Genomic DNA, 71813 nt, shown 5'->3' with positions numbered 1-71813 from the left:
AAAAATACAAGAAAGGGATCTACTAGAAGCGATTGTCTTTTGGATCTTATTCACTCCGATATTAGTAGACCATTACCTTCTACTATATGTGGGAACAAATATTTCATAACCTTCATTGATGATTTTTCGTGTTACGGTTATGTTTACTTAATTAATGATAAATCCCTCGCTCTTGAAAAATTCAAGATATTTAAAATGAAAGTTGAAAAATAATGTGGAAAAAGTATTAAAGTTGTAAAATCTGACCGTGGTGGTGAATACTATGGTTAGTATGACGAGTCCGATCAGAACATGGGTGATTTTGCGAGATTTTTACAAGAATGTGGGATAGTTCCTCAATACACAATGCGAGGAATATCTAAGCAAAATGGTTTTTCTAAAAGATGTAATCGGACTCTAAAGGATATGGTCAGGAGTATAATGAGTAGAACAAAATTTGCCAGAATTCTTATGGGGTGAAGCATTGAAATCTGCCATATACATTCTGAACAGGGTTCCTAGTAAAGCTGTTGAGAAAACTCCTTTTGAATTGTGGACAGGTCGTAAACCCAGTTTAGTCTATTTTAAATTTTGGGGCTGCCCAGCTGAGGTTAGGATTTATAATCCTTATGAAAAGAAATTAGACCCCAAATCCACACCTGGTTTTTTCATTGGGTATCCAGATAGATCAAAAGGCTATAAGTTCTATTGTCTTAATCGTGGCACCAAAATTGTTGAGTCCATTACGGCGAAATTTTTGAAAGATGATGTTGGTAATAGTAAGAGCTCTATGTTAAATAAAATTTTTGCTGAACCGGATCAAGTTGTGGTTCCGATTTCCGTTGTACAAGAAAAAGTTATTTCTCAGCCAATTACAACAGTTAATGAAGAACCTGAGCATCAAGAAGAACTTCACGTTCCTCCTCCAACATCAGTAGAGTTATTTTCTGAACCACAAGTTAGGAGATCACAAAGGGAAAGAAGGTCTGCCTTGCCTAATGACTATATTGTCTATTTACTGGAGAGTGATTTTAATATTGGGCATAATATTGATCCTGTTTCTTTTAATGAAGCATTAACTAGACCTGACTCCGATAAATGGCTGAATGCCATGGAATATGAAATGCTTTCTATGAAGAGAAATAGAGTTTGGAAACTTGTTGAACTTCCACCACATGTTAAGACCATAGGTTGCAAATGGGTTTACAAATCCAAGTTAGACTCAAAAGGGGATGTTGAACGACAAAAGGCTAGACTGGTTGCCAGAGGGTTCACTCAGCGAGAAGGCATCGACTATAATGAGACTTTTTCACTAGTTTCATCCAAAGAATCCTTTAGAATTATCATGGCACTTGTAGCACACTATAATTTGGAGCTTCATCAAATGGATGTTAAGACAGCGTTTTTAAATGGAGATCTCTATGAAGAAGTTTACATGAGGTAACCTGAAGATTTTGTCGTGGAGGGAAAGAAAAAGTTGGTGTGTAAGTTGAACAAATCCATACACGGGCTCAAGCAAGCATCCCGATAATGGTATTTGAAATTTGATGAAGTTGTGCTTCTCTTGGTTTTGTTGAAAATACAGTGGACCAATGCATTTATCTCAAGATCAGTGTAAGAAAATTCATTTTTCTTGTTTTGTATGTGGATGATATTTTACTTGTCAGTAGTGACTTAGGGTTACTTCATGAGACAAGAAAATATCATCTGCTAATTTTGAAATGAAAAATCTTGGGAAAGCTTCTTTTATACTTGGTATTGAGATACAACGTGAAAGAGGCCATGTTTTGTTGGAACTTGCACAGAAGATATACATCAACGCATCCTAGAGAGGTTCAATATGCAAAACTGTGCACCCGGTGATGTACCTATAGTAAAAGGGGATAAGTTTAGCAAAGCCCAGTGTATAAGAAATGAACTTGAAAGAGAATCTTTGAAGAACATACCCTATGCAAGTGCTGTAGGGAGCCTGATGTATGCTCAAGTTTGCATTAGACCTAACATAGCCTATGCAGTGAGCGTCCTTAGTAGATTTAAATCGAATCCAGGACAAAAGCATTGGAAAGCAGCTAAGAAAGTTATGAGATATTTGAAAACGATTGAAGGTTATATACTTACCTTTCAGCGTACAAATCATCTTGAGGTGGTAGGCTACTCAGATTCTGATTTTGCAGGATGTCAAGATGATCTGAAGTCAACTTCAGGTTATGTTTTTATGATGACTGGTGGTGCTATTTCTTGGAAAAGCGTTAAGCAAACTCTAGTGGCTTCTTCTACTATGCAGAATGAATTTGTGGCATGTTATGGAGCTACGGTCCAAGCCATTTGGTTTAGAAATTTTATTTTGGGACTGAAAGTTGTTGATTCCATCTCGAGACCAATTACCATCTATTGCGATAATAGTGCAGCGGTATTCTTTTTAAAGAATAACAAGAGTTCTGGTGGCTCTAAGCATATAGACATCAAGTATTTGGTAGTCAGAGATAAAGTTAAAGAAGGGCAGACAAAAAATAGAGCATATAAATACAGAGGCAATGATTGCGGACCCATTGACTAAAGGACTCGCACCGAAAGTTTTTAGGACATATATTGCTAATATGGGCATTGTGGAAACCTTTGATATTTTTGGTTAGTGGGAGTGATTTATGTAAAAGAACTACGTTTTGGCTTGATCTTCTTTACGGGGTACGTAGGCAACCCATATGCTTCGGGTACAGCCTCTTTCAATTATAAAAATATTTATCTCCCTATTTATAATTCTGTATTTTGTGTACAAAAATAATAATTATGTTTGAGCATGCATTGCATATATGTCTTTTATTATGATATCATTTTGATCTCGAGATATAATGCATAAAGACATGATGTGAGTCTTTTTTGAGACATGTGGCTTCTTTTGAAGCATTTTGAGGACCGATATGAATTAGCACATCTTTGATCACATTTTGGTGCTAAATTCATGCTACATACTACCACATTGGTTGGAGGATGGGGATCCATATCGATAAGGATGTCAGCATTTGTAGCTGTGGAGTGGTCTTACATCGATTAAATGGTGTAACGACTTCCATGCTCAATGTTGATGTTCTTGTTGGACCGGATCATGTATCCAAGGTGATTATCATTTGAGCTATATGTGTGGCCACTTTTGTAGTCTAACCCGAGAGTCGTTTTCAAAACAAAGTTTTTAAATTAATATGACAATCTGTGTTCGTCCAAGTGGGAGAATGTTAGAATAATTTCAAAATATGGGCTTACACTGATTGCGTATTTTTGTTTTATAAAACGGGTTAGACGTATGGCTCAGAATGGTACTATGGTTAAGCCCAATATGATGTGTGATCATTTTATTTTATGGGCTTTGGTGCACCTTGATGTATAGGATTGAGTCTTATTTATTGTGGTACTTTTGGTATGTAGGCCAGGAAACCCAATTAGGGGTTTGGAGCCTTTAATGGGAAGGCTCCTCTATGTTTCCTATATATAGGCTAGGTCCCCCTCTCCTCTCCATGTGGTTGATAGTTTGCCCCATTGACGGCTATCTTTTGTGAGGAGCAAGGAAGAGAAGATCCAGCCGCTATTATTCCAGGTGATTGAAGATCGTATTCAATATGTCTTCTGCAGGTATATCTCTCAAACTTGAATACGGTAATTATGTGATTCTAAATCTTAGCATGTTATTATTTTTTTACAATTAACAGGAGTAAGATAGAACTTGTCCGGTCTCCCTTTTTTTTTTTTTTTTTTGCTAATGAAAAGGGGTAGGGAGGAGGAAGGGACAAGCCCATCCCCGCGTAGCAGCCCCCACTGGGCCCCCGTCCCGCCAGGAGAATGTTCGATGCGGGCAGAAATGGCCGTGTGTTGGGCACCCCGACCGGTTTTACTCATACCCTCCCCACCCGTGGGCCCGACTCAGCTACTTCTCTGAGCTCTGGCTCGAGTCCCACGTGTGAGTACGTCACACCCGGCACCACCCCGGCTACTAGCGGTTCAAGAGCGGTCCTAAACCACAAGTCCAAGCAGTGGCCAAAGTAGTGAGCTCCGGTCCACAATTTAATCGTCGCCGCAGCGATTCGAACTTGGGACCTTGTGGTTAGAATTGCTGCCCAGTACCACTAGGCTACCACCTTGGTGGCTCCGATCTCCTATTTTGCTGGAGGGCTGTAAAATTGTAGATGACAAATGATAACGAGGAAGATTTTCCATCAAAGCAGCATAAATCAAGGATTGGCTCTAGTCAAGAATTACATGGCCAATGCATTGGAACTCGAGGTGAGCATGAAGTAAAGCAAAGCAAATGTCATAGTTAACATGAGCGGAGCTCCTTCCCTAGTATCTTTTCAAGATGAAATTGGTCAAGGATACTACATAACAATCTCAGCTTTCGGCTCTAGAGGTACTGTAAACTAGGAAACTTGGTTTATGGACAGTGAAAGAGCAAACTCGTCACCCTGGAATTGTAAAGGCATGCATCATTCAAAATCTGATCCTAAAATCTTATTTATTTTCTAGACCTCAATTTATACAAACTAAGCAGATCTTATGATCTGTTGCAGTTTGCGAGAACATGACATGCATCATTCAAACTCTCAAGACCATTGAGTTTCTCTTGCTCACTAGTCTACTAGTTCAATCCTAGCAAATAGCTACTTTGGTTCTTAATTTATCAAAGAAGAAGAAGAAAGGAAAAAGAAGGCGAGCTTGGTTTCAGTTGCTTAGTGATCAAAGATCCCCCTAGATAGGGCTAATATGTGCACAGGGGGTCAACAGAAGCCTTCCGGCACCTAGAACAAATCTCCCATGCCCCACCACCATGCCTTCTGACTTGAAATACCTTTTGCATGTAAAAAATTCTGGCCTCCTAATGGAATATGCCATCCCGTATTCCGGAATCTGAGCTTATCTTGCATTCAAATATGTTATTGAACGGTGTCATCTAGCCTCAGGCGCCAACCCGAAGAACAACCCATTGTTACTATCGACTAACTGGGCCTTCTCGCTAACATTATCGAACACAACGTCCGCAAAGCAACCGTCTTCCCTCCTATCCAAAACTTCAATCTCACCATTCTTCACATAACCGTTGGCCAACTAACAACAAAGCAATCCTCATCATGAAATCCTTTTATATTCAAAGGGCGCAATCAACGTTCCACACTAAGGCGGCAGTAGGATATTCCGCTAAGCATATCCAATATTCTCTCGCTCGCTCCAGCGTTTGTTCCTTAGAGGGATCACCTTTCTTCCCCCTTCTTTATGGCCGCCTAGATCCCAATCCTTCTCTTCTTTGATTTATATAAATAGAACTACAGCACTCAACATTGATCAAGTCGATCCCTCCTAGAATAGAGACTGGGAGAAGCCAAAATGTCCTGTGAGAACTATGATCCTTGCTTCCCCGACCAGCCGGTTGTGGACCGTTACCTCCCTTTATGGGCTAGCCAACCTAATTTCCAGTACAAGCCTGCCTTCGTGTGGGCGGAGGACTCTCCCAGGGGCATGCAATGGGCCTCCATCACCTACTCCGAGCTCAACTCCTCTGTGGAAGCCATCGCCTCCCGGCTCCTCTACCCTCTCCAGAGAGGTGACACCCTCCTTATCCTCTGTTCTCCTGGTCTCCAACTTGTCAAGCTCCTCTTCGCCTCTCAACGTGCCAGTCTCGTTGCTATCCCTATTATTCCTCCAGATTCTTCTTCCTTCTCCCCAGCCAAACAAGGTCCCTCCCACCACCACCTCCTAAGGGCCCTCTCCCAGGCCAACCCGAAGGCTGCCATAGCCCATCCATCCTACATCTCCGCCATAATCAGATCTATTTCACCGTCGACTTCCGACCGGCTTGCTTGCCTACTTCGCAAGCTCCGGTGGATCTCCGTCGACGGTTTGGAGGATGAGAACCCTAATGCTTGCTGCCCAAATTCGGACACTTCAGAGTATTTGGGCTGTGGGCCGAACGACACTTACCTCGTTCAGTACACCTCTGGTGCAACTGGAATACCGAAGCCGGTGCTCGTGACCGCCGGTGCCGCAGCTCACAATGTGAGGGTGGCGAGGAAGGCCTACGACCTCCATCCGAGCAGCGTCATTGTGTCGTGGCTGCCGCAGTACCATGACTGTGGCCTAATGTTCCTCCTGCTAACTGTTGTCTCAGGTGCCACCTGTGTTCTCACCTCACCGGGGGCCTTCTTGCACCGGCCTCGCCTCTGGCTTGAGCTCATCACCGAGTTCAAAGCCACTTGCACCCCAGTTCCTTCCTTCACCTTGCCTTTAGTGGCAAAAAGAGGAGGTATCGACCAAGGGGCACTGCCTCTCAAGCTGGGGAGCATGAGAAACCTAATCCTGATCAATGAGCCTATCTACAAATTTTCAGTCGATGAGTTTGTTGATGAATTCGCACGTGTGGGGCTCAACCCATCGTCGATCTCTCCGTCCTATGGGCTGGCGGAGAACTGCACCTTTGTCTCCACCGCATGGCAATGCCAAGGGGAAGAACGGAGTGGCTACCCAAATATGCCGTCCTACAACAAGCTTTTGCCTTCAGCGAGGCTGTCATCGCCTTCCTCCTCGTCATCATATGAAGAAGAGGAGATGGATATAATCGTCGTCAATGAAGAAACCTGCGAGCCAGTGGAGGACGGGGTGGAGGGAGAGATATGGGTCTCTTCACCGAGCAACGCGTCAGGGTACCTCGGGCACCCGTCCTTAACTCATGAAGTGTTTCATGGGAGGCTCCGAGGCAGGGCTGGCAAATGTTATGTCAGGACCGGCGATCTGGGGATCGTCAAGGGAGATGAGAGGTATCTTTACGTAGTTGGTCGGACTTGTGACGTGATAAGAGTCCATGATGGCCGAAACTCGCTACATGCACACTACATTGAGACTGCTGCCTATAACAGCAGTCCTAAGTATGTGAGAGGAGGCTGTATTGCAGCATTTGGAGTGGCATTGTCAATGCCGAGCAAGAGAACGGTCGTGGCGGTAGTCGCAGAGTTGCAGAGGAAAGAAGGGGGAGGGAGAGTAATTGGTACTTATAGAAGGATAGGCGAGGCGATAAGAGAGGGTGTGCTGAAGGAAGAGGGGGTCCGGGTTGGGTGGGTGGTGATGGTGGAGGGTGGGAGTGTTCCGAAGACAACTTCGGGGAAGCTAAGGAGGTGGTTGGCGAAGAACATGCTGTTGGAGGGGAGATTTCCAGTACTTTGTGAGGTCTGGTTCGAGGAATACTCATCGGCCATTACGGAGAGAGGGGAGGAGGATGGAGCGGGGGGTGGTGAGGTGGGAGAGGGAATGAGAGATGAGGCCCCGGTTCGGGCTCTAGGAACTGCGGGTCGCCGGTTCTCCTTGATTTCGTCTTTGTGAAAAAGTGGAGACTTTACTTTCTTATGATTTGGCTGAATGCACTCATGTTAGAGCTATATAAATTCTCATTTTTACTATATATATATATAAAAAAAAAGGGTAGAAACTTGAGAGGGGGATCTGAGGTCAGCTATAGTACTGAGGTTTATTGCTCCCTTCTGTGACATTATAGAATGCAACAATGCTTTTAACTTTCTTTTTAAACATATTGGAACAATATGTGCACTTTGGAACCATCATAGCCGAAATGGCAGACCGGCCAATCAAAGCTTATTATAAAGCCTTCAACTAATCAATCAAAGGCCATCATGTGGTTAACCTTAGAAGTGCCTGAAAAGTACTTAAAATTTTAAAATTTCCTCCCAACCGGTGACAATCATGAACGGTTTCCATAATTGTATAACTAATAAGGGAGATGTATGGGCAAAATGACGAGACTCAGAGATATGCAGCCAAAAAGAATTGGCCGTCTTTAGTAATTCTTTTACCTGCAGCTAAGTTGCAGATTGTTGCCGCTCAACAATCACTTAGGCTTTCATAAATCTGCGGTTTATAAGTTTAAATAGTGTCGACATCCCCAAATAACAAACTACATTCCAATCTCTTTTCATCATTTGATCATAAAAGAAATAATGTCCATTATTTGTTGGCTGAGTCTTTCGTTGGACTTATTTGAGAACAAAGTAACGAACGTTATAGTGATTAATATTGTCATTGAATTAAAATATCAAAAAATAACAGCATGCTTGTTTAAATCATTGTTCCCCAATGGAATCCATATTCTTTCTAAAAAAGGCCATAGCTTCGTTATGTAATGATCATTACCGTGAAATATTGGTGATCAATAACATGCATCTTCAAAATTTCCATTATTTGAAGACATAATAGAAAGCCTAGGAAACTGCTATAAAGACCATTACAACAGTATGATGACTCGTTAAGTCCGCAAGGAGATTTTGCAGAAAAAAAGAATTTTATCCTCACATTTGTAGAAAAAAAAGGCCACATTTATTTCTTTTGTAGAAACAAAATCTGCTTTTGATTTTATGGAACCATCGTGCTTCTGTCTCACATGAATTTATATATTTATTTTAGCCTATGCAGAGATATTGGTTGTCGACGCACACATAATAGAAACTGATGCAAACCTAAAAATGTTTAATTGTATAGATAACTACTACAAAATGGACAAAAATTCAGAACTACAGGTCGTTCTGGAAAAAAGGGATCCTTTTATGCAAATTGAATAATTAGCTGATCATCACTTAATCTGCAAAATATCTAAGACTCAACCTTGCTATAAAGCAGGAAAAAAAAAAAAAAAAAAGAATATACAAGTCCATAGAGCAGAGGGAGAAAAGCTTGGCAAAGGTCTCAATCCCAGGGGCAATTCCATTGGATTCCCTGACGAGGAATAGACCAGAGGAACATGGAAAAGGCTTCAGAAACCAACGGAAAAGGACCACTCAGGCAGCCGTGGTACCTTCTGGTTGTATAACTTGCATGGTTTTCCTGTTCTCAAAAAAACAAGAACATGCATGGTTTTCCGCAAGGTCTGCCCACAAATCCTTTGCTGCATCCTGGGGTCGCCCACTTGTCTCACATGCCACCACAGCAGCTGTAGGAGGGTGGCCCGGACACTGACCGCTTCTTTGGATCCCTCTCAGAGAGCTCAAAGAAGAGAATGGGGGGCCTCACCAGCTCCCATCCCAATTACTTCCTCGATCGACCCACAAACCGGGCCACTTTCCATGTTTGCTAAGGAGGGGACAAACTTTGTGCTGTTTGAATGGAAGCTGATTGGGCCTAGTTAGTGTATTTAGTGTTATCAGTGAAACAAAAGACGTTAGATGGTAAGATGATATCTCTAACCACATTTCTCGATCTCTATGGAATTCATTTAGTCACAGAACGATGGGTCATGTGATGTGGCTTTGACCTAATGTGATAGATAGTAGCTAAGCAATACAAATTTGTCACCTCAAGCAATGGCAAACTGATCGATTCCAGTAGTTTGGATTTGGGCAGCATGGTTTGGTTTGGTTTGAGTCAAATTTAGGAGGGTGAAAATTAGAACAATTGGTGAATCATGCATGAGAACTAGGCTTGCATGGTTGGACTTAGTCCTCGCATTTCAAGTTCAGACATGGTATGGATGCGGATATGAGGTGCGTCCATTTCGCTCGAGAGCATTTCGGCATGACAAACAGAAGCTGGATGACATGGATTAAAGATGGTGTGCCCATTTCAGCTCTCATTGTCTCGTATCTTCTTGTTATGATGTCAGAACATTTCAGGAGTACGCGCCTTCTACTTGTTTGAGGCTCGATTTGTCTACTTCGCACGAAAGAATGTTTGATCTTGCATTCACCATTGGATCACACTTTTTGCAGATCTCAAAAAACTCTAAACTTCTTCATTCATCCACCTGCCTAAATTTTAAAGTAGCTATTGCACGATCCAACAGTGGGTTGATGCAAAGAAAGGCAAATCTTTCTTTGTTGCAAAGATAGGACACCAGTCCCATTCAAGTGGTTGTGTATCCAATTAGTGATGAATCTGTGATTTGGTCTCCTGGTGAGCCACCTCTATCTGCGTGGGACCAATTAAAGCATGTCTACAAATCAATAGGATTCATTAAATTACCGATGGAATGTCATGAGGATCCTTCTTAGCTTAGAATGCATTCAGTTCGTGGAAAGAAAGAATGCAAACAAGTTGCATCTCACAGGGTATTCGACATCCCCAAAAAAGACCTCGTGAACCCATTTATTTGTATTGGATTCTCTTTAGAGGGTCGAACAATTGGGGCAACATTTCAGAAAAAACGAATTGAGAATATGCAGTGTTAAAAATCTTCTAAAGTATAATTTTAATGATGTTAAAACTATGGGGATCATATAGGCATGCATTTAGTTTTATATAGACTATATACTGTGTAAATCTTAAATACTTATATAGAGCTAAGGAATCCAAATAATAACTTCCAACTATCCTTTTTGTGTGAGATCTTGGGCCGTGACAAATTGTACCAGAGCCATCCCCGGCCCATGGCCTATATGGATTGGAGGACAACACAGCACAAGTTCATTGAGGCTGACCACGGATTGATCAAAGTGTTTGCGATTAGATTTGAATGGATCTGAACTTTTAGCTTGGTGAAGATGTCAAAGCTTAAATGGAGAGAGTATGTGAGGACTCGTGTGGGCGTGTGTTTAGGTTCAATTAGCTATGCACCAGATAAATCTTGGATAATTATACAGACCCAAGAAACTAAAATAATAACTCTCAACTAACTTTTTTAAGTGATTTCCTATATCATGACGCATGGTATCAGAGCAAACTCGGCTCATGGCCTATGTGGACTAGGAGATACTGCAACACGGGATTGGCGCTGACCACATGCCGATCACGATGCTTGTGATTAGATTTGAATGGATTTAGATTTTTATAGGACAAAAAAAATTTAAATAAAATTTTTTGGCTAATCTTTTTATGTGAGATTCTGGATCGTGTCAAAAACTCTTGCAAAATATGAGTTAATGGTGTCATTTGGCCTGATCTCTTGCGCTATTAGATGTGCTTCATACATTGATGCGTAATGCGCACAGTACGTTCTTCGTATCCTTATCTATAAGGTGTAAAACACCATGCATCTTATGCACATGTTCGATGGCCTCTACATCAACTTGGATCAGCATGCATCTCGCAAATCTCGATGCATAATCCGAGAGAAACATTTTGATGAACAATTAATATACGGTCCATATTAATTAAATCCATGTTACTAAACCATCAAACTGTCCAATCTGAGCATTAGAGCACGCACATCCCATGTTAAGAGCCACGAAATAACTACGATTATTTATTGCAGCTTGTCATTGGTAGGCAGCACCAGTTAATTTGCCACAATAAATACGCTGGCTGAGGACCGTCCTGTTTGTACTCACCAACAGATGCTTGACCAACATTTGTCACAACCTTCAGCCTTCGACAGTCCCCACAGGCATATCCTCTAGGTGGCACCCCATGCAAGCAACCATCAATGAGTCAGCAAAGACAGTCCAAGGAGCCTCTAAAGAAGAACTTAAAGCCATCAGTGGCAAGAACAGTGTTCCTTCATCTGTAAAAGGATGAGCACTTGATGAGAAGCTGGGGAGAGAAGCCAAGTCTCATGCCGATGGGTTGGTTCTGTGTCTCACCTGCATGCGGGCCCTGAGCAGGCTTGGCAGTAGCTTTTCTCATTCTGAGCCAAGGCCGGATGGTCTGCTGCCAAAACTCCGATGTTGCTCTTGGTTGAGGTCGGCACCTCAGCACGCGTCGCCCTATACCATCAACTTTATGACGCCAAAGCCTGCGAGTCTCTTTTGTTTGGGGGCGCGGGTGGGGGCTTTAAGCCTTCAGATTCCATCCCAACCATGGCTTCCAGCTTGCCGTGCGAATATCTTTGTCGATCCAAAGCAAAATATATATATATATATATATCTTTGTCGATCACCGCGGTGGTACGTACGTACGTGTGCGCGTGGCTGCCTACGCATCACAGAAACTCCCCTCGTGCCGTTGTGTCAGCTACGGTGGGCTCAGCACATTATAGAGCCTTCTAAATCCTTTGTACCTCTCCTTTCCTCCATCTCTCCCTCTCTCTCCCTCTATCTATAGGATTCTCAGACCCCGGTTGGAGCCTGTCCATGCATCCGACTTTGCCTGAGGCTAAAGCAAATTAATGGTTCATTTAATGCATAACTTGATGTGAGAAGGTGTAGGTTTGCTCAATTGGGAAAGAAGTAGATGTTAACATCAGTGATCTAGGTTCTAAACCCATCTAGATGTTAATATGTTGGCACTTAATGTAATTGAGCATAAAATTTTGTTATAACCAACAGATCATAACTAGTTTGAATTTTAGAGAATATGCAACTTATACTATGCATGAACTCTGAGTAATGAGAGTTTTTTATTAGATTCCCTGGAGCCTAGTGATGTTAGGAACCTTTTTATAGAAGTTTAGTTTGGCTGAAATGCGTCGTGGAGAGATTTGTTTAGGATTATTATCGAAATCAATTGAACTTATAAGGGACAAATTTTGGGAAATTGAAATTTCGGGACATGCATCCTCTTTTATATGTTCTTAGGAATTGCTGTTGCTTTTTTTTTTCTAGAAGTTTTGTTAGAAATTCAACATGCAAAATGATACTTTGATTTTGCTGAAGATGCCAGCTGATTGAATTGATAAATAATACCTCTTGGTGCTGATATAAGAGATGCCTATTGATGTCCTGCTTCACTACAACTCATGATCTCCAGGAATTATTAATGAGCATAGGCTATCTTCCTCTCCCTTTCTGGAGTTAAAAAAAATAAGAAAATCAATTTTGTTATAAGATTCGGTTTATGTCTGCTATCATTAGAAACGATGTGTTTATGTTGGACGTATTATCCAGAAAGAATATAACACGGAATGTCACCCCTTTTTTAAATGAACACACGACCACGTCTGGAAGGAAGGATACTGGCTTTATATATTCGCATCATTATCATTATGGAAACATGGACATCAAAGTAATTCTTGCATCAAACTTATCTCCAAGTACTTTCACGAGGGAGCAGACTTAAACCGTGACCTTTCTTGCAGCGACAAATATGTTAGTTTGAAGAGAGCTTGCTGTCACGAAAATTTTCTACCATGGCCGTCTTGTCTAGCGAAAAATTGCAAATTGGAACAAACTATGACGGTGAACTTTACATAACGTTCAGACCTGCATGTCTAACTTTTATATTTGTAACAACCTAAAATCTCATCCAAAATGGCTAGCTGGAAGGTTTTATTTGTATTCCTTGATTCTGTATAAGTACCCATGTGGAGTGATTGATTATAACCCTATTTGATTTTGATGAGCACAAAGCCATTGAGTATATTTTATGTTATACTAATGAATTCAATCCAGTATATCGGGAAAAATTTGTAAGAATCCTCTTTTGAGTGCATGTGGAAAACAACTTAAGTCAAAGGCTGAAACTCGAGTCGACTCTGGAGGATTTCGAGTCGACTTCAAGTGTTTCAGATGTTCTGGCACAGGCTCGAGTCGACTCCGGCACACTGCGAGTCGACTCCGACTGAGAACAGACAGCAGGACAGAAAGATGAATCTCAGACCCTGTCACCGAGTCGACTCCTGAAGAATTCGAGTCGACTCCGATGCTTGCCGAGTCGACCCCCGATAGTTCCGAGTCGACTCCAAGGAGTAACAGATAGAAAGACAGAGAAGTTGTTTTTGGACTCTGAGAGCCGAGTCGACTCCAGAAGAACTCGAGTCGACTCCAACGTTTGGCGAGTCGACTCTCAAAGGAATGCAAGACTAAAAGTCAGAGAGCCAACTTCGGTGTCTGAGAGCCGAGTCGACTCCGAGGCAGTTCAACTCCAACGATAGAAGAGCAGTTTTTCGGTCTCTGAGAGCCGAGTCGACTCTAGCAAAGTCCGAGTCGACTCCGAGGCAGTTCAACTCCAAAGACAGAAGACCAGTTTTTCAGGCTCTGAGAGCCGAGTCGACTCCAAGAGAATCCGAGTCGACTCGAGGAAGTAAACCCGAAAGAAAGACCTTTGGATTCCTGAAAACGAGTCGTCTCCAGAAGGCAGAGTCATCTTCGGATATTGGCGAGTCGACTCCAAGTTTGGCCGAGTCGACTCCAGAACGGGACAGCACTTTATTTCAAATTTTGAACAGTGGGCGAGTCGTCTCCAGTAAAGCATGAGTCGACTCCAGCAACAGCCGAGTCGACTCCAGATCGAGCGAGTCGACTCCGATCCCAACGGACACTGTGTCAGGAGTTGCAGATTGTGCAGAACGGCTCTAAAAGTGTGTCTAACGGCTAGTTTTCGATGGGGATTGCTTAAATAGCCAGAGTGAACAGTAATAGACATCAAGAGAGAGACTCCACTCAAAGCAAAAGGGATTTCCACCTACCAAAGCCACTCAAGAGTAAATACAAGAGAAAGAAGGAAGAAATGCATTGAAGTCCATCCTCCAAACGTCTTCCTCGCATTCGAGGCTCCCCTTCTGACAGCAAATCTTCAGCACACTCAAGAGGAGTTACAGTGTTCGAGAAGCCCCTTACTTCACATCCAAAAATCTGTTTGAGGGCTTCTAACTCTTCCTTATTCATATTGTTTATATTTGCTTTTCAAGAAGCTATCCTTGTACTCTTTTCAAACTGTTTTTCTTACTTGATTCAATCAGGGGATTGAATCAAGGGTGTTAAGATTGGCTGGTGAGCCGAGGGTAAAACCAACGTATAAGGGTTCGATTGTGATCCCGAAAAAACAATCGGATGGTTCTAGTCGGTGAGCCTGTGAAAACCGACCGAGTTCGTTGTGATCTCGTAAAACAACCAGTTGGATTGTGAGCTTGTAAAACAACCGGCTGTAATCCGAGAAATTATAGTGAACTCCCAAGTGAAGCTTGGGGAGTGGACATAGGAGCAAGAGTTAGCTCCGAACCACTATAAAATCTCTTGTGTTTGTGATTGTTTCATTGTCTCTTCCATTCTCTTCATTCACTGCATATAGTAAACTAATTAATCCACTTGCAATAAGGTTTAATTAGTTACTCATTAAGTTTTTATTTGCAATAATTACTTAAAACCCAATTCATCCCCCCTCTTGGGTTGTCTTTTTGGGCAACAACCCAAGATCTATCTAGTGAATAATCGATGTAGGACTAAACACACGCCCCGCATGGGTCCTTACATACTTCCCTCGTTCAAGCCCTGACGTCCTCGTCAGGCTAAGAGTTCAAATTCATTCAAATCGAATCACAAGCATTACGATCAGCCCGTGGTCATCCCCAATGGATTTGTGCTGTAGTGTTCTCTAATCCACAAGGTTATGGACTGAGCCCGCTCTGATACCATTTGTCAACCCAAAATGGTTTATCAGAAGGTTTTATTTGGGTTTCTTGATCCTGTATAAGTACCTGTTGTGGTTCAAATTTGGCCCGAGGGTGACCATGTCGGAGGAGTCGGGTGAGCTACCGATCGAGGCGAAGAAAGAACGCTACCTCCCGTGCGCCGGCGTACCTGCACAAAGCCTCACCGATGTTTCTGGTGAGGGCCCTCCAATGCTTAAGTTAGCGTGGAGTATTTGTTGGCCAAAAGGTCCTTAGGCGTTACCTAATGGGGCTATTTATAAACTCCGTAGAGGTGCCCAGGTGGCTGAAATATGGCATGTCCTCATTATAAGAGGAGATGACGTTGGTTAGGTGGCGCGCGGCCACGGCTTGCTTGAGGCACACGTTTTGAGCTGTCCTTTCGCGCGGTCTGGCCCTTGTCAGTAGGCATGGCTGGGGCAGCAAGGCGTAGTCCTTTGTCGACGTGTCTTGGTATGGCCATCAAGCGAATCATGGTGCAATGAGGTTGCTGCAGGGCATGGCCGTGGCGCGTGCTAGGCGAGATTAGCTCGGCCTTTGGCGGGGGCCGAGGTCGGCCTTGCTCGTTTGGCAGGGCACTGAGGTTGGGCCGCATGGGGGCCATGATAAATATTCGGTGAGGTCGACTTGGCGAGTTCTGAGATCGGCCTAGACTCCTTGACTTTGAAGTCTGCTCAGCAAGGCGCCCCGAGCTCGGGCCAGGGCGCGTCGCTATATAAGGCGCCTCGATCTCAGGCCAGGGCGCATCATCATATAGGGCGCCTCGAACTCTGGACGCGGCGCATCGTCGTATAGGGCGCCTCGAACTTGGTCGAGGCGGATCGTCGTTGTAGACTCCAGAGGAGGTTGCTGCAAGTCGTAGCCGAGGTCGGCTTGGCCTTCGGCGAGGTCCGAGGTAGGACTGACTCTCAGCGGGACCGAGGTCTAGCCTGGTCGGCGCTGAGGTCTGCTTGGCCGAAACACGGTGGTCCCCTATCTTGAGGAGAACGATTCATTTTGCCCTCCACGAGTACTCAAGATCCATCCAGCGAATAACTGATGTGGGACTAAATACACACTCGCATGGGTTCTCACAATGTTGCTTTTGTCCAGATTTGGTTTCTTAATTCTGGAGGTATTTTGGCGAAATCTGGTTATTGACACCATATTTGACACCATAAACACTTGGACTGGCCAATCCCACCCAAGTTTTCAATAACCGCGATCTTCTGCTATAATAGATCTCCGTCAAAATTATTATTGACTGTTGCAACAATTAAAACAGTCTTATTTTTGTTTTTATTATCTTGGAGGAATAGGAGGGAGACCCATATTTGTCGGTGCACTGATTGATGCAGAATCAGGCAGATAGGTGTGACAATTAGAGGATAAATTCAAGTTCACTGAAATGATCACAATTTTTACTACATTGTATGGTTTTAGACTTTTAATGCCGAATTAGTGATTGTTATAACGATCGTTGTAATTTATTATAATGAAATTAATGAATATGCAGAAAATTTGATGGCGTTATTGTATGAGTTTCTATTGTAATAGTAAATTGATTAAAAGTAAAATGTTTAAAAACATTATTTCATGTAAAGAAATGGTATAGATAAAACTAAACAAAAATAATGATACTTATCTATATCATAATGAACAGTTATGAGGCTAGATAATAGATTATGATGGCTATTTTTTTCTGTTATCTACTAATAGTACGTAAATATGTAACCGGAAAGTCATACATTCATCCTCAAAGCAAACCTCAAAGTCATACGTAAATATGTTAGCTAATGCATTCTAAAAGAACTAGGTCTGCCACTGACGGCATAGGTGGAGGCCACTCCTTACTTTAAGACATCCGGGCCATGACTAATGATGGTGCGGTGTTATATGCTATGCATGTTTACAAAGAAGCTAATGGGGCAGTGGACTAAGTGGCCTCGTATGAGGCCAATCACTCCGAAGGTGCATTATAGGATAGAGAGAGAAAGCTGTCTCGAATGCTCCGTAATTGACTATTTTTTGATTTTTTTAGATGTATTTGTACTAGAATTGTATGAACCATTCATTTAAAAAAATAAATCTAAATAATTATAATATAATAAAAAATATATTTTACTAGATATATAATATTTTATTATCTTTTAAAAACATTGTTAGTTAAAAAATTAAGTCTCTCGAGCCCATGATCTTTCATTTTTTTTCCCTTAGAGAGATGGGGGGATAGTCACAAGTTCTTGGAAATAATTCGGCCAGATATAAAGATTGGAATTAAAAAAATTAATCAAAAAATGAAAACGAAATAGATAACAAAGAATTAAAAATAAAATTCAATATATAAATTTCAGATATATCAATACTTTTATTTACTTGAATATAAATATGTGCAAAAGAATCATCAATTATACACCGTACAATTAATTTGCAACTTAGAATTTTTAAAACTGTTAGCAAATAATATATAAATAAACTGTAAAATCTTTACATAAGTTCATCCTTTTGTAAATAATTCATAAAATGACCAACAGAAAAGCAAAAAATATTTTAAAAATATTGCAACTGTGCGTCTGTGCGCTCGAGTGACCGGCGACCGCATGGTTCGCGCCAAAAGCCGAAAAAAGGACGGCGAGGAGGGACGACTCGAGGGCACGGACTTTTAGGCCACTGGGAGCGACAAGCGGCTAGGGATTGGCCACGTGTCGTGTGAGTGTCCATACCCCACAGCGTACGGCATGTCGGAAGTCGGTGGGGGGCAACGTGGCCTGACATCTCATTTTAATAACCTTTGTTTTATGCGGGTGAGATACTAAAGATAGATGGATAGATATGTTGTTCGAATTAATTAAATAGCAACAGATTAGTCGCCTTTGTACTTAATCTAATCTAGATTTGATTGCTCGGAAATTGTAGCCCCTCGGGAACCGCTCAACTCGAGGGGTCCCGATCTTAATAGTGACGCCTAAGCTTTTTTTTTCTTTCTTTCTTTCTTTTTTTTAAATTAAGAGCAGCAAATTAAGGTTTAAAAAGGACAGAGTATTTCCAACACCATCTGCGGAAACTGGCCGTGCACCCCGCCAAAATCTTCATCTTTCTTTCTTCTTTTCGTTTTATTATTCTTATTTACATCAATCATTGAGACGAGCATAGAGCGAATAGGATTTATACAAAGCTAACATGATGATTAATATGATATACAGCTGCATGCGAAAAGAAAAAATTGTGACTTATACGGTGTGCACGATCACAGCCGTTTGCTTCTATTTTTAAAATATTTTTTGAGATGTTTTTTTTATAAGAGTTGTAAATATTAGGAAGAGAATGTTGGTTTCCAAAAAAACAGTATAGAGTTTTTGAACTATTATGTATCTTCAGAACCATCTCTTCGATCTTTCAGTTAGAGTCTATAAATTGACTCTTACGGAATTAATCAAAATCCAATCCATTCGATCTCTTTTTTTTTTCGCTAGTACTTTGTCTCTCAAAAATTTACAGAGACTTTTTTATCCTTCAACTTTCAACTTTCTACATTTTTATTTTTTGGATATATGAAGGAGTCGATTAGGTCAAGCCTCTACAACGATCGTGCTTGTTAAAGGAGGATCGGGCTAAGTCAGATTGTTGTACATTAGAGACGAAATTACCAAAAATCTACATGTAGAAGCGTTTTTAGGGCAGCGTATATCACATGCCTTGATCCAGATAAATTTTTTTTTTAATCTTCTGATTTATTATAATAGATTATTTTTATAATACTTCTATAAAATAAAAATACAGTAATTTATAGATAAAAATATTTTTCAACATGCATATGGTACCGTGTGGGATATAATTTTTTGTTGAAAATTGGAGGATGGTATTGGTATGGATGACCTTGCCGCCACCCCACCTAGAGCTAACCGTCCTCCAACCCATTCAGTCCTCTACGTCACGGGGAAGAGTCGCCAGGGTCGAAAGAAAGCCGTGACCGTGAGAGTCTCTCAGGGACGGCGTAATTTTCCAAGTCAGCAATGCTAGCCGGACGCGGACGGGCATTATGGCAACATGAAGTCCTGAAAAAATTGGCTTGCATGGTTGATATGTCCCTTTGTTATTTTCTAGTGCCATCAATGACATTTCCAATATTAGGTAATGTTAGGTGATCCTAAAATCATGCACATGCGTAAGACTTTGTACTCATGCGGCAAAATGTGAGCGGCCATGTGCAGTGCAGGGGCTCATGTGGGTTGGGCAGCCAGCATGCAGTCCCATGAATGTATAATTTTTATTTTTTTTTACTAAAATAGATGATTTATATAATTCTAGTATGGATAGCTCCAAAAAGATCAAAAAATAGCAAATCATGGAGCACTCTAGACAACTTCCTCTTCTCAATCTGCGGGGCACTTCTGATTGACAAGTCATATATGAGGTCATTTAGTTCGCAACCCTATTAGCCTCTCTGAATATATTCTTGGCCTGAAAAGCCATGCAGCCACTAATCATGGTCCTGATGTCTCGAAGCAAGGGATGACACCCTCACATGCCGTCGGTGCCACCATGGATCCAGCCAATAACCATAGTCGAGTCGCTCAGTCAGCATGCAGTCCGGTGAACGCATAGCTTTAAGCGCACACATATGTGCAATTTTCTTTTCTTGCCAATTGCAGGGCCGATGGTTAAGGTAATTGTAACTTTCATACACACACACTCTATATATATATATATATATATATATATATATATAAAACTTCCTCTAGGGTCAATAGTACTAAAATAAAAATAAAAAAAAGAAAATAGAAATTGCTTGATTTCAATTAACAAATTTAAATGATAAGAATTGAACAAGAAAACTTAGACTGGCATTACAGCCTTCCCAAGGAATTAAAGGAAGAGAGAATTGAGTAGAGATATTGAAGTTTTATCTCACCATCAGCAATCACATGAAATGAATGAATATGATTTGCTAGTCAACATTCTTATTGTTCAGGGATGAACACTAATCATGCTCTAAAATTTGATTTGTAAAAAAAATCAATTAATTGAGTCCTTGTCATTGGCCCCCAAAACAAAGCCAAAATATTGAGGGGAAAGTTTGCTTTAGTGCAAATGATCTAAAATGATGGTTATCAAGTTCATTTCTTTTAGCCAGGTGCCACGTACCTTTGTTTTACATTTTAAGAAATCACTTAAACTACGCTAGCAATGCTGATTGAGCCATATTATATTATTAATGCTATTAAGATGGAATACCATATTGATCGTAAATAATTGCTTTTTAAAGTAATCATTGAATTTGCATTTTATTTTACTTCGATTCACTCTGACTCTAAAATGTTGAAAAATTTGGATAATTTATCAAATGGAATGTTTTAGTTAAATAATTTGCAAAATTAAGGTAGATCAAGGTTTAGCCTTAGACATATGTAACTTCATTCAAGAGGATTGCCTAATCTAGCTTCTGGAAGACTGCATATATATTTTGAATAAAGGGGCGGAAAAGATGCAGTAATTTTTTGGAAAAGCCTAGTCCGTTTGTCTTCGAACTTTCGTTCTTCAATGCAGGAAGTTGTGCGGGCGTGTGTTTAACCCCACATCAATCATTTGCCAATAAAATTTTGAGTACTTATACGGGGCTAAAAAACTCAAATATTATCTTTCGGTTAATTTTTTTAAATACGATCTTAGATTGTTACAAATCGTATCATATCGAATTTGACTTATTGCCCATGCGAACTAAGAAATATTGTAGCACGTGTATAGATTAGATTTGTGGTATTTATGATTGAATTTGAATAGATTTAGATTTAATCTGATAAGGATGCAAGAGCTGAAGCAGGAGAAGTATGTGAAGACTTGTATGGACGTATATTTCATCGTACATCTGTTACTTGCTAGAGAGATCTCGAGTACTTATACATGGTTAAGAAATCCAAATAAAAAAAGCATGACTTGGCTCCAAGCTAATGATGATAGTGAGGGAGCCCAGAGGGTTCAAAAGTATGACTGAACTAGGGGAGGGAGCCAACTTGACTGACCTAGTAGATTACAGTTGACCAAATTAACTAGGTCTACATAAACAAATTTCGTACTAAGCCAACTAGATTGGATCCAACATAGCTTGAACTAGGTGGCCTGGTACTGAACTAAAACGTCAGAACTCAATCTATCACGAAAAAACTCGCTCTAAAGTCATTTTGAACCAACCTGGTTGATCTATAAATTGACCGAGCCCAAACCAACCTGAGTACACCTAATATTATGCCGCTACTTGACTAAAAGGACCAATTGAATCAAAGTCTTTTAGACACATAATATAACAGCAAAAACAAGGGATATGCCTCGCTTAAACCCTGGTCTGACTGTAGCTCTTTAAAATGAATTTCACAAGCTGAACCCGTACAATTTCTGTGGTTTTTTTATGCATCACTGGGTGCTGTTCCTTTTGCGTACATGTTTGATTAGCTATTAAGAACAGTAATGAAAGTCAATACCTCAATGGCCTCTCAATGGATTGGAAAAACATGAAATGGCGTATTTAAGTTATTTGGTCTTCTATCCCTAAGAGAAACCGAGGTACCAATGTGGACTCTTTCTATGAACTTATTAACTAAGAAGTTTTCTTATGCCCCTTTTTATAAGGTCATTTGGAAGGTAGCGACTCTAGAGAAGGTCAAATTTTTATATGTGGCTCGCTCTGAAAAAAATATTATATATAGAAAAGATTTTAACACAAAAAGGATGAGATTTTTCTTCAGACTGCCCTATGTGCGGCAATAATGCTGAAATGGTCGCGCACCTGTTTCCATTGTCAGAAGCCTCTGATTCAACTTGAAGATGCAACTTAAGTTTAAAGGATGGCCTTCTAATTTCCAAGATCTTTGAACTCTTTGGAGTCTTATGAAGATCAAATCACAGTTGAGAGAAGCATGGGATAAACTTATCATGGCTCTTTGTCGGTGTATTTGGTTGGAGAGGAACTCTACAACCTTTCTTGAAAGGAAATCTTCCATTATCACAGCTGGGGAATTTTGTGTTATGGAAAAGCAAAGAAAATTAAGCCATCAAGTTCAGAGTGAATCCCTTTCTTCTTTGATGTAAATATTTGGCATGTAGTACGCGGTAACTTCCTTCTATCTCTATTTTGTACATTTTACTCTAATCAATAAGTTTCTCACTTCCTCCACTTTACATTCCAAAAAATAAAAAATACACTTGATGATGGCCAGCTCAAGAGTAACTGCTCGAGTGGTCAAAATACAACATAAACCTAAGCTCATGGATTCACCATACTAAAAAGGATAGCTAGTTCTAAGGGGAACAATCGGAGGAGAAGATGGTTTGGGGAGCTGAGTATCTGACTGCTCTTAGTCCAGTCCATTTTTTTTGACACCTCGGTGGTTGCAGCAGCCGTTTCTTTATATATATACATAAAAAAACATCTGAAGGGGACAACGGATTTCAAAGATTTTAGGAGACTCACAATGAGCACATAATGCATCTCTGGGTCAATAACCAAATTAGAACATAAACTGCTAAATGTCCAACTCTTCATTCTTCAAAGTTCCCAAGCTTTTAGCATATCTATGTCACTATTGATGGTCTTCATGATAGTATATTATATGACTCCCTTAACAAGAGGAAGTCAACTTCCACTTCTTGATCAGGGGAAGCTTAAGTTGTTTAATTAGCATCTAGAATATTTCCAGAAAGATATTTTGCATATCATTATCAGGGAAAGCCCTCCAATAATAAAGTTCCGGTGTTCATCAAAGCTAGATATAGCCTCATAACATGAGATGCTAAAAAGTTGCTCTCGTACAGACTAATTGACCTTAATAAAAAGGCTAGAGCCTTTGGTCAATAAAGGATCTCAGGGTAATTAACATATTTTATCTGTACTTCATTCTTTCAAGGAAGACCCTGTTCTTTTAGCTGTCTTTCTCCACAGCTATATCAGAATGCAAGAAGAGACCGGATACAGGTACGTAGCAGCCAACTAAACTCAAGGCTTTTGATGGTGTGCCCATTAAGCAAATGCCCTCAATGGAAATTTTATATCCGGGACTGCACCCCAATTCCGATCCCAATATTGCCATTTTGTTGTAAAGCGACGTTATTTAGCATAATTAGTTTAGCTTACCGAAGTCCTATGCTAAATTAGATTACTTGTAAAGCGGTCCAGATGCCTTTTTTTTTTTTTTTTTTCTTTTTTCTTTTTTGATACATCGACAACTCACATTAATCTCATATGAGCACGGCCATATGAGTCAAAGGACAAAATACTACATAAAGGTAGATGAACAAAAACAGAGCTAATCCATAGAATACCTCTAAAATGATGAGCAGCAAAGGTGGCAATCCAATCAGCACCTCTATTAGTTTTTTTGGAATACGTGCTGATAGAGGAAAAAATGGGTAATTCAGCCCACAACTAAAAGGCCGTCCAGTTTCGGCCCAGCAAACATTAACAACAATCGAACGAATCTTCACCTCGGCCCAGGGCCAGCTCGTCCTCGGAACTTCGCCGAAAGTTTCACTAACTCCGGACATTCGCCGACTCTCCTGACCAAGTTCGGGGTGCCCCCAGACAAACGTCGACCCGTCCCGACCAAGTTCGAGATGCCAAACCCCTAGCAATACATTCTGATCCTCGAGCTCGGGGCGCACCTCCGAGCACACCTCGGAACCCACGAAACCGAGCTACTCCTAGTATCCACCAGGTCGACCTCGTTAAACGCATGACGCGACCACTTAACGAGTTCGATCTCGTCAGCGACCGCACCTATGTGCGGGTCTACGCCTACCTACGTGGCCGTACTCCACCACACTGCCGTGTCACGTCTTCATAACCAGCCAACAGCGGTCAGACGGCACCCTGCCTGCTCCAGCCATACCCTGCTGTGACTGTTAGCACCCTACCGTTCTTAAGAACGGGTTGTATCACACGTCACCAGTCAACCTGAGCTGCGCGCCATCCGGCTCAGAGCCATACCTCATCATGATGGGGACTGACAGTACCTCTGTCACCTGGGCCACTCCACCGAGGCTATAAATAACTCTGTCAGGTAATTTCTAAGGGACTTTTGGCTGTACCAAATTTACCTACTCTAATTTGATCACCGGAGGATCCTCATTGGGAAAGCCGGTGAGACTTTGTGCAGGTCCGCAGCCGTCGCACAGGAGGTGGTTCCCGTCTTCCCCTTTCCACACCGGCGGCTCATTCGGCTTCACCGGAGTGGTCACCCTCGGGCCAAATTTGAACCACAATACATGTATAATTTGGAAGACATCACACCTCCTTAGTAGCTGTCGAATGTCCTCTAGAAATGGGTGGTTGAGTATTCGGGCTTTTTCCGTAGAATCGACTCGATTACCTCCGTAGAATATCAAGTTTTCTTTAATTTGGTCAGGAGGTATGTGAGCCAATGGAGTGAGACGTGGACTCTGGGGACATTCACGCAAAGCTGGCTGGCAAGCATATATGTGGACGGCAAGATTTGCGTGGGGGCTGTTACATGGGCTAATTAAGCTCACCAAACTGTCGGTTGATGGCCTCCCGAGATAACACCTAGGGAGTTTTAGTCTGAACTCATGGGTCGGTCATCTGAACGGAAATAAATGAGGGAGGCCCTTCTGCTAGATGGAGCAGAAGGAAGAAGAGTGGACAGTGGGAGGCTTGAGCAAATAAATACATGGAGGACAGCCAGTCCCTCATGCACAAGTTGAAGACAGCAATGGAGAATTTGCGTGCAGGTAAAAAAAGAGAGCAAAGTGAAAAAGGGGGTAAAAGAAAAAACAAAAAGAAAAAAGTGAGTGGGTCCCAGTCCTTTTTAGTGGTAGAGTCTGACACACCAACAAGACTGGTGTGGTTGAAATGGAAGGGCCCATAATTCTTTCAATTCCTTCATCTCCTCCCACCTCTTTGCCTTCCATTCAACATTCAGCCCCCCTTCCTCCAAGTCCCCTGTGCGAAAATTAAAAGGAGGAAGCAAAGGGAGAGAGACAAGTCTTATACAGCTAAGAGAGGTTGAAGAGGAGGTAGAGGGCAGAGGGCAGAGATAAAAACAAGAGAGAGGGGTGGAAGAGAGCAATAATTAAGAGGGGATGGGACCAGGTTGCAGGGCGTGGGAGGGGTGAAACATGACCCTGTCGGTTGTTCCGGACTGCCCCCTTAATCTCCCATCTCATCACCTCGTCAGAGACCCCCATCTTCCCCCATTTGATGACGAGGAGCACCAGAAACAGCAGCAGCACATCAATCGACCCTCACCCCACACTGGATCCTCTCCTCCTCCAGATGGCTGGTAGGAAACGAGATTCCACCCCACCCCCACTCATTCTAATGATCCAATAATCCCCACTGTTCACCCAAAGCATCCCACGCGCCCCCAGTTGCAGCCGCTTTTAGTGCTGCACTCTGCTGTTAAGTCCCTCTCACCCCCTCATTTTTTTTCCAACTCTCTCTCTCTCTCTCTCTCTCTCCTGTTTCTCATCTTCTTGGTGCAATAACACCCCAATCCTGGTCCTCCTCCCAAGGTCTGTCCCTTCTCTACATCCATCTTTCCACTTGCTGAGCTCTACCATCCATCTTGTCCTTCGCGCCTGATTAAGCTTAGAAGAGTTTTCAGTGTTCTTTCATTTATGGGTTGAGAAGGAGGTGGAGGAGGAGGAAGAATAAGAAAAACGGAGCAACAGCGGTACGTATATCTTCAAAGATAGAGTAGAATTGATGGACTTCAGGAATCAAGATGAAGATATAGGGATGCCCGGTTCTTTGGGTTACACCAACCCTCCTCCCATCCGGGGATCGGCCTTTTCCAAGCCCTCCTCCTCCTCCTCCTCCTCGTCTCTTCTCTCCCCTAGAGGAGCTGGACCTGGACCTGGACCTGGACCTGGTAATAGAAACGGCAACCTCTTTGGCAGCAGCCCACCACCCCCTCTCAATCCACCTGTAGATCCCCACCCTTCTCACTCCCTCGGAAAAAACCCGGATCCAGCTGCCATCCCCACCGCATCCACTCCATCTGGTTCCAGACCGGCTAGCAGCAGCGGCAAAACTCCCGCGATGGCAACCGAATCTTCTGTTCGGTACCGCGAGTGCCTCCGCAACCACGCGGCCGCCGTCGGTGGCCACGTCGTCGACGGCTGCGGCGAGTTCATGGCCTACGGCGACGCCGGCACCCCGGACGCCTTGAAGTGCGCCGCCTGCGGCTGCCACCGGAGCTTCCACCGCAAGGATGTCGACGGCGACCCCTCCTCCTACTACCGCGGCGCCGCCGCCGCCCGGCTCCCCCTCCTCCTCCCCCCGCCCCACCCTCAGGCCCATCACCACAAGCCGTATCCCATGGCCTTTCCCCCGAGCCCGTCCCGGGCGGCGCCGGGGTCGTCCTCGGCGGTGGTGGCCTTCGGCGCCAACACCAGCGGCAGCGGCGGCACGACGACGGAGTCGTCCAGCGAGGAGAGGATGAACGCCGGGGCGCCGCCGCCGGTGGTGGTTTCGAAGAAAAGATTCCGCACGAAGTTCACCGCGGAGCAAAAAGAGAAGATGCTCGCCTTCGCGGAGAGGGTGGGTTGGCGGATCCACAAGCAAGATGAGGCATTAGTCGAACAATTCTGCGCCGAGGTCGGAGTTCGAAGGCAAGTTTTGAAGGTTTGGATGCACAACAACAAGCATACTATCCGAAGGCAGCAGCAGCAGCAGCAGCAACCAGAGCAGCAACAAGAGCAGCAACCGCCACCTCCGCAACACCAGCAGCAGCCTTGACGTCCGTTTGGCTAGTTGGATGATGAAAGAAAAGATGCTTGAGAAGGAGATGAAGAAGATAAAAGAAGAAACAAGAGAGGGGGAGAGTTTTCCACTTCTTGGTGTTTTACTGGTTTGGCTGCTTTCCTTTGATCTCTTCTTCTTCTTCTTTAGTATTATTTTCCACTTTAAACAGCGATTTGTTTTTTTAACATATGTTGTGATCTGAATATTTGCTTTCTTCTAGTTAGGACTTAGATTTCCAATGACATGAGATCCATTTCATTTCTTGAGCTTATTAGCATAGGTGTGGTTCCTCACCGGTTCTCCAAAGTGGCGGCCTTTGTGGTGAAAGATCTTGGAAGAAATTTCTTCCGTCATTAAGTTTTCTTTCCATGTTTTCAACGTTTCTGTCTGCACGGCTTATGAAATGACAACAAATTTGAAGTTGGACCGTAACTAAGAGATCAAATGTTCCGAAAATATATTAAAAAAAAGAGAGGAAAAGCATCTTAGGCGTGCCTTCAAAACCAAGGCTGGGATTGCTCACTTGACACTCCAATCGTCATCTCAGTAACTGATGAAAAAGGAGTACATGCAATGCATCCTAATGAGACGCCCGTCTTTTGTTTAAGGATAATTTTTTTGTTTAGTTTCATGGGTTAATTTGCATCATCTTGTTTGTCTTTGTTTTTATTGCATTAGGATGGCTACAGCTGCCCATGCTGCTATTACGCTTTTTCTGAACGGTTTCTTCTTTTTCCGGGCCCTTTCGGTTACCGATGACATAAGGTTGGGATTAGAAACAAAGCAAGGTTAGATGCATTTTAGGCTGTGTTTTTCTTTTCGTCGTGTTCTTAGGTTCTTTGGCCGCTGTGTCTTTAATCTGGTGTTCTTTTTTTGTACTTCCAGGAAGGAGAGTGGGGTGGGGGGTCACACTGAGTAGCGAGTACATTGGTATTTGGTAGCGAGCTCATTAAAGAGATCAAAGCTCTTTATGCCATTTCTTCTCTTTTTCGTTTAAGGAAGCTGTTCAGGCCCAGAAGCCAATTTAATCCCAGTATAAGAGAATATGAGAGAGAGAGAGAGAGAGGTTTGGTGGGGGCCGTCACGAGACTTTTTGTTGCTGTCCTTCCATTTCAGGCTTTGGACAGGGAATAGGCTGTGAGAGGCAATTGATAGATATGTCAAAATGCACTTGCAACCATTAAAAACAAAAAAATATTAAATATGCATTATATGATTTTAATTTCTTCCTTCATCCCATTTCTTTAAGTGCTATGCTAGCTATTCAGATGGATTAAAGAGTTTTTATTTCCCGTTATTTATTCTTCTTTTATAGTCTTGTTCCTCTTGGTTCATGGGGCTGTAATATACTTTGAACTTTTAAGACATGTTATTTTAGTATGTCTTTTCTTTTATTTTATACACAGAATACCAATTCATGTAAGTTCTTTTATGATGTTTTGGAGATCTTACACTTGCTTAAAATGTCTTGGGAATGCTTCACTGGTGTATGATTGGGGCAGCGTTTGCAATCCCTAATATGATATAAACGTTTAGAATTATGTCAATTTTTATAATATCTCCATATTTATGCACTTATCTCTTTAATTCTTTGACATTTTGTTTCTTGAGGAGAATGGGGAAGGCAGCCATTGGAAAGCCAACAGAACAACAGGTGAAGGTTTATTAAGTACATGTCATTGACTTGAAAATATTTAGTTTGTTGTAAAAAATATTTTCAGTCTCCAAGGGGATGTCTAATTCTTTAAAAAAACATTCTTTTCATCAATAAAGTTTTAATATTTTCAGAGGTTTTTGGTTATTAAAAAAAGTATCAAAATGAGAAATCGTAAATCATATCCTTGTAAGTTTTGTTAAAATAAAGAAAATTAGTTTTTTTTAGATTAAATTTAAGGTATTATATCTGCTAACATCTGTTTGGATTAGGATCGGCGAGTCATTATTATATCAGCCGATATAAGCATATATAACTTAGTATGTTGGTCACTATAATATCAAAATATCAGCCAGTATTTTCTATTTTATTTCTTAAGATTTCAATCGATATTTGAATTATCAATTAGTCAAATTAGCAGTTCATTTCGGAAATTAATCTAATTTATTATATTAATTGAGATATCAGAACTCTTGTTTTTTTTTTTTTGGGGTCGGGTTTTCTATTTGGATCTAGACAGATTAAATAAATTCCACAAGTATCGGTAAACATAAACTCATAACTTGCTTGCTTAAGAAATATGCAAGAATAAAAAAATATCATGGTTTTGCGGAATTTTGTCACCAAAGCATGCAGATCACATTTTTGCATGCTTTATTACTTTAGGCAAAGTATTACATCTTGCTCCCCAAAACCAGTCTTAGATCTTGTAAGTAAAAACTTCTATTAGATATGCAACATAGTTAAAAACTCTTGCAAAAAATAATGTAACAAATATTTTCATGAATCAAGTCAAGTCAATTAGCCTTTGGTGAGAGAGAGCTGATTATTTTAGACGGCTGATCCAAGCTAGTTCACGTTTATGCACAAAAGAGGGGTGAAAAAAAGAATATTAAAATGGTTTTGGTGTTTTGATCTTGCTCTATTTGATCCAAGGCTAAATATTTTCCCATGCATCAGATGCTTGTAGTGGGGAGCTTTAAAATGGTCTACTTTCTCTCATGCTTCCAAGGGAAAGAAAAAAAAAAATCACACAAATAAACTATTGGGAGTCTCATGGTTTTTTTTTTTATTATAAAGAATTACCTACAAGCTTTTAGACTTTTATAAACCGATTGCTGCTTTAAATTTCGATTATATATAAGTATTCATAAATGTTAAGTCAGTTGCATGTTTTTAGTTGAGCATTTGAGCGGGAAGTGTGCATTAAAGTTTTATAATATATTATTTAGATGACTTAACGTCCGTACCAGTTATTCTTATTACCATTTTAGCTTAATAATAGATCGATCGGCTTCTTCTTTAATATTTTGATTTGAGGCAGAACCCGTTGCATGCGAATAATTGACTGTTATTGAACAATCACCAAAACAGTTTCTCAATTAAAAGCCATCATATACATTTAGGTAATAATTTGAAAATTATCATCTCACTGTTTTGGGTAGTATATTGTTCCAAATGTTTCCATCATATATAGCTTTGTTTTTTTTTTTGTTTCACCGGCGGCTTATATTAATTTCATGTTAACAAAATAAAATACTCTACAATGGTGGAGCGATAGTTACGCACCGAGGTTACGCACCGGATCTAGAGAATATCTTTAGAATGATGAGAAGCAAAAAAAAAAAAAAAAAAAAAAAGCTTTGCTATGTGGTTGATGCGGATGTTTCATGGAGAACCATATGCCAAAGGACCACCATCACTATAAGCGAAAAGGCCTTTGCCAATGGAAATTTTCGTGAGAAAAAAATAATAAAAACTGTTGGAAAAACTTTTCTTGACGGATTTTGATTACATAAAAATTATCTTTATGATGAAAATTTATCAGATGGGAAAAAATAAACTCTTTTACCATAGTTTTATTATTGCAAGGAATAATTGGAATTTTTGCCAATAAATAGTTTGTCCGTAGGCAAAAGTTATGAGCATTGACCCGTAACAACCTATTTTTTGCGATGGTTATGTTTGTCAGAAAAATTGTTCTCTCATTTAATGCAACTGATTGCTGGAAAGATTATTATCAATGATTGTAGTCTATTGAAAATAATATTTTTTTGGGCAAAAAAGAAGAAGAACGTATCTAAATCATAAATTTACCAATGTATCAATTGAAAGTCAATTATAAAATAAAAATTCAATCAGCTAATGAATTTGCCTGCCAATGCTAAAAAGAATGCAAAATGAAAACCCAGAACTTAATTAATAAAACCATATGTAAAGATACATCGTTTAATTAGACTACACAATTTATCCGAGCATAGATATACTACTAGTTGTTCGTATGTACCTATCAACACAATTTCATATATTTATACCAGTTGTTCATATGTACCTGATATGGGAAAAAATGGATCGTCTAGCCCACAACTAAAAGGCTGTGTAGTTTCGGTCCAGTGAACGTCAACGACAATCAGCTGAATCTTCACTTCGGCCTAAAGTCAGCTCGACTTCGGAGTTTCGCCAAAAGCTTCACCAACTTCCCCGTTCAAGCTCGGGGTACCTTCAGACGTTTGCCAACCCGTCTCGACTAAGCTCGGAGCGCCTACCCCAGTAGTACGCCCCGACCTTCGAGCTTGGGGCGCTTCACTGAGCATGCCTCAGAACCTGGGAAGCCGAGCTACTCCTAGCACCCGCCAAGTCGACCTCGTCAAATGCATGATGCGACTACTTAACAAGCTCGGTCTCGCCAACGATCACACCCATGTACGGGTCTATGCCCACCTACGTGGCCGTACTTCACAACACTACCGTGTCACATTTCAATAGTCGGCCTTCAGCAGTCAGACGGTACCTTGACTACTCCGGCCATACCTTGCCGTGACTATCAACACCCTACCGTTCTCAAGAACGGGCGGTACTGCACGCCACTAGCCAGCCTAAACTGCTCGCCATCCGGCTCGGAGCTATGCCCCCTCATGATGAGGGCTGACAGTGCCTCTGCCACTTGGGCCACTCCACCAAGATTATAAATAGCTCAGTCAAGTAATTTCTAAGGAACTTTTTTGGTTGAACCAAATTTATCCCACTCTAACTTAATCGTCGGAGGGTTCTCACCGGAAACACCAGTGAGACTTTGTGCAGGTCCATGGCTGTCGCGCAGAGGTGGCTTCCGTTTTCTTCTTCCAACCCCCGGTGGCTCCCTCGACTCCACCGGCGTGGCCACCCTCAGGCCAAATTTGAACCACAAGAGTACCTATCAAGATAATTTCATGTATTCATACCTTACGTAAGCAGTAACCATGAAAAGGCAAAAGCTAAATCTCAATAGACTAAGATAAATTTATTTACATATTTTATATTTTTTTATATTTTTTCTTATATATGGGCCGGATTTTTTTTTTAATAGGTGAGCCTAACATGTAAAATTTTTAATACGTAGAGTTCGAATTTAGGACCTCCCTTTCGATATCATATTAAAATCACCATTTATTCTAAAAACTTAAAATTTATAGAATAATATAAATTTATTTATATATTTTATATTTTTTTATATAGATGAAGAAGGGTATTTTGATTGAATTTTTTCCTCCGATTTGTAACACATGATTGCTGCCTCCTCTTGGCAGTAGCAGGCTTTTGTATTCGTTGGCAATCAATAAAATGAAGGTGGTTTTAACCTCCCTTTCAATCAAAAAAAAAGGAAGAATATCTATTAGATGTGGCAAATTTAAACGCTTCAGTTTGGAGGTTAAAACACAGATCTTGGGGTATGTTTGAAAGACATTGTTATGCTAGGCGTACAAGTCAGTTCAAAAATAATTGCATTAGATATAAAAGAATGATGCGAATCCATGATAGATTCCATTTGGTAGATTCCTTTGTTCCCACCGGCAGCCTTGCTCACAAGGGATTTTTTTCGCCAAAAAAGAAAAACCCAGTTTCGTGAAGTTTTACCTACGGTTCCCCCCCCCGCCCCCCCCCCCCCCCCCCCCCCCAAAAAAAAAGAAGCTTCTTCCCCACGGTTATCTCTCATCCGCCGGGAAAATATTATACATAACAATATATTCTCCTTTCTTGTAGTGTAGTGTATGAGGAGATTGCAAGATTTTAAGTGTCAAAGAAAGTAAGATAAATCTTTATTATTATTGTTGTTGTTGTTGTTGTTGTTGTTATTATTTAAGCAGAAAAATCTATGGTTTGTTTTGGTATGGTCATGCTTTCATTAGTCTGAATGCAACATGAGTTCTCTGTGACCAATGTATTTCCCCTTTAATAATGAACATTTTAGATGAATGGCATAGTGGAAACGAAATGCATCAAATGTGGAAGAAAGCCGCCGGCTATTTTGAATGACAAAGTCTTATGTTGCCGGATTCTTAAAAGAAAGAATGCTAGCAAAATTGATACTAGCGATTAGGCCCCAGAGCCTTTGTCTTTAGGTCATATGCTTGCATATTTGTTGGCTCAATATCCGCTCAACCAAAAATAATATTTTTAATGGTCTCTAGACTATAAAATTTTATATTTCAATTTATTATAATATCAAACAAATACTAATCTCTTTAATATTTTATATATTTTTATTATTTAATGGGTGGGCATGAGAGATATGGTGACAATTGATCTAATTTTTAAGATCAACTAGGTTGAATTTTGTCAAAACTGATAAGATATTACAAGAGTGTAAACTAAATTTAAATGGAGTTGCAGACTGAACAACCTCTTTTGTAACCAATCATTTTTTGGATTTCTGAAATACATACATCTAGAGTTTATGGAGATATTTTGTTTTTTGATTTTTTTGGATGTATTCATATTACAGTAGTGTAAAATGTCCTGTCTAAGGAAAAAAAAAAAAAAATCTACCCCAGGCCAGGATAACCTTGTGGTTGGAAGCCCGTTTCTTTCCCCCTTTTTTTCTTAAAAAAATTCTTAGTGGGGATGGGGCCATGCCTTGGTCCGGCACAGTAGCGTAGTGCAAGTTTTTTATGGTGAATTAGGGTGGTTACACAAAAGTCAAATAGAATTACGGGCTGGTTCATCTTGATTTGATGCATTTGGAGTTTATTTTGACTGCTTTAGGTGTAATTTGGCTGCATGATAGGCATATAGCCTATAGCTGTTGTAATATTTACAGTACTTAGAATCAAAAAAAGAAAGAAAAGTTGAATTTTTAAGTTTCATTAGTTGAATTTTGCAGAGAGAGACGTTGCCGAGACCAGGTGTTCAGAAATTTTTCTTCTGTAAGACTACCCTGTAGTGATTTTTTTCAAAGAATCTGGATAAGAAAATCCTATCAAAATTGGACTCGAGCCAAGTCCCTGGTATGAGCTCTCAGAAACTTTTCTAATTGCACTAGTGGCATCCTCCGAGCTTATAGTGATTTCCTAACATTACTATACAGGGTCTGTTTAACTTTTCATCCAATTTTTAAGCCATTCTTGTTTACATTTTAAACCTATTTAATATTAGATAAATTAAATCATCTGCATTAGAATAATAGTTCAGTTTTGGATTTAGAAAATCTATACAATAATTAGGCCTGTTAACGAGCTGAGCCCGAGCCTGGGTTTCACAGAAGCTCGGGCTCGTGCTTGGGCTCGGTATCGAGCTCTGTATTGGGCTCGAGCTCAGACTTGCTTGGCAAAGCAAAGGCTCAGGCTTGAGCTCGTAAAGCTCGAGCTTGGGCTCAGGCTCGGGCTGGATAACAAGGATCCAGTATTACCAAGGCTTGAACCACACTGCCATCCTTGCAGAAGGTCGAGATCAGAATGTTGAAGGTAATGCCGCTCGGGTATTCATTTCCCTCATCAAGCTCCTTGCTCTCTCCAACTTCCCATTGCGGCGGAGGGCATGGATCAAAGTGTTGTAGATCACCGGGTTTAGCGTTAAGCCGCTTAAATGCCTCGGCGATCCGATTCGTGCCGCAGAGGCCCTTCATTAGGATGCCGAAGGTGCGTTCGTCGCCGCAAACGCCAAAAGCCGCCATTTTTTGGCTGAAGAAGTTGCGGGCGAAGTCGATGTCGTGCTGGACGAGGGCATCGAGGATGGAGTTAAGGAGGCGGAGGGTGGGGGAGCAGTGGGGGCGGAGGAGGTCGGGGACGTGGAAGGTAGCACGGGGGTTGGCGACGCGGGAGAGGGTGCGAATGTGGCACACATGCTAAGACTATCGTAAGCAATAGAGTAGATTGAGGTTGAAATCTTCGATTGAGGTATTTCCAAGTCTTTATTTTTATTTTCTCCCCTACTTTTATAATTTAAGGAAGAAATATATATCTAGGTCAAACATCTGGGCGTACTTAACGTGGCTTGTAGAGTGATAGTCAGGATCCTCTAACGTGGCTTGTACAATTTTGAATATTTTGTTTATGAAAAGGAAGGCAAAGCCACTCGGCCTTTATTTTTAATAAAAAATTTACATAAACTATTTATAAAAAATTTGCAAGAAAGAAAAATACAAAAGAGCAATAAATTTTTTTTATAAAAGATAGTGGTCTGTAAATAGATCTGTTAAACTATTCAACAAGCGGATCAATCTTCTAAATAATTTGAAGAACTCTATATATTCAGTATGCAACTATATAAGTTCTGTATCCTAATGTGAATTAGTCTTTTTCTAAAAGATAAATCGATCAATGTCTTTCAACGTATGGTGCCAGGATATATTACAAGAATATTTCAAAGTTTTAGATGGGGATCAACCACATCTTTCGTATGGGAGATAAATATTATATACTCTTTCTATTTTTGATAGTTGCAATAGCTTTCTATCTCCAAAATGTACGATATGGAAGCAATGTAAGCGGTACAACTTTTTGCGGTGCATAAAAAAAAAAAAGAAAAAGAAAAGCCAAACTGTGTGAAGGGAACCTCCTTCCTATGAGATCCTGTGTAGTTGTGAGATAAGGCGGGATAAGACGTGCCATTGGGCCTTATTTTGCCAAATGAAACAGCTTTTGCTAGGTTAGAAAAGTTCCAACCAAAGCATGTTTGCTCTTCTCAAATGGGATAAAATTATTTCTAGAGGACCCCTTGGACGGGGTTAAAGCTATTCCTTCCCATTTTCCCTTCTGCCCCTCCTTTCACCTTGCCGCCGGCGACCTTTTACCACGGGTTACCATAGGAGAGAGAGGGCAAGAGATCCGTCGCCACCCGGCTCCAAGCTAGCTCCCACCTCCTCCCACCCGAGTCCCAATACCCACTCCATCACTGTTTTCTTGGCTCAGGTGGAAGTCATGACTTCGAAGATGCCATGGTTATTCGATATGCAAACGCTGATGAAGCTCCATTTGAGCTCGGCGCCATGATTTTATTTTTAGGACTCGCTTCCTCTCGCAGTCCCTCTCTTTTTCCTCTCTTTCTCTCTCTCTCTTGAGGACTCGCTTCATGATCTCTGTCCGTCTGGAAGGGCCATGGCAGTTTGGAGCTGCTGTTGGGTTGCTATCAAAATATGCATGGCATAGTGGTTGATCAATCCCCATTTTCGTCAGATGCATAGCTGTTGATACTTTTTTAAGTTTGTCGATGATGTGATGCTGTGTCTCGATACCAGCGAGCAGGCATTGCTTGTCCTGTGCGGACGACTGATGGTCATTGCTTTTCACCCTCTCTGGCCCATCCCACCCTCTTGTTTTTTTTCCAGAGATATGCAAGGATGGCACATTCTTTTCACCCGTCATTGCACACCTTATAGCCATGAACACGCCCACCTATATGATAGCATTCATAAATTGTTATATTAAAAAAAAAAAAGTGATGAATTTGGTTGCGTTGTATCATTCTCTGCGATAAAAAAAAGGGCGCCTCGTGGTGAGTTTGAATGTGTACTACGTACATGGCCAACATGCTGTTGACTACATTCGAGCAATTTGGTTGTTTGGATAAAGCCTAGATTATGTCCCCGGTTTGGATGCCATCACATGAGGGAAGGATCTCAGTGTAACTTGATCGTTCTATACTTAGCCTAGGAGACGACATGGAGCAATCTTGTTCATTGCTTAGAAAAAGGGTGTAGATTTGACTTATCCTGCAATCATTACATGGGGTGGTGTTTGTTGCAAACCAAACAGAAATCAGATTTTGTAACAACCCAGGATCTCACCCAAAATGGCTAGCCGGAAGGTATTATTTGGATTCTTTGATCCTGTATAAGTACCCAAGATCTACCCAGCGAATAACCGATGTGGGACTAAACACACGCCTGCACGGATCCTCACATACTCCCCCCGTTCAAGTCCTGACGTCCTCGTCAGGCTAAGGGTTCATATCTATTCAAATCTAATCACAAACACCACGATTGGCCCGTGGTCAGCCCCAATAGATCCGTGCTGCAGTGTCCCCTAGTCCACATAGGTTATGAGCCGGGTCCGCTCTGATACCATTTGTAACAACCCAGGATCTCACCCAAAATGGCTAGCCGGAAGGTATTATTTGGATTCTTTGATCCTGTATAAGTACCCAAGATCTACCCAGCGAATAACCGATGTGGGACTAAACACACGCCTGCACGGATCCTCACAGATTTACTGAAGGAATCTTGGAGGGATACTTAAGGAATAGAAATCCCTATCCCACCATTTTGTATCCAGCAACCAAATGGCGCCTGAGGATAAAATAAGGATATATATTTCAACAGTAACTAATTTAACATTTCTTGGTCTGCAATAGAATGATAAAATAAGGATCTGTTTTGTAACTGCTAGAATTGGTTATTCTCCAGATAAGAGTTTGTTTTTTACTTCAAATTATTTCAATATGTTTTGTTTACCTAAAAATTAGAGAAACCCCGACCGTACGACAGCAAGGAGAGAGATGGTAGCTTAATTACCGCAAGGATGAAGAGAGCACTAACCAGGTCCAAGGAACCATCAACTTTGTACGTGCCACTGTTGTGCACAGTGATATCACTGCTGCCTTTACTAAATTCCTCTCGAGTCACTCATGAATAAAGTTCCATGCATCGCTTAAAGAAGATCGAATAAAGTTGCATGTCTTGGCCTCAAGCATCCGCACAATGAACAGCACAATTCTTATAATGTAATGAAGTGTGTGCGTGGCCGCTCCACTTTTTGGTCGCCCCAATTGCTAAAAGTAGCAACCAAAGAATAGCAGAAGTTTTTCTTAAGTGGCTTGGCGAAGGATTTAAATCATACAATAGAGTTTCCCCCATCTGATCTTTCAGAGTTTTCTTAGGAAAGACTGAAGATTAAGATGAGTGAAAGCAACACATAAGACATGGTAGTAATTAGACTTTTCTGATGGAAGTATTAATTAGACTTTCGAGTGTCTCAGACGATGGAATAACTAAACGCTGGACCAATAACAGCAACACAAACAACCAAAAATTCAAAACAAGCTCCCATGAAAATACTGCAATACAAACCCTCCCATACAACGTACTGCAATACAAAGTACTGCAGCAGCATGAACCAAAAAAAAAATAATAATAATAATCAAACACACTTGCAGCACAAACTAACTACTTCAAGTCTCTCAAAACTCCTGGAAGATCAAGAAGTGACGAGAAGGACTTCTTCTCAAACCTCTTATAGCTCACCCGCCGTCTTCTGCTGCATCGTGGCCCCCAGATCACCTGTGGCTTGGGATGCCTTCTCCTTGGCGGCCTCATAGTTTGCCTTGGCAGACTCTGTCACGGTGTCCTTCGCGGTGTCATAAGTCTCCTTGACCTTCTCCTTTGCTCCCTCGTAGGCCTTCTCGGCCTTGTTGGCAGCCATGTTTGCTCCATCTTTAATCTTAGCTTTGGCAGCCTCTGCCTTCAGCATTGCATTTACTTTTGCCTCTTCGGGCTTCGAGTTCGGACCTCCTGCCTTCAAGATTGCCCTAAGCTTCTCCTCTGTCAGGGGAGTTGCCTTCAACATTGCCATAAGCTTCTCATTTGGTATGGGAGACTCTGCCCTCAGTATTGCCATAAGCTTCTCTTCTGGCATGTGAGACTTGCCACCCGCTTTGGCAGCCTGTGCCATCAATATTGCGTTCAGCTGCGAGTCTTCAACCTGAGCTGAGCTGCCACCCTTGCCACCTTGGTTCTTCATCGCGGCATCTTTGATCTCCTCCGCTGTCCCAGTTGCGTACTTGGCAGTGTCTGCAGAGCAAAGCCAACATTGAGAAGCATTGATGGGTCTGAATAATAAAACTATGTCATTGATGGGTCTGAATAATAAAACTATGTCCTGATTTCCATGTATTTATGCGAGATAGCATGAGATTCAAACTTAATACAGGAGACTACTGCAACCTAAGAGTCTATATTTTTATACTCGTTTCAGATAAAAATTTGAGATGACTTGTATTTATCGATTCAGAAATGGACAAATGAATACTGATTGATGCTTGGATCTCCCAATTCAAGCTGATTCATGTGTTAAGAGTTATTTCGAGAAGGATCTTGGTTGAACTTGTTGATATGTCTCAAATTGATTAATGGATTTTTTTCCTTTAAAAAAGCAAATTGCTTTAATTAGTCTATTGCAAACCTAATCAAATTGCTTCTTATGAGTTTACTCAATGAAATCAACCTTTTTGTATTGCCATAAAAGTTACAAGATGTATCTAGAGTCATTGAACTCCTTTTGATAAATGAGTGAGAGTTTCTGGAAGAATCTTTCATCACTCCATTGTTTTTTTCCCCCCGACAAGTTAGGTTGCGACCTAGAAAAGAAACATAAATTTAAAAGCATTATCGGATCTGATCTTTTTAATTTTAATTGTTTATTAGATTTTCCATGGATGGGTTTAAATAAGCATGCCAGCCTTCGGCTTTGTTTGTCTTATCTCACATTTGGAAACTTTAGATTCTTGCTGTCATGGGCCATCCCCAATTTAGGCTTAGATTATGACAACAATTATATATCCACCACTAGCCCCATGTGAGAGCATAGCCAATAATTGCCTTCCAGCCCTCCTTTCCCATTATTAGGGTAGTTATAAGTAAACCTCATCTACACCGACAAGTGTGATTTTTTTTTTTTCAGCAAGGATAGTTGAAACATTATAAAATGTTTCAAGGACGCCCAACTTCAAAGGACCAGAAGAATCCACTGAAATTAACCCCTCCCCATTGAAAGACCACTGCTTGTATTAAATAGTTTAAAGGTCCGTTAGGATGATTGAGCTCAAAATCTTATAGAATTCATGAGTTCGGCATGTACAACTAGCAACATTATAAGATTCTGGTCGGCCTATTAACAGGATTTGTTCCAGTAAAATTTGCTAGTTTACTGGCCCAACTCATGAATTATATAGAATTTTAAGCTCAATCATCCTAGTAGGCTCTTAAACTATTAAATTTACTCTATTTTCTGTCGCTGGGCTACTACTACTCTCTCTCTCTATGGTACACACACAAAAAAAGAAAAAAAAGAAAGAAAGAAAAAGAAGAAGCATTATCAAATGTTTACAACATATATTGATCATTATTTGCTCAAATTTGAGCGAAGTAATGAAAAATAATGTATCAACTATAAAGGATGGTCAATAATCGAAAACTAGCACAATTATTTGTCCAATCCATAGTTCACAAATAGAAAGATGTTCTCAATTTAAAGCAAAGATTTAGATTTCGAAACATTATATTATTTTGGTAAAACAGCAGAATGCTAAATATTAAATAAAACCACCATTAACGTTATATTGCTGCTGTAAAAAATGACTAACAACAATTATCAAAATACCCAATAGAATGAGATTATAACATTATGACACAATCATTTCAAAACCTTCTCATACTATTTAAAAAGAAAGAACCATAAAGCAGGATGTATAATCACATTCCTCTTAAGTCCAAGAACACTGAAAAAGTCCCATGATCAATAATCGATAGTTTGATTTTTTTTTTTTTTTTTTTTTGGTGAAAACATCAATAGTTTGATTTCGATATGACTCTGATGCAGCAGTACTACATGGATCGTCGCCAGATGCACCAGAGACAATTTCATGGGCCCGCGTCCAGATGCAAACCCTTTCCACCCTTATAAATGTAATTTAAGGCCAATATTTGTTATGCGTGGACCTGACACAACACCAATGTACGTTGTGACGGGTGCTTCTACTTGTGCCGCATTTAAGGCATCGCTCGTCCTTCCCAAGTAACACACCAATATTTCGACACTCTTCCAAAATAATTAATAACTCCGTTTAGCAAGCAAAGTAGGGCTGGTGTTTATTGGATCACCAAATGATCCTATGCAGCACCGAGACCATGCACGTACACATGCATCATGTACCGCGATGCATGAGATAGAAGTTCATCAATGCTAATATCTTTGTGATGCGTGCACGGCCATGCATTTCATGCATCTCGATGTAGTGTGTTCCTCAAAATGGTCCATGATCCCTTATATAAATGAAAAGAAAGGGAGGATAAGACCACCCGTTTATTAGAAAAGGATAATATTTACATGGAGATTCATGATGCGGTGACTGCACCGACGTACCGGGTGTTAGCCCGGGTATTTCGAGGGTACTGAAACTGATATATATATATATATATATCCCCTTTTAGATAGTTTTTAGAACAGAAAGTTATGTCTCCCTGAGTACGTAAAGACGGATGCCAAACGCAATTCTGCTACTCTCTCTACAGCCATCCATCGGTTGCAAGATTTTTTTTTTATAGAAACGAAAGTCGTATGAACGCTTAGAATTATTTGGATGATTCATGCATGCTTGAATCATACCGGATGCAGCGCTGGATATCTTGTTGGCAGCATTTCCCGCAGCATCCTTTATCTGCTCAGCCGCCATCCTCGCGTTCTCGTGCCTCAGCCCGAGCCCCCTGCGGCCACCACCACCGTCGCCGCCGCCATTAGTACAAAACAAGAAAAACATCAAAGAATTTGGAGCAATCACGCATTAATAATTGGTACAGGAAAGTAGAGTAGTGAAGGGACGGACTCGGTTACTTTGTCCTGGACCCAGTTGGCCCAGGACTCAGTCGTCTCCTTGGCTTCCTCCATGGCTGAACCGTCGGCCGACGCCGGCCTCGGCCCCCATAGCAGGAGGAAAATCCCCGCTAGCCAGAGCAAACTCGAAGCATAACTCGATTCCTTTCTTCCCCTCGTCGCCATCTCCCTCTCTCCCTGTGTGCGTTTCTGTTCCGTTGCGGTGGTGGTATGGAAGTATGGGAAAAGAAAGAGGAAGGATCGGTTCGTACATATACTGTGAGCCGTGGAGACGTGGCAGTTGGAGAGGGGAGTCCGGGCGACGTGGCGTTCGGAGAGGGGAGGTGCTTCTGAAGGAAGGACACGTGGCATACAGAGATAGAGAGGTTGGCCGGATCCTCGGCCACACCCGGCGGAGCGTTGCATGGCAACGGACAGGACTCTGTTTTCCGGAGGATAACGGTTGATTCGGTTCAAAGCATACGCTAGCTATTTTTAGGCGGTTACTTGTCCAAATTATTGATCTCCATATTTTCTGATTTCTGAAGAAAAATATTCACTCATTTGTTTAGTTGATTAATTGTTTATATATGATAATTAATTGAAAGAAAATAAGTCATCGTAGAAAAATTTAAAGAATATTATAACTAGTAATTTCTATAATCAAAAAGTGCTGTTATAGCACGAAGGCACTTGGATGCTAGGCACTGCTTAGGATAATGCCAAAATATTCTATATTGGAGGTTTTGTGCATGGCCTTGCTTTGCTTTGCCTTCTATGGAATTTCGGGAATACATATCCATATGTTTACATATCGACCATATCAAACATGTCTCCAAGTTGGATATACATTGGACATTGCTTATTTATTAAATTTTTAACTACAAATTCTTGAAAAATGGAAAAGAGTTGGACTTAATCAAGCAGACTCATTCTGATGATAATTTTTGAGAGAAGTCCGGGAAGGCTCATCACACAATGATAATCCAAGTCCAGCGAAATATACAATTCAAGAATTAAACCTCAAATCTTTGATTGCTAAGTAGAAGGGTGTGATTATTAGATAAGATCCAACTCTTGAACTTTTATTCTCTTTTTAGATTAATAAGAATGTAGGTGTTAAACTAAGTTTTGTCAAATAACATTTTTTTAAAATCCTTTAACTAATCAAGAACTCTGAATAAAAAACACACACACTGGAATCCCCGAAATCTTATACTTCACTGTTGCATTTGAACTCATGCATGTTCTATAAAATGGCATCCTGAGTACTTGGAAGCAGTTTCACTGCAGCATTTGTGAAGACATCCAGAGCAAACATGAGCGCAATGTGACATCCATTAGTTTTGTAACCAAGGAAATTAACATCCTGAGAAGGTAACTACTACACTGCTTCCGAATGAACTTCAGATACTTAAAACAGCACTAGGCTTCCGGAAAAAGAGGTTGAAAGCAAGTGTACAACATTCAAACAAGGCTGCCTTTGTCAGTAATAAGCCAGTGGAACTGATCAACCTGCAAGACCTCACCTTCCAGACATCATGGAGTTCAAGCCAGGTTGACGACACCCCTTGCATGGGTGCTTTCATAATAAGATGGGCATTAGTTAAGCTGTCAACATTCCATGCTTCCACCATTAGAACTAATGAAATGAATTTTCATTCAGCTCTACCATATATTGAGGATAATCGCTATGTAAAATAACTGGTCACACTGCAAGAAAAATGATTTGCGGTTGACATCATATCAGCTCATATTTCTAAATTTACCTTCCAATAGAAAATATCCATACATGAATATGTCTGTCACAGAGGAAACTACAAAGTCCCATCCTATATTTAGGATAATCTCACGAGTAAAATAACTGGTCACACTGCAAGAAAAATGATTTGTGCTGGACGCCATATCAGCTCATATCTCCAAATTTACCTTCCAATAAAAAATATCCATACATGAATATGTCTGTCCCAAAGGAAACTACAAAGTCGCAAATCCTTCCTTTTTACCATCAGGCTACTAAAAGGTGTCCATGAAGTTTACTCAGATACAGCGACAAGGAAGCCGTAATGCCCTAGTTAAATGATGATCAGCAGAGGTATAAAGATAGCATGATCAAAAGGTCAGGTTTTCTAAATTCGATGAAAGTTAGTATGAGCATACATTATAAAATTAGGAGACTTCTATGAATTTTTTTTCAAAAAAAAGCTGAGATCACATCAAGCCTTCTGCTAGTCCATTCCGCTCAGCATGGGTCAAAGTTATCTTACATCAGGATCATCTTCATCCTCAATATCTTCATTTGATGGCCGGATTCTCTTTCCTTCTCTCAGTGCAATTCTTCCTCCCTTCTTCGGTTTTCCTCTGTGAAAACATCAATTATACATGTCATTCATTTACCTTCAAATTATACATCCAGGCCACATGAATATGTACACTTTGCTTGCACCTTGTAAAGCCAATCATACATGGAAAAAGGTGTTTCTAAACATGCATACACTGAAAAAATAAAAAATAAAAAAAATGCACATGCGGGCACTTGCGCAAGCATGTCTTCAGAAATATCCAACTCATTTACCCAGTAATATTGGATCAATGGAATCTCTAAAATTCTTCAAGTGAACTCAGCTTAGGAATAGGGAATAGAATCCAATTGAAACCCAGGTAACAAAAAAGAGCTACGACTAACAGACCACAGATGATCGGCCAAGAAAAGTAATCAGAATGAGATGTAATAACAAACTTAGGGCTTCCAAATTTTATGAAGAACCTCAATATTCCATTTGGCACATGTGCTGTTTAGTGAAAACATTTCATATCGGCATGTGATTCAAAAGGCTAAGTGATAAATATACTCACTGTCCATTAGCAGGAGTGTACCCGCCCTTTAATCGGCCTGCACCATAATCAGCCCTTCCATCTGACATAACAAGAGAAAAAAATATGTCATTAACATCTTGTTGCTGTTGATTAGATTTGATATATCGACATATGTAGGCTCACCATCACGTCCAACTATATGTTCTTCAACCTGAAAATGGGCAACATACGTAAGAATTTCAAACATAAGTTTGAACTTTTATTCAAGTTTGCTTTTGGAAACTATTTTTATGAACTTAGATTGCACAAAAAAATATCAAGGTCTACTACTTCGAGGTCTGAAATGTTGTCAATATTTAGTTTATTGCTGAACTCATTACTAGCACATAACATTATATGGTGGTTAATGACAATAGGGTTACAAGTGGATCAAGTGGGATTGGCTCAACCCGATCCAAACCATTTTTGAATCAGGTTAAGAAACGAACCCAAGCCTAATCCCTTTCTGTTCATGATGGACCGGATTTGTTTCAGAAATTATTTTATCAATCTATTAGTTACGTCAAGTCAAATCAGGTCAAGAATAATTCACACGTAAGCTGTAAGAAACATGCATTAATAGGTTAATTAATTGTATTATAAACATGTTATGCAAGAAAAAAGCAATTAAACAATGTTTAAACATCAATAATGACCTACCTCACATAACATTTGAGTGACAGCCATATCTAAATTATAATCAACAATGAAAGATGATGATTAATTGTATAAAAGTTATCACTATAAGTGAATAAATTGAGTAGATTCAAGGACAGCTATGAAAATATAGTTAATAAGTTTTGGATTAGCTCGGGTTGCTATGGTTTGGTTTCAGGTATTAAGTGACCCAAATCCAATCCATGTTTGGAAGTTATACTTTTAAATTCAAGCCTAATCCAAATAACTACAGCTCAAGCTGGACCAGGTTATTTTTGGATTAGTTCCAGATCAAAAGTGGGTCAATCCAATCCATCTGCAGCCCTGACAGTTTGAACCATTAAGAAATTTGCAAATTGAAAAACCTTGAACAATGTGAAGGCACCACTCAGTGAACTTGATAGCCATACCATAATTATATAAGATGTGAAAAGCTGATTCAAGTACTTGTTAGATTCAAAACAAAAACATGGAAACATAAAGTTGTTCAGCCTTAAAGCAAAAAGGTACATGGAAGTTGTTTTCCTGCACCAAAGAATTATCTTGAACTGATAAGAAGAATAGCATGCATGCATTACACTCAAATTCATGATGAGGTTACATACAGCAGGTGAAGTAACTGACGATGAGGAGAATATCCTATCATCTGGCTGAAACTTCCTTGAGCGTTTTAAGCTGAAAGCACAATATAGAAACAAGTTAAGTGTCACTTTCCATGAGGTATCTTTATGAGAATCCAACAACTTTTTATACTCAGACAACTGTTAAAATTACAAAAAAAAAAAAAAGTAGCATAGGGATCGTAGATCATGCAGCTGAACATGAAATTGTGGCACACAATAACTCAAAATGCTGGCATGTAAAAAAAAATTTGAAGGGAAAGAAGTAATACTACTCTATAGTACTTTTATTTCAACGAATTCAAAATTATGCGCTTAATGTTTAAGAAGAAATATCATCGGAACCAACTTATACATATATCATGCTCAAAGCCATCTATCTTAATCTAAGATAAACTAAGAAAAGCAAATATCTTAAATCTCATGCATTAAGCAGGATGTTGCATTTGATGGATAATATATCACAGGCCTAGTCTTGCGAAGGATTAAGGTGCCAGAACATATTGATATTTACACTACTATATAAGCCGTACCAGCTAGACAGGGGCAGATTTATTGTTGTGAACCACTATACTGTCTATTTCATTTTGTTCCAATCCATGTTAGTTCACACCAGTTTGTGCTGGTTTTTACTATATCAGTACGAATTCATACAAACAACAAACTTCCTCCTCTTCTTTTGTTTTTTGAGCTTGCCTTTTCTTTTACTGTTAGAGATCTTTCTGTTTGAGGATTGGAAGACCTGTCATACATATTCACCGCATGAAACTGTCAACCTCTGTCAAATTAAAAAATGAAAAATATTGTCCTTAATTAGAAGAAATCAAGCTATTATTAGTTTATTTCTATCACTATATCATAAGCTTAGTTAACATAACATTCAGGTGCAAAAATACAGAAGCAGGCCTCTCAGCAAAAAATAGGGCAACAATATGCTTAGGAAGTTGGGGTAGGGATAGAGTTTCTGAGGCAGGTATAAGGTCATAAGTTTGTAGTACTTGGGTCTCTTATAGCATGAATTTTAAGTTTTTTTTTTTTTTTAATAATGCTTACACAGTCAAATGTTTAAACATGACTGTTAGATGCAAACAACATTATATAAAGATCCATAAGTAGACTCAAAGTTATTTTTTTATGTCCATCAACTTTAGATTTACTTTTTCCTTAATTTTTGAAAATTATTTTTTAATTATTTTTCCTTACATTTTCCTTAATCCTTCCCCTCTGCTTAGCTCCCTCTTCCTCCATTACATCTCCCATTCATCTAGGGGCGGAGCTAGGTTATATATATATATTTGGGGGTTGGCAAAATGCTCAGACTTTGTCAAATTCAACTCATCTTAAATTAAAAATATAATAAAATATACTTAAAAATCTTAATCAACACAAATTTCAAGTATAAAAATTTGCCTTAATGCTCTAAAAATATAAATAAACATGTTAAAAATATTCATCAATATAAAATTTATATAGGGGGGCATGTGCTAGTAAAGTTTGCATTGAGGGAGGGCTAAAAGTAGGGCCTTAAAGAAGAAGCAAAATAATAGAATTTTACCAAAGTCCAGCGCGGGGCAGGGTGGGGAGAGGGGGGGGGGGGAGTGTGTGCATTAGCCCCACGACTATAACTAAGGCTACAAATGGGTCAGGTTGACTCGTGATCCGACCCGACCTATTTTGGAAGACCCGTGGGGCCGGGTCGGATCCTAAAATTGGACCTGTTTCATTTTTTGGGTCGGGTCTGGATTTATTGAATTCAGACATGACCCACCCAACTCATTTAAAATTTGGGTAATTTTGGGTTTTTAATCCCACAACCCGATTTGACCCAAATTTATAAAATTATTTGGGACCGCAGACTGCAGCTTGCAGGGGTGCAAATACAAGTTCTGAAGCCATGGATGGGTTGATCCAAACCGGACCCAAATTTTTTGGGTTGAGTTCGGGTTATACATGGACCCGAGCCGATCCGAATGACCCATTGGGTCAAAAATTGTAGTGGTGGACCCGACCCGATCCAATTTTTAATCAGGTCGGGTCTAGGTCCAAAATTAGGACCTGAACAAGAAACCGAGTCGGGTCGGGGTCACTCATGATCCGACCCGACCCGACCCATTTGCATCCCTAACCATAACTTTCCATTGCACCCGTCCCTCCCTCTTCCCCCATATTGCATTCTTTCCCTACTTTCCCCTCCTATTCCTGTTGGGAATTGTATCCTAAATGTCAATCGTCAGCATATTGATGATTGAATTTTGTAAATGAATTGACAAATCAATAAAGTATTTTTTGGCATTATTCATCATTTTACATCTTCAAATGGACTCTTATATGATGAAGTCCTTAGGACTTATTAATGATAAAGGAGGATTTATCTTCGAGTCCTTAAACTAGTTCGCGACCAAATGATATGTTGTTACAAGGACGACAGCATTATCAAGATTAGGTCGTTGTGTGACATATACGTTGGTTGTCCTCTTAACCAAGGAGTGTGGAGACACTGGTATGCCACACACGTGAAGTGTAGGAGTATATTTCACTGAACGTGACCAATTCAGGAACGCTCTACTGTCAAGAGATGTTCCGAGTGGATTATGGGTATAAGTTTGGCCCTCTGACCTGAGACCGCAACCTGTGACTAGCAAGCAACTCATTGTACTTTGGTACCGGACTACCTGGATTTCTAATTCAGTGACGGAAGGTCACTGGATGCAGTCAAGTACTTGCGTAGTCAGTTGTGAGTCGAGATGGAATTGACCCCTCCTGGAAACAGGAGATAATGTCTTGTGATTAATTTAGCAAAACCTTGGCCAGGGTAATCCCAGTGAAGAGTCACGGGATATCTAAAGTTAATCACATAATGGATGTACTAATTATAGGGTTGACAGTGAGCTCTAAGTCATCCTGGCATTAGGAGTCAAATGGATTGAATTATACAGTAACCATAGTTCAGGGTTCCAGAATATTTGCTTCGCATATATTCGGCCTATCTGGACGTCGGGTACCATTGCTAGATGGTCACATCGATTAGTGTAGGAAGTCGTTCCTATACTACCGGCTTAGGTTCCAACCTATGAGGTCACACGCATAGAAGATTCCTGATTGATCAAGAAGGCTGATGAATGATTAAGAATCATTCAGGGGTAATTTGGTCAATTCGATTGGCAAATTATCTTATAAAATAATTAAAGTAATTATCGAAGGATTAATTAGTAATTAGATTGCTAATGAACTCAATTGGATTGAGTAATTAGACTAAGGATGAGCCAAATTGAATTAGATGCAATTCTGGGCTCAATCAGGGTTTTTGACCTGATTGGATTAGGTCTGAATCAAGAGGACTTAGGTTGACCAAATTAAATTAGATTAAATTTGTGCTTAATTAGGGATTGACCTAATTGGATTAGGTTCAACCCATGGTAATTGGATCATTCTAATTGTTAGGATTTAATTAAATTAAATGGGTTTGATCTGAAACTGTTCGGATCTTAAAATCCACTTGTCATATATCCATGCATGGCGCCATAAATTGATTTTTAATATGATTAAAAATTAATTTAATTTATTTAATGGTGCCATGGGACACTTGGCAACATCAGGGACCTCTTTCATCATTAGATGGGTCGAAATGGAGAGATAAATTCATGAAAAGAATTGGATAAGATCAAATTCTCTCTCTTCATGATATATGTCATCCTTATCTTTATCTCACTTCTAATTAAGGTTGAATTTCGAATTTAATCACCACAAAATCACCACGTGACCCTCTAATCTGATTGGGGGCATGGGAATTTCGAAATTGAAAGAGGGAAGTGGCAACATGATGAATGGTTTAGATTAGATCAAGCTTCATCATGTAATGGCACATGAACTTGAATTTTGAATTCAAAATTCAAAACCCCACAAAATCCTCCACAAATATGGGATGGTTGGCATGAAGTTAGGTGGGAGAGCAACATTAAAAGGACCTCTATCAGCTGGTGGTCGAATTCAAGGAAAAAAGAGAGAAAAAGAAGAAGAAAAAAGGGAAAAGAAAAGAGAGGAACCCTAGTTCATGCATGAAAAAATTCTGCATTCAATCTAGCTGACTTCTTCCTCCTCTAAGTCCATCGCGCCATTAGTGTTACGGGTCCCTGATAAGAGTCTTTAGATCAGATCTAAGTCCTCTTCAATCCCTCCAAACCTTTCCTCCAAGTTGTTCCAAGAAGGCGGTTCAAAAGTTGATAGCGTTGGGAAGATCAAATTTCAGCCTCAAGAAATTCTGCGCAAGCTAGCACTTCCGCAGGATTGGATCTCTTCAGGAACTTCGCGTGTACTTCTCGTAGAGGCCATTCATGTGCGTGGCTGCGAAGTCAAGGATCAGATCCACAACTTTCATCCATCATAAAAGGTATTAATCTAGCATTAATCATTTATTATGGTGTCAAGATCTAGGTCCGATTCCCCGAGGTTTTACCCTCTTTTGGGGCTCCTCACGGAGATATCTACAGAATCCATTCGATGGATATTCGGAGATTAATTGGAATAGAGTTCTTAAGTTTCAGATCTGATAGTTAATCATGCATAAAAGTTTTAGCATAATTGTTTAAACGATTCCGGCATAATCCTATGTGTTCTTAATGTGCTGATTTCTAGATTTGATCTTGTAAGCATGCATGAATTAAATTGTTTGATTCATTTTTCTGCTGCGTTTTTGAAACTTAAAAAGAACTACGTATGGCTTGATCCCCCTTATGAAGGGGTACGTAGGCAACCCGATCAGGTTCAGCCATGGTTTAAAAAAAAAAAAAAATCAACATGCTTAACACCGAAGAACCTAGGATTCACTTTCAGTGGTATCAGAGCAAAGGTCCAAGAGTTGTGACCGATCTCCGGAAACTCTCAAGCGTGATCGTGTGACGAAGCGTGGCTCTCCATCCGGAGGCGTATAGAGATGCGTGCTCTGATAGATATATATGGGTATCACCCTATTTTTAATAGGACCGAACCCATGTAGGAGTGGAGACTCCCCCTTTCAATTCCCACTCTCCAGCCATCCTAAATCCACCTTCCTTCATTCACTCCCTTGCATTTGTCCCTACCCCATACCACCCTCTTGTGCTCCTAAACCCTCCACCCAATTTGCCCCCTCCTTTGCCATTTGTGCCTTCTACAATTATAGTTTCTGTCTTGCTTCTTCTCAACATTTTATTATCTCTATAGACAAATATTTTTATTAAGGTTCACCGAACCGTGTCGAACTGGACCGGTTAGGGACCGGCACGGTTCAGGCATTTAATTCGGCTCTCCTCCTTGACTCGGATAAAATGAGAGAATGTCCCCCCTCCCAGCTTCGAAATCCCTCAAGTGCAATGCCCACACCCCTCCCCTGCAAGCGCCCACCCACCCCCCACTATGTGAGTCCCTCTCTCTCTCTCTCTCTCTCTCAGTCGAGTTAGGGTTAGGGTTTTGCTCACCCCCTCCCTCTCTCTCTCCAACTATTCCTATGTTGATATATCCTAGAACGGCACGGTATGGACCCATACCATGCCGAACTGGTTGCCAGCCGGTACCCCCCTCCGATATCGATTTGACAAACCTTAAGTTGTATAGACAACACAAAAATGGATATACAAATAGGCATGTTAACGGGCCGAGCTGCTCGGGCTCGGCTTAGTAAAAGCTCGGCTCGAGCTCGGCTCGTTAGTCAAACGAGCCCAAGCCTGAGCCCGAGCCCGAGCCCAAAATGAGGCCCGTTTAAATCTGAGCCCGAGCCTGAACAGCTCACGAGCCCATATGAGGGCTCAGTCCAACTAACAATTTAATTGGGTTCAGACCCAATTAAACTTGGACTCAACCCAATTAAACTTTATTTGGCTTAATCAAATTAAATTCCAATCTGATTGAACCCAGTTAGATTTAGATTAGATCCAATCCGAGCTAACCCAAATCTATTTAATTTCTTTAAATCAGATTAGATTGGTTCGGGTTCGAACTCAACCCGTTAACTCAAACCCAACCCGTTAACCCATTCCCTCCTTCTCTTTCTTTTTCTTTTCTTCTCCTTTCTCCAGAACCTTTCCGACTCCCTTTCTTCTCCCTTTCTTTCCCTCTCTTTCCCGACTCCTCCTTCCCGTTCTAACACAACAGAGGAGGGGAGGAGAAGCCCTCCTCCACCGGTGAATCAAGGGAGGAGTCCCTTGCACGGGAGGGTCGGGCCACGGCCGGTGGTGCCCGTGGCCGAGCCCACGGCGTCCTCAGCCGTGCCTGCGGCCAACGCCCATGCCAGCGGCGCTCACGGCCGAAGCCGGCGGCCGCCGCACGCGACGACGAGCCGGTGAGTCCTTTCTTCTCTTTTCTTTTTTCTTTCTTTCTTTCTTTCCTTATTTCTTCTCTTCTTCTTTTCTTTCTTTCTTTCCTTCTTTCTTCTCTCCCCCGCCCGCCCCATCCCCATCCCCGAGCTTGGGCTTGAGCTCGTAATTGAAACGAGCTTTACGAGCTCAAGCATGAGCCTTGCTGTGCCAAACAAGCCCGAGCCCGAGATTCTGTGAAACGAGCCGAGCTGGAGGCTCCCAGGCTCGGGCTCGGCTCGGCTCGTTAACAGGCCTATAGACAAGACTAGTGGTGTACATACACGATGTAGCTTTTGTATAGGCCACCATGTTATGCACATGAGTGAATTGTTGATTGTTTTTGGTGTATGGACCTCTTATTTTGTCAATAGTTAATGGGTTGACCTTTCAATATAAGACTATTGCCGTATAAACAGATTTTGTATTAAAATAGCATGGTTCAGTACTACATTACTACTGAAGAAGCTAAGGACCCATTAAGCTCTTGAGGCATAAAATATTTGATGGAAGAGTTGATGTATTAAAAACATCAGTCTCCACATCTTTCATTAGCAGAATAACATGAAAATGAAGGTTTTCCAATTTTAGCAACAAATTAAATATCACTACCTCCAATAACAACTTGTATTTATCATCGAGAAGTAGGGAGAGAAGAGAATTACTCACCACAGGAGGAAATTATGAGAGAAAGGCAGGAGCAAACTTACTTCCAATAAGGAACCTATTTTTCATTCTTAAAATTAAATAGCTCATCGATGCAAGTGTCATTTGTACGTGAATGATCAAAAGAGAAAATAGGATTAGTAGAGTAAAATAATAATTAAAAAAAGCCGGGAGTCTTAGTGATCTTTTACCAAGAAACTTATTCTTCACTTCTGGTGGGACTTCTACTTGTCTTTGGTCACCAACAAATTGGTCAACTGGCCCAAGTTGTAAGGAACCTACCACATCAAAATTTTCCCTGGAAAGTTGAAGGGTTAGGTCTGCTGGCATCTCAAGCAATCCAGTGAAGTTCATCAAGGCCCTTATACCACATGCACCATTTGTTTTATGAAGGAGGTAAAACCCTTGATGAAGAATTCTTTGCTCTTGATGAAATGTTAGAACCTCTTGGTGCAAAGAATTCAAATGGGAACATCTTGACATGTCATGATTATGTTGATGAATTTTAGAGAGAGGTGGTGGTGGTGGGTGGGGGGGGGGGGGTAGGGAGGGGGTTTTGGAGGATCATAGCTCTCAAACCACATGAGGCAATCAATTGAAATGCTTAACATCCGATTGGAGCAATTTGCCACCACCTTGCAAAGTCAGTGGTCCAAGAACCTTTGCTTAGACAGCTCATCATGTAACAGGTTGCACTTTGACCTTTAACTATTGTTTGGACCCAAGCTGATAATGTCAAAAAGAAGCACAGACTCCAAAGGACATTTAAATTTGCCACTGGGAATACTATATTCATACTCAAATTTATTCAACAAACATTAATAATACTGAGGAAAGAGGCAATGCTTTCAATCACACTGAAATGGTAATAATGTTGTCCTGATGCTCATAAAAAGATTAAGTGCTCAAGATAATTGAGTTGTAAAAGGGCAATTTTCTTCTGAAAGACATCCCGAAAGAATTTCTGCAGAAGCTGGATCTTGCATAATAGGCTTCTAATGGGCTTCAGACATTTTAACATCTTGTATCACTCTTATATTTTTCCTTGATATCTGCAGCTTGAATTTATTGGACTAAAGTTTAAACAGCATATCCATCACCAAAACCATGTGAAGTCCTTGTAAAATAAAGAAGCAGCCAATCCACCAAATATTTGATTAATAAATAAATGCTATAAGCCAACCAGCTCTCTTAGAAATATAGCAAATATAGTGCTGAAAGAAGTTGAGTATGAAGATGACAAGTGACTCTTTGGTTGATCAGAAGTTACTTGCATATGACACCCAGGATTTTGCCAATCCTGTGTGTAACACCACCTCTTATCCTTATTTCCAATCGACCCATATAAAGTTATTTTTATTTGCAAAAGGGCCCTTGGGTTAGGCTGACCCTTAGGTTAGTATACATAATTTTTATGGCAGCTTGGGGATTTTTTTGGAGGACCCAATACCAATGCATGGGAGTCCTACTTCAAGCCTGACAAGTACAGTGGACTCATACATATTGACTAATTTAAAGATGAACTTACGAATGCTGGAACTTTGCGGAGGTGTCTCTCATGTGTTGAAAACTTTCTGTCGTATTGAAACATGAATTTGATGTTCCAATTCTACTAAAATCTGAATATAAATGTAATGTTGGTGAGAGATCGTGAAATAAGTATCACTCTTGAGATATGAAGCAATTGGTTGGCCTTACTATTGAAGTTTATGTTGAGCAGAATCCAGTTCAACAAAAATATGGGAAAAAGCTCACCTAACTGCCCATATGAAATTAGAACCATATGAAAATATGAGATGAAAACAGTCTCACTATACTGCTCAAACCCTTGCCATAGAATATTTTGATGTCTGTTTTTCCAACATCTTTGGCAACATTTGCAATAGGGCCTTCCATAGGTACCCTAACAACCCTTCTACGATCGCACCTCCACTTCCATGGTAGGCTTCATAAGCATGACAGCATGGGGTGCAAACATGCCAAACATGAGCGAGTTGGGGCCTGCTCAAACTCGGCTCGGTTCTTAGACAGGCTAGTTTGAGCTGAACAAGTTGAAAAGCGGAGCTCATGTTTGGCTCATCTAAACTTGAGCCAGCTTGACCTCGGCCTAATAAAGCTAATTTGAGGTTGACGGTAAGGAAGCCTTCAGGTAAGGTGTAGTCATTGATGGAGATGGGAGGCAGCGAAGGTGGTCAAAGGAATGAGTGAGGGGCAATGAAATTGGAGAAAAGAATGGAGTGGCCTAAGACATTTAAATGTCTCACTAGCGAAAGAGCAGGGAAGCAGCCACTTTCAGGGTTGCCTTATGTTTGTTTGTTTGTGTGTGTGAGAAAGAGAGATGTTTAGTGGAGGGGACTGATGAGGTGAAAAAACTTAGGGTCGACACTAGGTAAACTTAGGGCCAGCACTAGGTCTTGTCTAGATCTTGCCCTCCTCATATGTCCTCTTGAGATTAACCTCAACCGCCAGATCAAACATCTTATGTTTGTGATAATATGTAAGCTACAACAGAACTTAAAACAAGATCAGTGGTTTGACTGTGGGTGATGGCAAGGAAAGATTTTTTAAGAAAATGCACTTGCAAATTACAACAAATAGAATTTATATAAATGTATCTATTTTTTAAAAATATTAGTATATATTTTCAAATATATTGTTATATTTATATATATGTCAAGCTATAAGAGCTAAAAAAGCCAGCGAGGTTTAGCCCATTGTTAGCTTGTCTAACTTAGTTGATATTTGATCAAACAAGCTCATTTCGAGTCAATCATGAGATGTTCATGAACAGTTTGCTTGTTTACACAGCCCTAAAAACACCCACTCCATTTGAAGCTACCCTATGTCCTATCCAATCTCACCGATGATCATAAGATGATCATAAGGAAATCCTTATTCTCACAGAAAATGACAATAACAGAAAAAAGAAAGAAACTAGAAGAATCAATTCTGATTTCAATTTATAATATTCCCAATCTTTTATTTAGGCAATCTTTGGCATAAGTTTAGTGTCATATTTTTAAGTAGGAAAGCAGGATAAGTGTCTCAAGGCCCTATTGTTGCTATATATTGGGTTAGGGAAGTCTTAAGTTATTACAATCTAATTTTGGAAGGTTGGATGCATTTCAAAATGTAGTTCTATGATAATATAAATGTAACAACCCAGGACCTCACCCACAATGGCTAGCCGGAAGGTATTATTTGGATTCCTTGATCATGTATAAGTACCCAAGATCTACCCAACGAATAACCGATGTGGGACTAAACACACACCCGCACGGATCCTCACATACTCCCCCATTCAAGCCCTGACGTCCTCGTCAGGCTAAGGGTTCAAATCCATTCAAATCTAATCACAAACACCACGATCGGTTCGTGGTCAGCCCCAATGGATCTGTGCTGTAGTGTCCCCTAGTCCATATAGGTTATGGGCCGGGTCCACTCTGATACCATTTGTAACAACCCAGGATCTTACCCAAAATGGCTAACCGGAAGGTATTATTTAGGTTCCTTGATCCTGTATAAGTACCCAAGATCTACCCAGCAAATAACCGATGTGGGACTAAACACACGCTCGCACGGGTTCTCACAATAAATCTTACAACCCTTAAAAGATTTACTATGCTGCAATGGGTTGATTTAGACGCTTTGTAGGATTCTGATTGAACCTAAATAGGTATGTAAATGTGTTCTGGCTGGTCTCGAAAAGGAGGGCATCATCAAAGCTTTACAGCTATCGCAGTTCCTACATTCTGCACTTGTTTTAGAAAACAGAAAAAGCAAGTTGAAGTATTCTTGTAACAAAGAAGTTCATTCTTTAAGTTGTATGTAACAAAAGCTAATAAAATTAATGGAAAGAAGCGGAAAGAAGGGATACAAACTTTGAAATATTCAAGGCTAGTGGATGGAGCACTATTAACCAGGTCCTTGTTGACCCCGTAAATCACAAATAAAAATTAAATCTTTGAGGAGACAAATACACTCAAAGGAATGATAATATAAAGAAACAAGAACAACATTAAAAATAAAAATAAAATGGATGGCATTACAGACTTTTAGCAGCAGCAGCTGCATAAAAACAAATGCGATATCCTACCAAGTATTTCTAGGAAATATTGAAGGAAGTTGTTGATAGTGCATCTAGAAATAATCAACAATCGGAATAGAAAACTTAATAAAAAGCTGGCAGTAAAAATAATTCCATTCATTGACATGAAAATAGCATATCATTTTTTAAGATAAAATAGTAGACAACAGATGTATCGAGATATATGCGAAGCAAAAGATCTATGCAGAAGATGGCTTCAATCAACTTACTTAATGGCGCTCTTTGATGATGATAGAAATCCTTCAAAACCTTTCAGCACATTTCCGCACTGATTTGAATCTTGTAAATAGCTAGTCTCCAAGTCATAGACCTACAGAGATATTGAAAGGAGTATCCAATAGACTCGATAAGTTACATCTAGCTATCAAAACCATTCACAAGAATATCAAACAGTATGTTAAGAGTGCCACTCAATCCACCTGCTCGTTCTTGACCTGACATGGAGTGAGGGGATTGGCACAGTTCATAACGGGCTGACAGCTTTTTTTTCAAGGTAAATTTCTTATTTTACCCTTGCCATGCTATGCAACACTAACTACCAAGATTAGCTGTTTTGGTACCGAATCTCGCAGCAGTAACATCTTGGTACATGTCGATACACCCAATATGGGGATCGGTTTAGCATACCTATACTTGGTATGCTCTCCCATACTGCATACTGGTTCGGTACCGGGGTACATCCGGTATGTACCGATACCAATGGGTATGGTGTACCATGCCGACTAGAGCTCTGAAAACAAAACGGAGAGACACTCTATCGCATTTATCTAATCTTAAAAAATAACATTCTGCCAAAGGAAGAAACAGACACCAGCAAGTACTGATGCTTTTGTTGCTCTTTCAACATCTAGATTATATAGGAAGACTCTAATTAATAAGTATCCATTTTCATATCCATCAAAATCAACAATATTTGATTATTTGAAAGTTTCGTAATGCCTTAAAAATGTTATCCATTTTTAAAAAAAACATCCAGGTTTTCTTAAAAATACTAAATTATTAAATAAGCTTTGCTCAACTCAGTATTACCAGTTACTCCCTAGTGCGCTAAGATGAAAATGTTCATCATTGTGTATAGAAATCAGGCTAAACTAAACATGCACGGCCACCAGATTGTAACGATAACAAGTACGAATCAACTGAACAACTGAACTGATCCCTAGCAAAATGCATACAAGACAGATTAAAAAATTATGGCTTCCCAAAAACCTCAGTGCCCATCCTTATAGGAGAGAGATTGGATCTTTCTACCCATAAAACTGGTTCTCAACACCATAAGCTAACAAAATAATGAATGAAACTTAACCCTGGTCAGTCAAACAAATCTAAACCCTTTCTTGAACTCAAATATAAGTTAATCAAAAAACATCTTCATTTTATATTTACCGTACTATCGGAGAAACCGGCACTTGTTGTCTAATTCTATCATAAAAGTTCATCTAAAACCCTACTCCATCGCAGAAGTGGGGAAAATTCATACCTTGCTTAGAAAAGATCAAACTTTTGATCCCTCTCGATCACATTACCAGTCATCAGTCTTGAGAAGACAAGAAAAAAAAGAAGCGGCAAAAGAATAAGGAAATACCTGCTTCTCGATGTTGCGGAGCTCTTCTTGAAGTTTCTCTTTCTTGCCCATAAGGGCCGAGAGCATGGACGCGGGACTCGAAGCCGTCCTTTGCCCTAATAACACAAGAATCCAATGACGAGAAAGCTGGGGCAAATTCAAATCCAAAGAAGCTCGCTGGAGAGAAGGATTAGGGTTTTCGATGACCGTTACCTTCCGACTCCATTACCATTGGGCAATTTGGGATCCCTTCCGAAGGATGACCCCAAGCTCGTATCCGCAGCACGTACACCCTGAGAACACAGTGCCCACTGCCACTCCCCCCATCCCTTTATAGTCCTCACTCTCAATTTCGGTCGCTGTTGGCCTCGGGCAGTTTGACCTTCGAAGCGTTGCGTAAAATAACGTCTGATATACTGCTATATGGCTTTCATGACGGTTTCGGACCCAAATCCGATACCGACACCAGATTCAGGTCCACGTGTCATCACCTAATAACAGGCTTGGTGCTTAACACGAGGACCCGCCCTTGCACCAATTCTTTGTGAATTAATCACCCCAATCCCCCCTTGTTGAGTTGTTGTATGCTACACCGAGGGCATTTTCATGGTATCAGATTTGGGCTTCGCTGGGAAAGATGATAATAACCCTTCACTTAGCTTAACCCTATGCAACAACCCAAAAGTCCATCCAAAATGGCTAGGCAGAATATATTATTTAGATTTCTTGCTCGTATCTAAGATCCATCCAACAAATAACTGATGTAGAACTAAACACACACCCGCACGGATCCTTACATACTCCCTTCGTTCAAGCCCTGACATTCTCGTTAGGCTAAGGGTTCAAATCTATTTACAAACATCACGATCGGCTTGTGATTAGCCTCCATGGAATGTGCTGCAGTGTCCTCTAGTCCATATATGTTATAGACTGGGTCCGCTTTGATACTATTTGTAACAACCCGGGACCTCACCCAAAATGGCTAGCCGAAAGGTATTATTTAGGTTTTTTGATCCTGTATAAGTACCCAAGATCTACCCAGCAAATAATCGATGTGGGACTAAATACATACCCGCACAGGTTCTCACATACTCCCCTCGTTCAAGCCTTAACGTCCTCGTCAAGCTAAGGGTTCAAATCTATTCAAATCTAATCACAGACACCACGATCGGCCCATGGTCAACCCCAATGTATCCGTGCTGCAGTGCTCCCTAGTCCATAGAGATTATGAGCTGGGTCCGTTTTGATATTATTTATAACAACCCAGGATCTCATCCAAAATGGCTAGCTAAAAGGTATTATTTGAGTTCCTTACTCCTATATAAGTACCCAAGATCTACTCAGCAAATAACCGATGTGGGACTAAACACACGCCCGCATGGTTCCTCACATACTCCCTCTGTTCAAGCCTTGACGTCCTCGTCAGGCTAATGGTTCAAATCTATTCACAACATCACGATCGGCCCGTGGTCAGCCCCAATAAAATGTGCTGCAATGTCCCCTAGCCGACATAGGTTATGGGCTGGGTCCGCTCTGATACCACTCTGTCACGCCTCGAACTCAGCACTAGGTCTGGTACGCGACCGGCCGTATGAGCCCTATAGCAGTGCCCTAAAGATCATGCAAGGCCTAAGATGAACAAAAATATAATAAATCCATAATTAATTAATTAATTCAAATAAACAAATTCAATTTGTCCAAATAATCAAATTGGTTCAATTATAAGATCTTTAAATGCTCACCGGTATCAAAGAAAGATAAACTAACTAACTAGTTAATAACTCTGATACTCGCTCTCCGCGCCCAACCCATCAATGTCTATGCATCCTGCAACTTTGAAAAGAGAAAGAAGAAAAGGCGATGAGCTTTACAGCCCAGTAAAAATCTTTACACATCCATACCAACACAATAATAACATGAATATAAAAATCACAAGAAATCGATTCACATTTCATGAAATCATAAACCGGCTGTCAAAGGCTCAAACAATTAATATAAATATGCAAGTCAAATATCAACAAAAATCCAGCCACTCAAGTATGATATCTCATACAATATCTCAAATATCTTCATTAAAATTTTCAAAGTTTTTAATTCCATTCATTTTAAACTTGATCCGGATCAATTATCTTTCCGACTGTGGGCTCAAGCCCGGTCATATTTCTAGCCTATGATAGGGCAAACCAAGTGTCTCACTTAGAGCTTGTGACCGGCAAACCAATATTGCACACTTAGAGCCTATGATGGGCAAACCAACAGTAACAAGACGGCCTAAAGTCCATGTTTGTTTAATCAATTTCACATCCACACATCAATTCCTTTTTATTTATAGCTATAGACTAACCACGGTCACATTTCCAACCCATAACGGGCAACCAATAATAACAAGATTAGTCTATAGCACCATATCCATAAATCCAATTATGCAAGTGTAGTTTATGCGCATACATGCATCCATCATAATACCAATCACAAGTCAATACGATTAAAATATAATTTAATATAAAACTATTTTTGCTTTGGGTCGGGTCAGATAGGGTCCCGAGTGATTCCGACCCGATCCGATTTTTTGTTGGGTCCTAATTTTGGATCCAAATCCCACTCGGTTGAAGATCGGATCGGGTCGGGTTGGATCTGAATCGGTCCGGGTTGGATTAGATTTGAGCAAATCTAATTTGGTCATATCATAATTATGAGGTGCTGGGTAACCCCATGACTTGAAAGACTTGCAATTGACCTCCAGTCAGAACAGATGACCCATGACTTACTAACTAAGTCGGTCTACAAGCCAAATTTCATATCACACTATTTTTTGTCTGTATGACTGATTGGACGGAACTTGGTGTCTCCCTGCTCCCCTCTCAGGAGGACAAAAAAAATCCCAGACCTTCCAAAATCCAATTCCATTGCAGAAAACTTTGGCACATGACCCATATTTAGTTCAGTGTTCCCTCACTTTCTCCCTTCAAAAGTTAAAAGAAACAAAAACCAAAAAACAGAAGGAAAAAAAAAAAAAGCCAGCTACCAAGAGACCAGTAGCTATCCTTCCACGCTTGAACTCTGCTCCCCTTAGGGCTTTTCCTTTTTTTTTTTTTTGGTAGAAAGCTTTTCCTCATTGGCTGGCATTTCCCATCCCTTGGAGAATGATAAGGCCATGGGAGCAAGCTAACAAGCTCCTAGGAAACCCATATCTCCTTCCTGTCCGCCTTGAAAACTTGCTATAAATTCACTTAAAAATGACCAATAGTACCACGACCCCCTAAAAAAAACAAGACTCTTTTTTGCTTTTTCTTTCTCTCTTCTTTTGGATCCGTTCGGATCGGATCCGATTCAATAAACCTAGACCCGACCTAGAAAATGATTCAGATCCAATTTTAGGACTTGACTCGGCCCCGCGGATCCTAAAATACGGATTGGGTCACGGGTCGATCCGACCCATTTGCAGTCTTAGCGTATAAGGATTCTTACACTTTGTTGAAAAACTCAGATAGACTAATCACCCTTCCTCACGGCGATTTATGAACCGAGATGCGCAAAACGTCGCTCAGCGTCTTCTCGTCCAACAGATTGTCCTCCTGCAGAATCAAGTCATCATTGAAACTTATCCAATAACTCAAAACCCTCAAAACAATGATCTCTCCGAATCCAAATTTAGAGAGAGAACCCCAACTAGAGAGAGAAACTAGAGAGAGGAGAGAGATAAGGACAAGAAAAGAGTAGAGAACCGAGTGGCTCTCTCTCTCCCTCTCTCTCTCTCTCTCCCCCCCCCCCCTTTTCTACCTTCTCCCTGTGGGCATGCTCGGTGGCAGTAGCTGCCTGCAGTCGACGACCCCAGCAGTCGACGACCCAAACATGGCGCCGGCCACACGCCACACCAGCGACGGTTGGCCACACGCCACGTCCGGCGATGGTCGGCCAAACGGAAGGAGGAAAAAGACTAAACATAGGTTCGATTTTTCTATCAATCCGGTGGCTTGCTGGCCGGATTTCTAGGGGATGGTGGCCCAAAGACAGAAGAGAGAAAGGAGAAGGACCTTACCACGCCTTTGGCAAGCTACTCCGGACGGCCCGACGACGAACAACCTGAGTTTTCTCTCACGGATTTCATTGAAAAAGCTCTCGGTTGATGCCCTAGGAAGAGGTGAAAAATCTTTTTATAGATGGGGACCAATTCAAATTAGGTAGGATTTGATCTCCCGTTTCCCTCTCTCTCTTTTTCCTTCCAATGGATTCAGGAGGAGGAAGAAGGGTTTGAAATAGGGGAGGGAGAATACGCGATCGGGAGTCTCCCTCCCCCTTTCTCATGGGTCGGGCTGGTGCCCCAAGCCCAATGAAATGTGGGTCTTTACATTCTCTCCCCTAAAAAAAAAATTGTCCTCAAAATTAGCATATCTGAGGTTTCAAATAGTTGCAGATGCTTGACCTTCATCTCTTCTTCTTCGAGCTCCCAAATAGCCTCTCTTTCCGAATGATTGTTTCATTATACCTTCACAAAAGGAATGGTTCGATGTCGTAGTACCTGATCTTTTCTGCCCACAATTCATGTTAGGAACTCCTCATAGGTCTTTATACAGGAGCAAGGAACCCAAATAATACATTTCGGCTAGCCTTTTTGGGTGAGGTCCTGGGTTGTTATAAATAGTATCAGAACGGACCCGGCTTATAACCTATATGGACTGGAAGAGACTGCAGCATGGATCCATTAGGACTGGCCACGGGCCGATCGTAGTGTTTGTGATTAAATTTGAATAGATTTGAACCCATAGCCTGACGAGGACGTTAGGGCTTGAACGGGGGGAGTCTGTGAGGACCGTACGGGCATGTGTTTAGGCCCACATCGGTTATTCGCTGGGTAGATCTTGGATACTTATACAGGATCAAGGAACCCAAATAATACATTTCAGCTAGCCATTTTGGGTGAGGTTCCGGGTTGTTACGCTCTAGCATTAGTAGAAACGACTGTCACATTTACTATACACGCCCGCATGGTTCTCATAGACTCCCCTCGTTTAAGCCATGACGTTCTCGTCAGACTAAGAGTTCAAATCTATTCAAATCTAATCACAAGCACTACAATCAGTCCGTGGTTAGATTCAATAGATTCATGCTGCAGACTTCCTAGTCTACATAGGTTATAGGCCAGGTCCGCTCTGATATCATTTGTATCAATTCAGGACATTATCCAAAATTACTAGCCGAAAGATATTATTTGAATTTCTTAACCCTATATAACTATCCAAGATTTATCCAGCGAATAATCGATATAGGACGAAACATACGCTCACACGGATTATGACAATATTAATTTAATTTGCTGACGACTTTGTGATCACTTTACTAAGACTATATATAACGCATTTATGGACCACTATAAGGTGTTGAATATTTGCTGAAAAACAAAAATCTTCAAATGTCAATGTATAAAACTATTTGGAACATCGAGGCGCCCTCAAAATTCAAATGTCTCCTCTTGTCGGCACTCCTTAAAATGTTGAATACTAGGGAGCTCTTACAAAGGAAATTAGGCAGGTGTCTTGAGGGCTGCGTTCTATGTGATGGTGCTCCTGAATCACTACCGTACTCGGGAATATTCACTATTTTGTGTACCTCCATCATTTTATTAGGTTTTTACCAGTTACTTTGTATTTTTTTTTTTTTACCGTTTTTACCGGCTACTTCAGCATGAGCTGCAGCCAAAGCGGTCGCAATTAACTCGTCCAAGATACGCTTGGAGGAGTTCAAGGTTAACATGATGGCCGTTGATCTGCCATATCATCACCGCGGCTTCCACCTGAACCATGCAACTACGTGGGATATGAAAGGTTTTATGATGCCTGCTCTGCTGGTGCAGAGTCCTTCATAAAGGACTCTGGGGACTCTTAGGAGGACTCCTATGATGCTTGATTTGGCTTGATGACTCGTTTAAATGCTTTCTTTTTCTTGAGTAGATTCTAAATGCTTTCTAAGATGGAAGACTTCTTTGATTGTCTCCAATATTATCCCTTACTATCAAAAAAAAGCCAAACTTCCTCTGTTCTGTTCTGCTAAAGAAACTAATGGCTAAAATGTGGTTTGTGTTGACTGTAGTTGAGTGTGGGTCCACCCAAATTCCTGATCCTCCTTAATATGCTTGATTCCCACTTCGCAGTAGACTGTACAAAACTCACAGTTGGACGAATGGATGTGACAGTGGCAATATCTTCTTCACCTTCATTGCCTCCCAAATCCACGATTTTGGATGTAATGGATGCGAAATTCTTTTATGCTTTCACATTCCTTTCCTTGTTAAAGAATATGTAATGTTACTGAAGTATGTTTAATGAAAATTTTGAGTTCATTTCTGCTAGCAGAGTCCAACCATAACAGTATAAGATTCTTGGAAGCACTCTAAATTATGCATTCCAGCAGTGCTTCGATACTGTAAGCAGCAAATAAGGTCTGAAAGAGCACTTATCGAGTTCCGTTTTTGATTAATGCTGGTTGTAGTTGGTGGTAGGGGTGGTGGCTACCGTTCTTATCAAATACATTCCAAATCAAAAACCAGAAACGTTTCATAAAGTGAATACGAGATATAACTATGTATCTCCATAAATAGTATTTCGGAAATTAAGAGACAAATAGCAACATAGTATTGGGGCTGGTGATCATATGAGGTGGTGATGTCCACTGTTCTATTCAAAGAGAAATATTAAATAATATAACTTAATAATTCCACACATAATACTTCAAAAATAAAAATAAAAATATATGTTTTGAAAAAAAAATTAATAGAGTCACCACCATTTCACTAAGTGAGATTATGAGAAACACCGGATTCACAAAGAACGGGAGAAGAGAGAAAGAGCGAGAATATACAAGTATTTGGCTATGTACACAGGCAGAACTACATACAAAACTTATTTAATCATTTAAAAAGCATGCATAATTGCATGCAAAATATTGGGTTGACTATGTACAAGGACTGAAAGTAAAATGTTAACTGATGAAGGGCTAAGCATAAAACAACAGTTAAACGAAGGACTGGCTGATATTTCAATATTTTAGTTGTTATATATAGGCCAAGATATAGCTATGTCTATGACTATGACTATATCTGCTTATATATGAAGCAGTATCTACATGTCATTGCATGCTCATAAGTTGAATCTCCTTAGAGTCTGATGTACCAGTTCTGCTTTTCTATATAGCAGCTTGTACTGAAGATGTTTGCACAAATCTCCTTCTGTCTCAATCACAAACCATGAAAGGCTGAAACAGCCAGCTATTCCTTTTGTTTTTTTGCCCTCCTCTTTTACTTTTTATTTATTTATTTAGTTATTTTTTGAATAACTGTTGCACTTCTTTGCCGAAATTTGTTAAAGAGAAGAGAAGAGAAGTTACCACATGGAAATATATTAAACTTACTTTAATTAACAAACCAGCAAACCAACAAGAGGACTAGCCAGACATGTTTACGACATAGTTTTCCATATCTTTACAATGGGATGGACTAGGGAGGAGAATGGAAGATACATAAGGGATAAGGCTTCTACATCAGTGATATCTGATCTTCTTAGATTCACTTATATGCATCCAATTCTTTATTTGAACAATACCATGCTATTTCAAGCAAACTTATTTCTTTCTAGCTTTTGCTTCAGTGCAGCTTTAAGTACTTCAGCCTGCCAAAGAAGTGAAAAAACAAACTTCATTAGTTCTGCTTTGTGGTTTCATCAAACATTATCCTCAACAACCAAATTTTAAGAAGTTCTGGCATTATGGGAAGAAGGGATATAACAAAAACTACCACTCTCTATGCAGGATAACGAGACTACATGAAAGAATAAAGTGACGCAAGTGATAGCGACCATAGAAACTAGGCCTATTATAAAGCCTGAGTCGACCACAAGCTTATGGATAGCTTATCAGGGCCATACTGTTATCCTGTGCTAGAATAATGTCATGTGGCCTTGCTGGAGAGGTGCCTATGTTATCAAAAATAAGCCAAAAATTAACCCTAACTGAGAGTAACTGTGAAGACTCGTACGGTCGTGTGTTTAGTCCCATATCGGTTATTCGTCAGGATTGTGAAGCGACTATTCCCTTCATGCCAGGAGTAAGAACGATAAAGGAGAGAGCAAGAGAATAAAAACACAAAAGGAATGGAAAAATAGCTGGGAGGAGTGGAATATACTACCCTTGCTCACGCTGCCGCCTCCCCTGCTGCTGGAAGACCTGTAATTGGGGAACGGCACGTGGCCTGCTTCAATGTACTTGATGTCCTCGACAAGAAGTTCATAGTGGCGCTTCACCTCTTCGGGTGTCTTCCCTCCGACAGCCTGGGCCACTTTGTGCCAACGGTCGGGGGTCTCCTTGTCATACTTTGCCAGGGCCAGCTCGAAGAGCTTGTTCTCCTTCAGGGTCCAGGAGGTGTTCGAGCCGCCTGAGGATCTCTGTGGACTGGAGGCCATCTCTCAGGGCTAAGTGCCAAGTCGGTCCCAAAGGAGAAGGCTCAACTCTAAATATAAGAAGAGAAGGTATGTCAGACACAGTAGAGTTTAGAACTGGTCAAAGAGAAGTTGAGTGGTTTCTGAGTGTGATGCTCTAAGAGAGAAGGGAAAAGGACCAAATACAGCTCTAAGGAGGTCGGACAAATGGGGGGTGAAAAGGAATTGCTCTTAGGTTCCAAAATCTATGGAGTTTATGTGAGCTGATCTGGAGAAGTTGCTGCCTGGGGTGCTACTTATAAGCAGTTGGCGCCGAAATGGGTTTGTGGGGCAACGGTTGCCAGTTGGGAACAGTACTAAGGGAGGCCAGAATATCGATGACTCGCACCCTTTAGAACCATTAATATAGGGACCAATTCAGAGTGAATCTTTCCTTCCCCACTTTCTATCACCTAGTGGTACCGTCTCCCTGCTCGCTGTGTCTTTAAGTGCGATCCTAATTTATGAGATCGCTTTAAGAGTCAATTGCTGCCAATACTGTCGGATATATTTGAATGAGATTTTGTTGTTTGTATGTATGACAAATTTGTAAAATAGATTGAATAATAAATCGATGAATAAATAAATCTGATCTCAAATGAAGATTCAACTATGTAAGATCAAGACTAGTGTTTGATACTATGTCCTTAAGACAGATTTCGCCCTCCACACAGGTGCTTTGGATCTCTTGAGCGTCTGCCTCTCAGGATACAATGATTTTCACAAACAAAAAGAGTACACCAATTTATTTATACGGCGAACCAAAAATTGAGTTTTTATACTCCCTTTGAATGAATTCACTGATGCTCTTTAAGAACTCTAAAATGAGAGAACTAGATGAATTGAAGAATTCAGTGTTTCAAATGGTTGAAGGAAGGCTCTATTTATAGAGTTCATGGGGTGACTATTCAAGACAAACACCAAGTGAAGAGATATGTCTTTTCTATTCAAATAAATAGATACATCCCTACGAATAGTCATGCCTTTCATGTTAACAGTCATGTTTTTTATGCTGAAAGTCATGTCTTTTAAATGAAAAGATGCATCCATACAAATGAATAGATACATTTCTTTTGAAGAGACACGCCTCTTCCATGAAGCAACCTCTCAAATGAGTCACTTTTGAGCCTATTTTTTCATTCACTTCCTATTGCCTAACAGATTTTTCCTACTCAAAAAACCGTTTGAAAATAAATCATTATGATATGCATGAGATGCCACTTGTAAAAAAGAGATCCTCGGAGCTATACCATACTTTCACTTAGTATGTTACCATTCCGGTCCAAGAGCCTTACATGACTTAAACTTAGCAGCTTGTTCCATGGCTACCATAACTCCACTTATTAATCCGCATGTTACCATTCATTATAAGGGCTGTTAATTCCAAAGGTGCACTCAAACCCAGTTTTTGAACTCTTCACCTGTCTGCAAATCCATTGGCTCTCGCAAAGCTTGGCATAGTCCAGTTAGTTATAGTACCCATGGGCTGCACCCTGCACTATATCAAAATACGCCATCATGTTAGATAATCTACCATCTTTGCTTCTACTCTTCTACATCATGCCACTCTATATATGCGGACGCAAGGCTGCCAAGCATGCTGTTGGAGTTGCCCACTTTTGTAGGATTATTACAAGAAATATATGTATGTTTTTGTCAGGAATTTTATATTAAATGTTAGGGCATGAGCAAATAGTACCTTGAGATATTTCTAGATGGGTTTCAGATTATTTTCCAATAACATATGCTACCAAATTTTCAGTCAATTAACAGATAACCTTTACCATGCTTGAATCAACAACATAACACCTTATCATCAGTGCACAGTACTATATGCACTTGACGTTTGCTTTTCTGGTTGACTTGGTAGCACGTAAATGGATAGAATAATCTAATTTGATTATGCTTTTGGATTTTGAAAACTGCTTTCAATCAAGGACTGCCACATCATGAGCATGCAAAAGAAAGATTAAGTGCTCGACACAGTCCGGCCATACACGTAGAATTACATAAAAATACATTCGAAGGTGGATAAAAACATTTGGTGCGTGTATATTCTTGCCAAAGATGGAAAGAAACATTCACTTTTTTAGGACGAGAGTTCTGTAACACTTATCATTTTTTCCGGCATCTATCACGACAACTTGTGCATGATGAAAAGTTGACAGCTCGGATGCAAATCAGATTTCATGGAATCTCTGTGGGATGAAATGTCAGTAAGTTGGAGAATGGAGAATCCAAAGGTTAGAAGCGTGTTGGATCTTGCCAAAGTTGATGTCCCCTTTTGCATATTCGCACTACTAAATTCCATGAAAGTAGCTCCTCTAAAGTTGGAAGTGAAAGAGGCAGGCAGAGAGGGAATATATCCCGTCGAAGAATCTCATAAAAGCAGCAGGATGATGCCTCAATACACAAGCTTTGTATACCTTAATTGTTAAGTATCAGTTTGCAATTTTTGCATGATCCTGTTACGTGGTATAACTTTCTATTAACTGTTGGACACAACATAGTTCGCAAGATTCCTGAGGAGTATATGACATGGATGTTTTAATGGCTGAAATATATTGTATTCTGTTGATACAGCAGTACTGAGAATACAGCTACTAAGTACAATATTTCTAGTTCATTAAATGGCATTTACTTCTTATAAACCTTCGCAGCTAATTCTAAATATTAATTATGATGGAACATTTCTATACTGGTATTGCCATTATTCTTGGCAAATTCACGGCCACATATTCACCCTCATTGTTATTATTCTCCATGAGGAGAAACATCTGTCTTCTATTAATGTCATAATACTCCTGACGATACAAGAAGTCCCAAACATTGCTAGTTTGGAAAATAACATACATCTCTGATACACAAATTGAATGATAGTTTTGTTTACTGCTTACGATGTACCAGTTCTCCATTAGTATTATTATCGCCATCGTTTGGCAAAAATGTAAACATAGGAATTTATTTCTCCAAACTATCGAGCAATATCAAATAATTCACTACTTTTTACTCTGCCAAATAATTCTCCACTCTACTTATTTTATTCAAGGAGCACTTGGGGCTTACACATGAATGTGTATATATATTGTTGGCGGTGTTGTTTTTGCTATTGTTTGCCGGCCTTGTTGCTTATCCTATTCCTGCTTTAATATTCGAGAAGCTATGGATATATAACATATTTACATTTTTATTATTATTTGTGAATGAAACTTTTCAAATTTCATGGTACATTCTGTGCGGCTTTTCAGAATTCCAAATATTTAGCCATGGCTAGACTGTTCCTTAACGTCAAACTTGTGACTGTGACTATGAATGGTCAGAAGAAGTTTTAGTGGTCATGAAGATGGTTATCCAGCCTTTGGAACAAAGAGTACAGGTTCTATCATTCTTTCCGTCACCACTACTTTGTCTTGGAATGTCTAGATTGTGTGTCAATTCAAGAGATCGCTCGGGTGACATTAACAATGTTGGTGATTGTAATTGGAATCTTCCTGAGATATTGGAGCATAATAAAAAATATGCTCCCCTGCGAGATGGGGAGGGTTAAATTTTAAACGGGACCAGTCCCTAACAATTTGCAAGGTATCTGTACTATTAAGTGGTCCTTTCTGATTTATGAAATCATAGCCATATATCCGGTGGATACCTTTGCCATTGGTTTGGATTATTTAAGTGGTCCTTCTCAAGTTGGAGGAATCCACCATGGTCCTTGTATCTATTTGACTGGAATCATTTCTATTAATTAATCAATTCTGAATTCGTTTTGTCTGCAATGACTGATGAAGCAACCAATAAAAAGGGAACCAAGATAGGTTCTTTGGTTTCAGCTATCTAGAGACCCTAGCTGACTTCTTTATGGAGTCAGTTGAATTGTTAGCTTGCATTCCATATTGTTGGAAATTTTGAATTTCCTGTTATAAAAGATTCAATTTTTTTAAATAGAAATTTAATTCTTTCCTTTCTTAGAAGATTCGAAGTTTTAAAATATAATTTTAAATAGTCTCGCATTGGATGCGTAAACACTAGTGCTCTAGCATTTATACATGACTTGTTTCTTCAAGCCCAAGTTAAATTTCAAGGATAGTAGGGTGGTGACCGCGCAAGTGCATGGGCCGATTTCGATTTTAAATTTAAATTTGAAATTCGAAAGGGCTTACTCTTGGGGGATAATTAATGCGCACGCGAATAGCTTAATCCGAGATAGAGAAGTCCCAACTCAATTTTTCTTTTCACTCGTCTTAATTTATTTTTCATATGTTTTCATTCCATGATTTCTAATCCTTCATATGGGCAATTGAAGGAGTTGATTAGGTCAAGCTTTCCATATGATCGTGCTCATCAGAAGAGGATTGGGCTGATTTCGTTCGTAAAGAGTGTTCTTCGCATGCCTCGATGTAGGTAAGCCTTCGATCTTTTGATTTTAAAAGTTCTTCTGTTATAAAAATTTAAAATTATTAATCGATTAGCAATTTCTACGTGTCGCACCATCAACACATATTTCATACAGAAGTAGCATTCAGTGCTAGGCCATACCCATACAAAGAATGAAATAGATTTGCTCCACTACTTGCCACGTTATATCGAAGAACAGAGAGGTTAGAACATGGAATTATACCAAGTTTTCATTAACTAATAAGCACACAAACCCTAGTAATCAGACAGGCTTATCAGCCTACAGTGGAATTACAATAGGATGAAAGGGGCAGGTGAAAACATAAGAGAGACATCAGGCTGCTATGAGATCGGCGATAACTTATCCACACAGGGTGGCTTACAAATATGCTTCTATCTGGAACTCCAGTGAAGAACAACATTCCTACTATTCCATACGGATATATTTATTGCTTCATATGCTTCACTCGAGCTTTAGATACTTCCACCTGCCAAATAAATCAGATCAGCTTAGTAATGATTCATAAAACGGTATTCTAAAACGAGCGAGCTCTGTGAAGTTTTGGCATCATATGAAGATAGCGCATAATTAATAATCACATTGCTTTCAGAAAGGACAGACAGGAAGGCTTTATTATAGAATAAAGTGTTAAACAAGTGAATGCGATTGGGAATC

General features: G+C 40.4%; 6 protein-coding genes across 6 annotated transcripts in view; 2 read left to right on the top strand and 4 right to left on the bottom strand.

Moving 5' to 3' along the window:
- Window positions 1-4431: 4431 nt before the first annotated feature.
- LOC103722077 (putative fatty-acid--CoA ligase fadD21) lies at window positions 4432-7332 on the top strand. The gene has a single exon (XM_008812515.2). The coding sequence runs from the start codon at window positions 5347-5349 to the stop codon at window positions 7330-7332; it is 1986 nt and encodes a 661-aa protein (XP_008810737.2). The 5' UTR covers window positions 4432-5346.
- A 17776-nt stretch (window positions 7333-25108) lies between these two features.
- LOC103722072 (zinc-finger homeodomain protein 6-like) lies at window positions 25109-27368 on the top strand. Its single transcript, XM_008812506.4, has one exon. It carries the CDS (start codon window positions 25950-25952, stop codon window positions 26982-26984), a length of 1035 nt encoding a protein of 344 aa, XP_008810728.1. The 5' UTR covers window positions 25109-25949; the 3' UTR covers window positions 26985-27368.
- Window positions 27369-37819: 10451 nt separating this feature from the next.
- Window positions 37820-41737, bottom strand: LOC103722071 (late embryogenesis abundant protein D-29-like). The gene is made up of 3 exons (XM_008812505.3): window positions 41497-41737; window positions 41280-41377; window positions 37820-38686 (listed from the first exon to the last, which is right to left on the bottom strand). The coding sequence occupies exons 1-3, from the start codon at window positions 41667-41669 to the stop codon at window positions 38130-38132; spliced, it is 828 nt and encodes a 275-aa protein (XP_008810727.1). The 5' UTR covers window positions 41670-41737; the 3' UTR covers window positions 37820-38129.
- A 1639-nt stretch (window positions 41738-43376) lies between these two features.
- On the bottom strand, window positions 43377-58671 carry LOC103722070 (chromatin modification-related protein MEAF6-like). The gene is made up of 7 exons (XM_008812503.4): window positions 58494-58671; window positions 58302-58396; window positions 56926-57026; window positions 45602-45671; window positions 44484-44511; window positions 44340-44400; window positions 43377-43844 (listed from the first exon to the last, which is right to left on the bottom strand). Exons 1-7 carry the CDS (start codon window positions 58510-58512, stop codon window positions 43742-43744), a joined length of 477 nt encoding a protein of 158 aa, XP_008810725.1. The 5' UTR covers window positions 58513-58671; the 3' UTR covers window positions 43377-43741.
- Window positions 58672-65884: 7213 nt separating this feature from the next.
- Window positions 65885-66924, bottom strand: LOC103722076 (protein RADIALIS-like 3). The gene is made up of 2 exons (XM_008812514.3): window positions 66467-66924; window positions 65885-65941 (listed from the first exon to the last, which is right to left on the bottom strand). The coding sequence occupies exons 1-2, from the start codon at window positions 66728-66730 to the stop codon at window positions 65885-65887; spliced, it is 321 nt and encodes a 106-aa protein (XP_008810736.1). The 5' UTR covers window positions 66731-66924.
- Window positions 66925-71287: 4363 nt separating this feature from the next.
- LOC103722069 (protein RADIALIS-like 4) overlaps window positions 71288-71813 on the bottom strand; it is a 1223-nt gene continuing 697 nt past the window's right edge. Inside the window, exon 3 of the mRNA XM_026810395.1 lies at window positions 71288-71625. The gene's annotated coding sequence lies outside the window, so the exon portion shown is untranslated. The remainder of the gene's footprint in view (window positions 71626-71813) is intronic.

Source organism: Phoenix dactylifera, chromosome 4 (assembly GCF_009389715.1).
Source record: "Phoenix dactylifera cultivar Barhee BC4 chromosome 4, palm_55x_up_171113_PBpolish2nd_filt_p, whole genome shotgun sequence".
NCBI classification, from domain to species: domain Eukaryota; kingdom Viridiplantae; phylum Streptophyta; class Magnoliopsida; order Arecales; family Arecaceae; genus Phoenix; species Phoenix dactylifera.
Note: the sequence above shows the minus strand (reverse complement) of the source record. Positions and strands in the feature narration are given on the sequence as shown.

Excerpts from the sequence above, each read along its gene's own strand:
- LOC103722077 (XM_008812515.2), top strand. The coding sequence starts at position 5,347 with ATGTCCTGTGAGAACTATGATCCTTGCTTCCCCGACCAGCCGGTTGTG.
- LOC103722072 (XM_008812506.4), top strand. The coding sequence starts at position 25,950 with ATGGACTTCAGGAATCAAGATGAAGATATAGGGATGCCCGGTTCTTTG.
- LOC103722071 (XM_008812505.3), bottom strand. The coding sequence starts at position 41,669 with ATGGCGACGAGGGGAAGAAAGGAATCGAGTTATGCTTCGAGTTTGCTC. Across the intron at positions 41,378-41,496 it reads GTCCAGGACAAAGTAACCGA|GGGGCTCGGGCTGAGGCACG; the intron begins GTCCGTCCCTTC and ends TGGTGGCCGCAG. Across the intron at positions 38,687-41,279 it reads GATATCCAGCGCTGCATCCG|ACACTGCCAAGTACGCAACT; the intron begins GTATGATTCAAG and ends TTTGCTCTGCAG.
- LOC103722070 (XM_008812503.4), bottom strand. Across the intron at positions 57,027-58,301 it reads TCCGCAACATCGAGAAGCAG|GTCTATGACTTGGAGACTAG; the intron begins GTATTTCCTTAT and ends ATATCTCTGTAG. Across the intron at positions 44,512-45,601 it reads CGTCAGTTACTTCACCTGCT|GTTGAAGAACATATAGTTGG; the intron begins GTATGTAACCTC and ends GCCCATTTTCAG.
- LOC103722076 (XM_008812514.3), bottom strand. The coding sequence starts at position 66,730 with ATGGCCTCCAGTCCACAGAGATCCTCAGGCGGCTCGAACACCTCCTGG. Across the intron at positions 65,942-66,466 it reads GCAGCAGGGGAGGCGGCAGC|GCTGAAGTACTTAAAGCTGC; the intron begins GTGAGCAAGGGT and ends CTTCTTTGGCAG.